Below are 72089 nucleotides of genomic sequence, written 5' to 3'. Positions count from 1 at the left end.
ACATAGGCCACTTCAAATGGGATCTATGGCTAGGGGGTTGGGGCCATAGGATTCACATATGTAAATTTGGGACGAAAAATAAATTTGGGTAGGCTTGCAAATTTGTGCGGGTTAGTGCCCCATGTTCTGAACCCACAACCTCCCCGTAGCAAGCCATGGGCTGTGTTGAACCCTGTCGGCCAACCTCAACAAATGCTACCTACTTCTCCCCACTCTGCGGATTATATACATCCAATACATGTAGATTATTGGTAAGCAATAAATTGTGAATATATAAATTGTGAGTGAATATTTTGATTATTTCTTTTAACAAAAAATGAACTTGCCTCAGGCTAGCTAATTGTTAGATTTGTGCCTTTCAAAAGTCATACAGTCCCCCCAATTTGGAGACAAAAATTTAGAATATACTTTGGAATCTTATTTGCCGAAAAGGGTATTATTACTGGGCCTTGAGTGTCTTTGAGCTTTAAAAAACCTGAATTTTCTTAAATTGAGCATTCAAATAATATTGAAAAAAATGATTAAAAAATATCAATTTTGGTACTACCAATTTGTCTATTCATGAGGACTATGATGCAATTTTCACATTTCAAATATGACGAGATTCATAAAATCCCACCAAAATTACGATGTTTTTCTTAAGTGTCGCTAATGGCTCCTCTATTCTACTCGGAAAAAGTCGTGCTTATTTGAATTTATTTTTAAATTCAAGGGATTTTAATACTTATCGTAATAAAAAAGGAGCTTGCAGTTTTGGGGAAAAAAATCATGCTTGTTTGAGCATATTGATAGTGTGGGGGACTAAGAGCTCCTTCTCATAGTGCTGATAAAAGTGCTGCTGAAAGCGCGACTGAGCTGAATAGTCGTCCCCATATGCCATCCACAAACACTGTTGCGTCGAAAAGCACCCGTAGAGGGTGGTTGAACCACCCTCTACCTCGCAGTTCAGCTCATTGCTCCACCTGTTGCACGAACCATAATTAGCCATGTTTTCTGACTGTTCAATTGCAACATGCACTTTCTCCCTCTGTGCACCTTCGTTTGCCAGCGTGCTCGTTTTGTATGGGCAAGCCATTTGATTTTTGAAGGGCCATCCTATTGAGAAGGCCCTATCCTAGAGCTGCGGACCTATGGATCGGCGCTCTAAGGTGTGGGAAAGATCTTAGCTAGCCATTGACTTGTGTATCTATAGGCTAGTTTTCTTGAGCTTTTCTCAGAATCCATAAAAGAGGCTCTAGCCTCTCATCATCTTTGGACACGGATATCAAACATGCTACCATCAGCCGTCGTCATCCTTTCTCAAAGCATGTGTAAACAAAGGTAAGACTTACCCATGATCCTTCTAACATGCATTTGTTGGAAAATGTAGTGTGTCCTTTTCAAAGTTCCATGCCACAGCACCCATTCTCATGGAGTTGACTTAAATGTTTCTCATTGGGGAGAGAGAAAGGTGCAACTAAAATGAACGTGACCACATCAATCCAATAAACTAAAGAGAAATATACATATATTTATTTTCAACCATGTAAATATTACGATAAATATAAAAATGATTAATGATGTTTGAGAGGATTGTCATGTTCTTGTAAACTATTATCAACCCATTAAACTATTGAGTTGTCAATGTTGGCACCCTTTACGTTGTCAATTCCTACCTGGGTCCACTTCATCACTTGGAATCTCCAGAGATTCCTCTCCCCCTTCCCTTTGCAACGAAGGTTAAAGGACGCCATACAGCATGTACGAGTATGCAAATTGAACTCGCATCGCCCTAGAGGCATCGTTGCCGATTGATGGCACCCTACGCATTAAAAGAGAAACTCACCAGTGCCTCCCTCGGTTGCCACTTGTGCGGAGTGGCGTGACCTCGTCTCCATCTTGTGTTGCACACTGGCACCAGACATAGCTCCCACCCACCCCTTGTCACTTGCCACGTCACTCCCAAGGAACCTCCAAAATCGTCCATACCTGCCACCACCTGGCTCTCCCTCTACTTTTCCTTGTAGTGAACCAAAAGCATCTCCCATAGAAACACTTAATCTTCTACTTTTCATTAAAGTGAGATGTGTCTTGCCAACTGCCCATTGGCTAGATTGTGCTCGTGTTGGTTGTAGTGTACTTAAACAAGTAGTCATTCTATATTTGATACTAAATGCCCTTTTTTTAAAAGTTGACACAATGCAAAAGCTAATTGTTAGTCCTCCGTGATTGCAATGCTCACATATCCTCTCTTTTTGGCATGCTAAAGGCCTTAGGCCCCTATCACACTGGGACAATGGGACAAGGGACCAATGCCTTTTGGGATGAGGGTAAATCACCAGGGGCGCCCATAATTTTTAGTGTCACGTGGTCACTTTTTACGATGATGAGCTGGAAGTCCAACTCAAGGCCATCTACCTCGTAAACATGGCCAACCTCACCAAGTCAACCAACTTCCAACTTTGAAAGTGCGAGCCAATCAACATGCAACACCACTCTCAACAACTTCTCTCTCTAACATTACCCGCCTTCAAGCGCGCATTTCTCCTGATTCTTCTTCTCCAACAACACCATCTTGCTTGGTGGTCCTCACATAGCAAGACCTCATCATAGTAGTGCTTGCCAGGTAAATGTTCTCTTTCTCTCTCTCTCTCTCTCTCTCTCTCTCTCTTATATATATATATATATATATATATATATATATATATATATATCTCACACACACACACACACACACACACACACACACACACACACACACACACTTGGGAATAACACATTTTGCACGATTGCACCAAGTTAATCCTACAAAGCAAAGATACTACTTTTTAGCATAGACACAATGTTCATATTCAGAACTTTTTTTTGTTAATAATGAGCTTTCAAATAGTATCTTTGCATTGGGTTGTTTTTTCCGCAATTGTGTGATGTTGCACCGCACCCAAAGGTGTTGTGCTACATAAACAACATCTCATTGTCATGCAGATGGTGTGTGTAATGTAATTGGCCTATTTAATTTGAGAGTAGCGGAAATTAATGAGAGTACTTTTGAGAAATGACTTTGTGAGCATAGCGGGTGAACATAATTGAAGATAGCAACATAATCATAGCAATTAGTTAACTTGGCATGAACAATACTTTTCCAAGAGAGATAATTTAGAGAACATGAAAACAGTTGAGGACCGGATTTATGTGGAGCCGGTCCCCCCTCCAATAGGCATTTGTATTATGATTTCTCCCATTAAGAGAGACTTGTTACAATACAATCTTTGTGTTCCTTGTGACCTAGGTGATGCAATGAAGATGGAAAGCTTCATGCATCACAAACATAACATAAACTTGAAGAAAGCTTTAACTATCCCAAGCCTCAGTCCCAAGACCTCAAACACCTTCGAAGGTGGAGAGAGCTAGCAGGGAATGAGGGTAGGGAAGAGGAAGAAGAAACATTTCGTAGGAGAAAGAATTAGTTCCTCACTTATCATAACTCTTGTTGCTAGCATACATAATAGCATAGTAATGAAGAAGAAGGAGATGGCAAGCTTAAGCATTGAAGCATGGCTCTTGGTTGGATTTGCACTCCATATCCAAGAGTGTTGGTGTAGGCTCTCAACCTCTACTTGCTTGGAGAAGGAGAGGGAGCTCTTGCACTTTGCATAGCACACAATGAGAGTGTTTGTGAGTGTGTGTGGGTGAGTATACCCCCTAGCTTTCTTGGGTCGACCCCCCCTTGTAGCTCATGCTTGAAGCTCATTGGACCCCTCCAGGCCTAGCCAATCACAAGCAGGAGGCACTACAAGCAGCAAGGGTAGCCTTGGACAAGTGTTTCCCTGTCCCCTTTGAGAGAGAGGGCTAGATAAATGCTAAATCAATTAATTAAATCTCCTAAATTATTATTGGACCCCTTGGGTGGCCAACCAATAGGCTTCTTGCAAACCATGAGGGCAACATGAGGAGGAACTTGACAAGTGTCCCTTTTGCTTTCTTTGTACCATGCATGCCTTGTGTGAGTGTGTGGGTGTTCTCTCTCATCCCCCCTCATGTAGGGCTCGCCCCCTCCTTGTAGGGATTGAATCTTTGACTTTTTGACACCTCAACCCCTCATGCATAGGCCCATTTGCCACCACAAGCTTGGCTCATAAGCACTTTAAGCTTGGGTTGGGTTCTCACCTCAAGTGCAACCCTAGCATCGCAAGCATGTCAAGCACTTCAAGCATCTCAATCATTAAGCACCTCAATCATCTCAAGCACCTCAAGCACCTTAGTCATCAAGCATGACAAGCAGGACCAGCACCTCGAGCTGGGTTGGGTTCCCGCGCCTCAAGCTCAGCCCTAGCTTACCTAAGGTCAAAGGCCTTTTACACACATTATTGGAGGTCTTCAATGAAGCTAACCCTAAGGTCTTATGCTCCATTTGTTAGCCTTGCTCTTTGATAGACCATCTCTCATTTGGGCCCCTTTACCATTGGCCCCGTGTTGAGATAGATCTATAAGCACATGTCTATATCTTAACACTTGTTCCCGTTTATTCTCCCACATTAAGTGATCAATTTAATATGAGAAAATCATTTGGGTTGGTTAGATATTAGATATTAGATTTTATGACATTACCTCTTTCTTGAAATCATAGTCGTCCTCGACTATGAGGTAGAAGAGATAAAGCCTTAGTCATTAGTCAATTTTGCTTAGCGGAGAGAGGATCCCTTTTTACCCTACGACATCTTTCCAAGATGGATGACTAATCCATTTGGTGCTTGGGAGACATAACTACCGCAAGCATGTCCGCTTTTTAGTCCATTTCATTCTCCCAAAGTAGAGTGACAAATTCTACTTGGTGTTTGAGAGACGTCGTCATCACAAACATGATTCTAAGCATGCATACTAGTTAAATTTGTGCACAATTAAAAAGAGGACTAGTCTTATAAGACAAAAATATGAGTCATTTAAAAGAAATTTGTACATTTTCTTTCTCTAATGTAGCATTGTAAGCATTGACAAGGTTCATAGTATCCTTAAGCTGTATTCCTTGCATCCATCTAGCATCTTCAAAAGGATAATTTTTGAACTTAATAAGATACCATCGGATAATCTTACGATGTCGTAGTACCTTGTCTTCATGCCAAAGAACAGCTTCAGGTTGTAGCACCTCTTCTTGGTCTTCAACTTCGGGAGGGTCTTCAATAATTGGTTCAGTTGGTGGCTCTCCTTTGTAGGGCTTAAGTAGGCTTACATGAAAGGCATTGTGTATGAGCCAATGGTTGGGCAACTTGACTTGATAAGCCGTCTCATTGATGGGCTTCAAGATTTGGAAAGGACCATAGTATCTTTTTTCTAGTTTAGCATAATACTTTTGATGGCCCGTAGGATTTTTGCTCGTCGTTTGTCTTAATCGAGCCTTAGGAAACTTGAGTAAGACCCAATCATTTTCTTTGAACATTAAGGCTCTTCTGTGCTTATCAGCAGTAGCTTTTTGCCTTTGTTGAGAGATGGATATAGCCTCTCTAATCTTTTGAAAAGATTCTTGTAAGTCACGGCTATACTCATCGGCGGCGAAGATCTTCCCATGTACTTTGAGTAGCAAGGGACTTTTAGGTCTTCCTCAATGATCTCAAAAGGTGCTTTTCCCGTAGAAGTATGTACAGTATTATTGTAGGCATACTCTACAAGAGGTAAGTACTTTTCCCATTGTGAGCGTTGATCTACTTCGGTAACATAAATCTTGAGTAGATCGAGTATCGTGAGATTGGCTATCTCACTTTGGCCATCCGTTTGTGGGTGATAGGCCGAAGAGAAATTCAATCTTGTTCCTAGATTTTCAAAGAGACCTGTCCAGAAATTACTGGTCATTCTAGGATCTCTATCTGACACGATGGATGTGGGTAATCCATGGTGCTTGAAAATCTGAGATATGAAGAGAGTTGCCATTTGATGTGCCTTAATAGTCTTTTTGACAGGAAAAAAATGTGCTTGCTTGCTAAACCTGTCAACTATTGTCCATATTCCTGTATTCCCATGGATAGACTTGGGTAATCCAAAGATGAAATCCATGGATATACTCTCCCATGGTGAATTTGGAATAGGCAATGGCTGGAGTAATCCAGGTTGCTTCCCTCTATCATACTTGGTCTTTTGGCATACTACACATTTTGAAACATACTCTTGTATGTCCACTTTCATGGTAGGCCAATAGAAGTACGTCTCTACTCCTCGGAGAGTAGGTTGAATAACTCTATGCCCTGCATATGGAGGAGCATGGGATTCATACATAACTTTCTCATGAAGGGAATGGGTAACACATAGCCTATTGCCGTGGAGAAGATAACCATCCTGCAAGGTGAATGGTTCCTCTTTCTTCCCCAAAGCAAGGGCTGACATTATGTCTCTAAAGTCAGGGTCAGTAGCATACTCATCTATCATAGAGGATAGATCATTGTGAGTAGCTATAGACACCGCATTAACTTTTGGTCGTCGTGAAAGTGCATCGGCAACTTGATTGTGTTACCAGCTATGTGAGCAATATGAAAATTAAATTGCGAAAGAAAATTTGCCCACCTCATTTTTTTGTCGGAAAGCTTGGTTTGCGTCATGAAATACTTGAGACTTTGGTGGTCGGTTCGTAGGATAAATGGAGTCCCCAATAGGTAGTGCTTCCATGTGTCTAGGGCATGTAGAACATCTAAAAGCTCTTTCTCATAAATGCCCAAGACTCGTTCATCAATATTGAGCCTTCGGCTCTCATATGCTATGGCATGCCCTTCTTGAAGCAAAACTGCTCCAAGGCAATCACCACAAGCATCACATTGGACCTCAAATGGCTTTGAGAGATCCGGAAGCACGAGGACTGGTTGGGAAGTAAGCTTCTCTTTGAGCTTTTCAAAAGCATTTTGCTCCTTAGCAGTCCATACAAACTTAACGTTCTTCTTAGTTAAGTCGTGTAGTGGTCCTGCTACTTGAGAGAATTTTGCTATGAAGCGTCTATAGTATGCGCACATACCAACAAAGCTTCTTAGCTCATGTAGATTTCTTGGGTTAGGCCATGCTTTTATTACCTCTAACTTTGATGGATCCATTTGGATACCATCTTTAGAGATAATATGACCTAGGTATTGAATCTCTTGGAGGAAGAATTCGCTTTTCTTTTGGTTGAGAAAAAGCTTGTTCTCCCTCAATGCTTGAAACATCACTTGGAGATGTTGCTTATGTTCCTCCAAAGACTTGGAGTAGATGATGATATCATCAAAGAACACTCTAGTGAATTTGTGGTATAGTCTAAAAATTTTCTCCATCAAACGATTGAACGTAGCTGGTGCATTAGTCAAGCCAAAAGGTATGACTAGATATTCATAAAGACCAAACGTTGTGCGAAACGCGGTCTTTAAGATATCTTCATCCACTATCCTTATTTGATGATAGCCACTCTTAAGGTCAATCCTACTGAAGTAGGTCGAGCCTTGTAGCTTATCAAATAGATCTTCTACCTGAGGTACGGGAAATCTGTTTTTGATAGTGATATGGTTTACTGCTCGATAGTCCACACACATACGATATGTACCATCTTTCTTTGCACTAAAAGGACTGGAGAACAAAAGGGAGAGGAACTAGGCCTCACCATCCCTTTGTCTACCAGCTCTTGTACTTGCCTCATGATCTCCTCTTTTTGAGCTTGTGAGACTCGATAAGGAGGCTTGTTAGGTGGTGAGCTTCCAGAAAGGAGCTCAATACGATGGTCATCATCCCCTCGTTTTGGAGGTAAGTCCATAGGGATATCATCGATGAACACATCTTGAAATCCTTTTAGAAAATTAGACAAGTCTAACTCTTCTTGATTCCTACCATTTACATTCGATGAAACATTAGTATCTTTTAGAGACTCTTTGACAAAAATCATGTAAGCAGAAACTGAGCTCTTCATTGACTTATCAAAAGCAAGAGGATTTAAAAGTGGAATAGTGCGACCACTCTCACTAGCATCTATATACATGTTCTTTCCCATGTAGGTGAAGTAGATTCTCCTTTCAGGGAACTTCATGTTGGCAGCCATGCGATCAAACCATGGTGCCCCTAGGATAACATCCTCATGTTGGAGAGGAGAGATGAAGAAGTCTTCTTTGTCGACATAGCTTTGTACATGAAGCCTCAACTTCCCAATCAAGGGAGTAACGGAGGCTTGTTGTCCCTTGAAAGTTGCATCAGCCACTACTATATCTCCCATCTCAAAAGCTTGAATGCCCAACTTGGTGGCCAACTCCATTGATATGAAGTTAAGAGTAGAACAAGGGTCAAACAAGATGAAGGCATCATGCTCTCTTACCTTTCCCTAAGCATAGGAAAGTGATGATCCTTTGCAATGAGCATCCTCTTTTGGAGCTTCGATGGTGGAAGCCCTAGGAGTCTCATTGCGAGTATTCTTCTTGGGGCAAGAACGATAGCCATATCCTTGCTCCCTACACTTGAAACACTTATGGTCCTTGCGAAAAGCTTCAAGCTCTTCAGGAGAGAGTTTGTTTTTACCTTTGTAAACTCCCTTCTCCTTGGACCGATTATTGTTGCTGTTGGAATTGACTTGGGAAGTATTTTGAACATTGGTTTTCCCCTTTGCATCATTTTTGTCTTTGTTTTCCATGGGCTTGACATTACGTCTAGCCCCTTGATGGAAATTGATGCGTGAAGCCACCATGGTGTGATGGATTACTTCGCTAATAGTACCAGGCCGTTGAGAGTTGATGTATCCGGCCATCTCTTCAGGTAATCCCGTACAGAATTGCTGCCTTTGCTCGGCAAAGTCTATCTTTTGAAAGACAGTAGCCTTGAGATGTAAATCCCAAAACTTGTCTACATATTTGTGGATAGACTCATGGGAGAGGAGCTTCAAACTGTGCCATTCGGTAAGCACTTTGTCCTTTGCATCGCAAGGAATTGCTTCATGATGGAAACTCGTAGAGTTTTCCATGTCTTTAGGGCTTCACCATTTCCACGAAGGCTAGCCCACCATTGACGAGCTAATTTTTGGAAGTGCATAGCTACATGGCGTAGCTTAGAGGACTCTGCGAAGGCCTCATCTCCAAAGGCCGCATCAAATTGCTGGATGAAGGCCAACACTTTGTCGGTAGCACCGAAGGTTCCATCATAGGTGAGAAAAGAGATACTCTTTCCTCCCTCCTTGAACTTCTTTAGCTTTTGTGACCTTCGCCATGCAGGAAATGATTTGCGATGTCCTCCCCTCTTATATTCTCTAGGAGAATAACCATAACTTTCGTCAGAAGAGGAGGAAGGTGAAGAAGAAGGAGAAGAGGGTGACCTCTTCCTAACCCTTTTCTTCCTTTGTTTCCTCTCTTGCCTTTCAGAGTGATGACGAGAAGGACTATGTGTTGATCTTTTCCTCTTGGGAGGAGTGGGCGATTGTCTAGACCGCCGTCTTCATGGAGCCACATCTTCAGAGGAACTTAAACTTTCATTGCTTTCTTGCTCTTTGGATTCCTCCTCTCGAATGGGAGAGAGTCTTGTTTTGGGGGTCTCTTCAAGAGGCCTCCTAAGCTCTCTCTCCTCTTGGAGAGGAAGGGAAATTCCATAAGCACGAAGTTGTTGAGTAACTTCGGCTTGCAAAGCAGGGTTGCCCATAGCTTGCTGTAACCTAGTGACGAGATAATTCACAAACATGGGAGCATCATCATTAGCACCTTCATGTGAAAAATAAAATCTATCAATGTTCATTCTACTCTCTTGATTATTGTCAGCCATGTTAACAAAATTTATGTATGTACTTAGTGTATGCTTTGGCAATTCAAAACCTTAGTTGCCACTCCTCTTAGCCTTTGAAAATCGGCTCTTAAGTATCTACACCCACGGCTCGAAGTGGTTAATTATAGAGAGTAGAGGAGTAGGTCTAACATAGCAGAGTTGCCAAGGGCTAGCTCCTTTCGAACTTCTTATGGCTCAATAATGGTAAAGCCGTAGGCAAGTCTAAAAAGACTCCATTATTAAGTCCAAAGCTCCCGAGGTGTGCACCATCCCCCACATAGTGGGCTCAACAAAACCAATAATAGATCCCATTTCCACTTACCCTAATATAATTAACAACATCAACCATTTATAGGCTACTTAAGGACCTCTCTTCTTAAGCAAGAAAAGAGAAACCAAATGCTCTGATACCAATGTAATATAATTGGCCTATTTAATTTGAGAGTAGCGGAAATTAATGAGAGTACTTTTGAGAAATGACTTTGTGAGCATAGCGGGTGAACATAATTGAAGATAGCAACATAATCATAGCAATTAGTTAACTTGGCATGAACAATACTTTTCCAAGAGAGATAATTTAGAGAACATGACAACAGTTGAGGACCGGATTTATGTGGAGCCGGTCCCCCTCCAATAGGCATTTGTATTATGATTTCTCCCATTAAGAGAGACTTGTTACAATACAATCTTTGTGTTCCTTGTGACCTAGGTGATGCAATGAAGATGGAAAGCTTCATGCATCACAAACATAACATAAACTTGAAGAAAGCTTTAACTATCCCAAGCCTCAGTCCCAAGACCTCAAACACCTTCAAAGGTGGAGAGAGCTAGCAGGGAATGAGGGTAGGGAAGAGGAAGACGAAACATTTCGTAGGAGAAAGAATTAGTTCCTCACTTATCATAACTCTTGTTGCTAGCATACATAATAGCATAGTAATGAAGAAGAAGGAGATGGCAAGCTTAAGCATTGAAGCATGGCTCTTGGTTGGATTTGCACTCCATATCCAAGAGTGTTGGTGTAGGCTCTCAACCTCTACTTGCTTGGAGAAGGAGAGGGAGCTCTTGCACTTTGCATAGCACACGATGAGAGTGTTTGTGAGTGTGTGTGGGTGAGTATACCCCCTAGCTTGCTTGGGTCGACCCCCCCTTGTAGCTCATGCTTGAAGCTCATTGGACCCCTCCAGGCCTAGGTAATCACAAGCAGGAGGCACTACAAGCAGCAAGGGTAGCCTTGAGACAAGTGTCCCCCTTTCCCCTTTGAGAGAGAGGGCTAGATAAATTCTAAATCAATTAATTAAATATCCTAAATTATTATTGGACCCCTTGGGTGGCCAACCAATAGGCTTCAGGAACACCATGAGGGCAACATGAGGAGGAACTTGACAAGTGTCCCTTTTGCTTTCTTTGTACCATGCATGCCTTGTGTGAGTGTGTGGGTGTTCTCTCTCATCCCCCCTCATGTAGGGATCGCCCCCTCCTTGTAGGGATTGAATCTTTGACTTTTTGACACCTCAAACCCTCATGCATAGGCCCAGTTCCCACCACAAGCTTGGCTCATAAGCACTTTAAGCTTGGGCTGGGTTCTCACCTCAAGTGCAACCCTAGCATCTCAAGCATGTCAAGCACCTCAAGCATCTCAATAATTAAGCACCTCAAGCATCTCAAGCACCTCAATCATCAAGCACCTCAAGCACCTTAGTCATCAAGCATGACAAGCAGGACCAGCACCTCGAGTTGGGTTGGGTTCCCGCGCCTCAAGCTCATCCCTAGCTTACCTAAGGTCCAAGGCCTTTTACACACATTATTGGAGGTCTTCAATGAAGCTAACCCTAAGGTCTTATGCTCCATTTGTTAGCCTTGCTCTTTGATAGACCATCTCTCATTTGGGCCCCTTTACCATTGGCCCCGTGTTGAGATAGATCTATAAGCACATGTCTATATCTTAACACTTGTTCCCGTTTATTCTCCCACATTAAGTGATCAATTTAATATGAGAAAATCATTTGGGTTGGTTAGATATTAGATAGTAGATTTTATGACAGTATGCAACTTATCCGTTATGCATGCATATAGCGCAATAGATTCCCAAAAATGGCCCAACGAGCACCAAGCCAATGGAGAATTCACCCTTTCATCGTAGCCAATGTTTACTTCCTCACCTTAGTATAGATATAGCTCATTGTCTCGTGTCTCCATGCCGTATGCAATGTCTTCCAATATGCTCAACGTTGTGGCCAATGGAGAAGCCACATACAAAGGGAAAACTTTTGTTTGGGGAGGATGTGCATGCAAGATCTTCAAAGCCACACAAGAACTCTTGTAAGAAATCCACAAAGGAGGGCAAGGTGGATATGGATGGTAATGCTCCTAAAAGAGGAAAGAATTGCAAGGTAAAAGCCAATGTGAAAGAAGAGGATGATGAAAGCGGAGACAAAGTAATGTGGAAAGAATTTTGGGTTGACACTTGACACACATTAGAGGAGAGATGAATGACGACTTCAACAAAATGCCAAAGCAGGGAGTGGACCTTTGGGGCTAGGTGGCAACAACGCTTGCCTCTATGTTTGTAGACTGTGATAAGGATGGACATGCATGTAGAAAAAAGTGGGCAAGGGTCAATAAGCGATATAGAGATAATAAGGCACATAATGCAATTTTAGGCAATGACTGAAACCAGTCATGCAAATGGTATTGACATCATTGATGAATATATGCATGACAAGGCTAATGTGGTTTGCAAAAGTCACGTCTCTTCTCTCGGGGAAAATAATGAGCCAGTTGAGGTGGGTATCTCCATGCCTATCAAAGAGAAGGAAGAGAAGAAAACAAGCTCTATAGAGAATGTGAAGGATGATGCCTTGCAACAACCAGTCTCTCATATGAAGGAAGAACTAGCACGTCGAGCGAAAATGGAGGATAGGTGATAAAACACCTTTGAAGCGATGCAATCTTTCATGGCATCATTCTTAGAACATGCCAAGAAAGATTGATATTTCAGCTAAGAGATTAAACTCATCATACTTTGATTGAGACAAATCGGTCTCCCAACTCGTATTAGCAATCGTAGAGCTTCTATCACTTAGCTCAACCCCATCCTCTGTCTCAAGCTCAGGATTCTCTTCCATCTTCATCTCTTCAACCTCATCTGCAAACCACACTCTTCGATCTCTACCACACTTCAAAGGAGCTTGAACAACCATACCTTGATTCGACAACACCTCCTTTGCAACTGTACATCCTTTACAACTGAAGCTGCCCTAGCTGGCTTTCTCGGCATAGAAACTACCGTCTCTTTTTGTAGCCATAGAATCCTTGGTTCTTCTTGCATAGGTACATCACTCTGCATCGGTCTTGGCATGACTACCACTGCTTCAACTTGGTTTGGCACCACAACACTTGGAAAACCCTGCCTAGCTTCGTGCTTCTTCAGAGTCTTCTTGGGCCACCCCTCCGCTAGAGCCATTGCCTCTTCGTACGACACCGGGCCATTTATCTCCACCTTCTTCATACATGCAATCCATGAACTTGCTCAATTTTAAAAACCCAACATTTTTTGCAGTAGTCGTAGTTAACTTAATTAGCTTCCCCCAAAGGGCTTCGAACTCCCATAAAAAATGCTTGAAAATCCCCTTCCAAGCTCTATTTTAACATGTCCATCTTTTACTTCACCTCGTCTAGCTACACATCCACTACGAATCTGCTTCAAAAAGGTACCTTTCATTAGGGGAATTTTGAGGTCATTTTTGTGCCTTTTAGCGTGTAGAGAGAGAGTGGTCTCAACCAATGGTTGAAAAGCTTCCGTTACGGAACCTCTATTTTTGAAAACTCATAAAAAAAGCAAATATTCTATCTTTACCGCCACTTTGAGCTGGTAAATAGCAATGTAAACAAGTAAAAGTGCAAAGGCATTCAATAGCTGTCGCTTTTAGAAAGACGTACTTCTTATATTATATTGTTTTCATTTTGCACGTCGTCATCATAAAACAACATTTGGATTATATCTCATGATCTTTTCCAGATTTGAACCGTTTTTTGCACATTCTGCTTATTCTTCTCTTGAACTCAGGCTAAACTTCTCTGCTCATTTCTTTTTTCACCATGGAATCTTCATCACGATCAAAACGACCAAGAACTTCCATTGAAGCCATTGTCACTTACAACACGACTGATCAAAATGGAGAATGGATTCCAATAACTATACACAAAGGAACGTGGATACTGATGCAACAGCAAGAGAATAAAGTCTTCCACCAAAAACTCTTTCTTGGCGGGATGGAAGGGTATTGTTAAAGATTTCAGCTTTGGCGACAACAAAAAATCAATCAAAGAGGTGCTGGTGCAGCATGTGTACATGCATAAAGATCTGCATATTGACTCAGAGAGTTCTGCTTTGCCATTACATAGACCAAACTGTAAGTCTCTTAACTTAAATCCTTATTTGTAATGCATGTTGTATAAGGTTATTTGTTGTACAGATTTTTATCCTTCAAACATTATGGAATGGCAGCCAGTAGAATGTGTTATAAATATTCTGGATGTGTGTCATGGATCAATTAGTGAAGAAATATACAAGGGAAGGACTAAAGGTTCATTGGCAGAGAATGGAATATTCTTCTTTGACCATTATTATGTTCCACCTAGAAGGACTGGAGAACTTGGAGCCACAACCAAGCTAGACTTGCCTGATTTCAAAACTGGAGAATGGTCACTCCCTAGCTCAAATACAAGTGAGGGCTACAGGTGCAAACTATTTTGTGAGATTCAAAAGTGTTTGAAAGAAAACATAGCAAGCAAACAGAGTAGAATTTCTATATTCATGCCCATTACAGTTTTTGTAGACTTCTTCTCTAATGCTGAAGTCAGAAAATCTAGAACAATGTTTTCAGTGAAGACTTTAGACTCAGCAAATGTACTTGAATTTGTGGATGAGGGTTGGAACACCAAAACAGTGAATGGAATCACTTGTAATGTGCAAGCTGGCTCAATTGCTTGCAAATACATGATAGGGACACAAAAATTCATTATGTCATTTTATTACAGAAGATGGCACTATGTTGGTGCTCAGCTAACTCCACTTGATCAAGACATGGAGGACTTCATTGACAGCCCAATAGAAGACATTGATATATGGGTAAACAATGAGCATCTGTCAATTGTAAAGATAAGAGGCATGTGTAGCTTACATCAATTGAGATTGGACCTGCAAAATGATGAAATTGAACTACCCACAACATTTTGCTTTCAAATAAATGATGGAAAGGTAACTGTTATCCCTAAAAGTCTCTTGTTCTCTTATTGGTTCTTTATTTAACTTGGAATGTTTTTGTAGGTATCAAAAAGGAATGAAAAGAGGCTACAGTGCAAGGAAATCTTGGATGGCATTGTACATTTGGTGCCTTGAACATCCTTCAAGGAAATTTTGTAACACATGACCTGCAAGGATCTTATTTTGTATCACATGACCTGCAAAGATCTTGTTTTGTATCACATGACCTGCAAGGATCTTATTGAAATAAAGATCTAAAAGGATCTTTATTTTGTTATTGAAATGCAACTTTTCCAAACATCAATGATTTTACTTCAATGATTTGATTTTGTAACAGAGTCTTAAAACAAGGTGATCAAAATGTATTCAATTTCAAATATTTGCAATTACATAGACAATTGGATACAAGTGGGCTATAGAATAGACAATTGGATACAAGTGGGAAGCTTGATACAAGTGGGCTACAATTAGAGTGGGCTACAAAAAGCTAGAATAGTTTTCTGCCAGGAGTTAACCTGTCCCTAGGGGTTGGTGCTTTTGCAGTGGGCTCTTTTGTCCTTTGAGATTTTCTTGTGGGCTCTTTGGCAGGAGGGCTTGAGGGCTGCTTCCTCTTTCTCTTATCATCCATCTCTTCACTTGCCTTTTCCTGCTCACCACTCTCTTCTTCCTCTTCACTTCCCTTTTCCTCTTCTAGTTTTGCTTTCCCCTTTGCCTTTTCTAGCTTTGCTTTCCCCTTCTCTTCAACATCATCATCTTTAAATACCTCTTGCAGTTGTCCATTTGCTTCAATCATATACTTGATAATCTTTGCTCTTGTCAACCATACATGGTTCTCACTATAGCACTCTCTGTTGATCTATACAAGGCAATAGAAAGCAAGTTTTAGGAACAATAAAATGAGAAAAAATACAGCTGGCAAATATGAAATATGCTATACTTCTATATTCTGATTGTCATTGCAGTATATGAAGTCCAAGAGGAGCTTGGCATTTGTCACTACCCTCCATCCACATGAATGGCTTTCAGGCTGGATTGGAACCTGCAACTCATTACATGTATTTATGGGAAAAAATATTTGAGGATAATCCATTGAAGTGAACAAAGCATAAAGAATTCCAACCTTCACAACTGAAAATTGGATTTCAGTCAGCATCTTTGGCATGGGTGGACAATTCTCCAGTGTCTCTATAAATCTTGTAGTAGCACTGTCCAAAATTCTTTATTAAAAGTATGTGCTTGAGGTTCTACTTGTGGTTTACAAAATGTGTCTGCTACTATACTTACAATTTTGCTTGACCATGTACTCCAGCAAGAGAATTGACAAAGTAGCATTTTCTTTTCACAATATCAATTGCAATTAAACTCCAATGTGAGCTATAAAAACAAGCCTCAGTTAGCCTTCTAACATGAATTAGTAAATTCTCTTCACAAGGTGTAGGTAGGAAACTTACCTCTCATGATAAGGAATCAAGAAAATTTCACAGATTTCCAAGTCCACATGAATCAACCACTTTGTGAGCTCTCTAATATTTGTCTCTGTCCTGAGAAAGTGGGAGATAGAAGGGTCTAAAAATTCCACCTTTTGTTGAAGGTCTGGCTCATATGTATGCATCATTAACCTGGTACAAGATATTGTTATATAAAGAGTTCTTGCTATAAACAAAAATACATAGGAAAACAAAAACAACCTGAGGCATGTGATAAGGAGTGGAGAATTCATCTCCTTGGTCCAGTCCTTGAGAATTTCCAAGGTCTCAGAGTCAAGTGAATTGTAATCCTCCCTAGGATCCTCCTCACTGAATAGAGCGACAACAAAACCACTAGGATTGACACACCTCAAGAGGGGCACTAGCTGAGGTTCCAACAGGTCAAGCTCCTTTCTCTCTGCAATTTCCTTGTCTTCCTTTGCTCTCTTTTTCCTTTCCTTTTCCTCTTCTTTAGTAATATCAACTACTCCTACTTCAGGCTCCTTGGGCTTCCTCCATGGAGGAATGTTGAGAATATTAAAGGCCTTAATATCATGAATAGGGATAGGCTCCAACATTCTTGAAAACCTGTATCTCAGCCTCCTGAGAGTGATCATGTCTTTGTCCATCAAAGTAACCCTATGGGCATGAGCTACACAGATATAGGCATCTTGGAAAAGCTCAATCATAAAGTCCTCAGAAGCCTCCTGGATACATGCCAATGCAGTTCTAGTCCACCTCATGTCAATCTTGTACTCCTCTGCAACTTGTTTGCATAGTCCTTGGAAGGGTAGTTTGGGAATTGCAAGATTGATGGCCTTTATGGCCTTCCTTATCTCTCTTAGACATTTGACCCCCTGCTTGAACTTTCTCTTTGTAAGGAGAGGCTTAAGCTGCAGTGGCTTGGAAGCTTTCCTCTGATGTGTAGTTTTTCTTTTGCTTGGTTGAGGGTCAGGTGTGCTTGGTTTAGGGTCCTTCCTCTGAGATGTGCTCTTCTTTGGTTTGGAAGTACTAGCTGAAGCTTTGCTAGGCTGAGCTTCTTCTTCATCTTTGGATAGAGGCTTATCAACCGGCTTATCAACCTTCCTTGCAGTCTTCTTGGTCCTTGCCATCTTCAAAAGGGATAGGAATGATTGTTACACAACAAACATTAGTAAAAAAAGTAAACGATGTATATTTAATTTTTATTATTACTTTATCAAAGTAAACTCCTCCTTTTCGACATAGTGGCACACATTTCCGTACATAGTGGAACACATTGCGGTGACACCCCGTACGCGAAATCACAAAGGGACCAATGTCCTCACACTTACGGTGATCGCGCACGGGGTGACAGAGCGGTACACAGAGGCGGTGACACTCCGTACGCAAAACTGCGAAGGGAGCACAGTCCTCTCACTTACCAATATCGCCCACGGGGTGACGGGAGTCCCAAGCGGTGAAAACCTTTTAAACCTCTTGAGACACATATTGTATGCATGGTGAAAATAGTGGCACACATTGCGGTACACATCGTAAACATGATCACACTTGTGGACATAGTGGAACACATTGCTTTGAAACTCCGTACGCGAAATGAAAAAGGAGGCAAAGTCTTCTCACTTACGAATATCGCGCACGGGGTGACGGTCAAAGCGCTCGAAGTTTTGGGTTGTGGAAGTGCGAGAACCGGGTAAAACCTCCTTCAAAATGCGCTTAGTTTGGGCTCTGAGGAGGTTTATATAGGGTGCATGGCTCAAGTCCCTAGGCGCATAAAAACTAGCCGTTGGAGCAAACTTCGAGGCGGCAACCGATGTGCACACCCCCCGAGGCGGCGTTTTTGGCCATAAAAGGAACCTACCCAACCCATTTTTTTGCTTATTGTTATTCACAAGGCTTCAAAATTAAGCCTCCAACCCTCCAAGCGACACACCGCGACACTCGTGCGCGATTTTGGGAGATGTCGACCTCTTCCTAGCAATAGGAAATCGCGTACCAAGTGTCACTCCATGCGCGTAGTTAGTGAGTGCCGAGTTTCTCTTAACCCCTCACAGTTCGCATAGCAAGTGACAAACTTAGCATGTCACAATTTTATGTAATTCTTTTTTGCTTGCACTTAATTTGTGCGCTTAATTTGCTTGACAATTTTATGCTTTTAATTTGTTTGTAGACTTGATATAAAGAAGGGTGGTTAATGTCTTGATAGACTTCTCTTTTCTCTTTTTCAGTTGAGCATTTGTGGATTGTCATAATGGATACAGAGGATATACAAGAGACCGCTGATGACAGGCTGATGTCTTTTCTTTACAAAGTTAATGAACTTACAAGATTTCAAAGTGTCAAACAGATTTTTAATGCTGCCTTTGATCTTCAAGCACTTGTGGATGGCTTCTCTACACAAATTAGTGACTTGAAAGAGATATATACAGAATTGATCAGAGATCACAGGCTTGACAATCTTGTTCATTTTGTTGGTATATGCAAAGCAGGTAGCTTGTCAAGGACAGGTATTGCAAAGAAGTGGTCAAGCCTTCATCCAGACTGGCAAAAGATCATAAAGCCTTGCAAATTTCATGGTAATATGCATTGCCAGTTGGTAGATTATGACCTTGGAATTATCATTTTCTTCAGTGTACTCCCAACACCAGAGGGCAAAGAGATTCCAAAGCAGATTTCCCAGGCTGAGGAGGACCAGGAGAAAGAGGAGATAGAGATGGAGTTCCATGAAGAGGAAGAGAAGCTACCAAGCACTGAGATGCTGGACATTGCAAAATTTAAAGCAGAAAACATCACTAAAGTGGAGAATGTTGACATTGAGGATGAAGATGTTGATCCTTTGCATTGCACAGCAACATTTCCCACATACAAAGTTAACAAAAAGGAATATGTTTTGCTGAATGACATTCAACATCTTTTTGATCTAAGGGAAGATTATGCTTTGGCAGTTTTGGCTGAGTGGGGATCTAATGACATAGGATTTATTGATTACTCACCTTGCCCCTTAGCAGTCTTGGACACAGAGGCAGAAAATTTTATTGACAGCTCAAGTGTTGGAAAGCATGTGCAGGACATTGTTCTGAGATATGAGCAACAGGGTGTACCTTCTGAAGAGGAGTTCAATGAGATCCAAAAAAGGCTTAAAATAGAGCATATGGGAGAGGAAAAGACCAGAGATTATGAAGTAAGGCCAACTAGATCCATTGATATATGGGAACCTGCCTTGCTTGAGGAGGATGAGTCTCCTAAGGTATGTTAATGACCATTTTGCCCTGTCTTATTAATGTGCTGAACAATTAACCAAGACATATTTTTGCAGATTGAAATACTGGACACAGACAAATTCCTTGGTAGGGGGAAGGGTTCGAGACCCTTAAATTTAGGAAGGAACCAGAGCTTGGGACACTTTATTGGGAAGCTCAACAAAGAGACTGTCATTATATTCCACAACAAGTTTACAAGAGAACCATTGCTGCCAATGCTTGCAATTAAAGCACTTGCAAAGGTTGTTGGTTCATATCATCTTCCTCCAGGGTTAGAGAAGTTAATATTGGTGGAAAAGGAGGAAGCCATCAGAATTTTTGGATTCTTCCCTGGCCTTACTGGTTCTAGAGCTGGTTATTTTGCAACAATGGCATCCTATGTGCTTGCCCACTCTGGGGACCTCAAGAGACAAATGATAGGCTACAATAAGCAGAAGTTTCTGAAGTTTAGGGGTGAAGTTGATGTACCTTCATCAAAAGACTGACTTTGCTCAAACCTGTACTTTGGCCCACTTTCTACCTTGTCTCTCTCTTGTAGCTGGCCATTGTAAGAATTTTTCATTTGCAGATGAACTATTATATGAATTTTGTCTTTTCTGCTTGTTCCTGTGTAAGGCATTTGCTAAATCTGAGTTCAATAGTGCTTTCTTTGTCATTTTTGATCTGGTTCTATGCCATATTTGTCTATAGAACCATTGGAAAACCTCAAGCAAGCTGTTTGCCTTCACTGCACCTCCTCCATGTCTTGTATGCTTGAAAAACTTGGTTCTTGCTTGATAATGGGATTTCTCCATGCCTTGTGTAGACCATATGGACAGGGAGCCCCATCTCTTTACAAACCAGGGAGTGTGATTGTAAATTATATGCTGGCAAAGTAAAAGTGTGTCAATAATTAGTAAGTATGAGATTAATCATATGCTTCCAAACTAAAAGTATGTACATATTAAAAAGGAATAAAAAACTTACCATGTAATGTGTGAATTCCTGATCCCAAGCATCTTTCATTGCACTTCTGAAGTTATTGAGCACTTTCTTGAAATTTGGCAGATCATTTTTGCCCCAGGATGTCTTATCACAGTAGGAAAATACTTTGTCTAGTGATTCCCATACCTCTGCCTTTTTGTTTCTTGATGTACCTTCAAGACCATGATCTTTGATGGCATTGTGGAGAGCTTTCCACTGGTTATACTTCACATTGGATGAACCCTTCTTGGCATTTACCTTTCCTAGTTTGCCATGAAACCCTAGGAAAGCTCTGGCCTTCACACCACCAACAGATACCTTTCTAGGCACATTGTTTCCATTTGAAGACCTCTTCAGGTCTGTTTCAATCTTAACCTTACCACTGTGAAGGCCAATTTCTGATAAAACCCTTTCAATACATTTGATTGCAGCATCTCTAGCTGCTTTTGGCTGTAACTTCCAGGCAAACCCCACATATAGATGTACAATTTTCTCCACAATTCTGCAAAGAGCATGCAGAGTGCGTATGTGGACATTAGCAAGTGGAATATTTAAAACTGCTTTGAAGTTTGGATCTTGAGTATGCCTATTGGGTGCTTTGTTCCAATTTGCAGGATTACATTCTTTTGCTGATGCCATACAATACAGACAAGGGCTCTTTGCCATAGCTCCTTTGGAGACATTGTACATACATTTAAGGGTTTTAAGGTCTCCTCCCATGTGCCATTCCACCCTGTAACTTCCAAACCCTTCAACTTCAAGCTCTTCCCCTAATTCTTGTGCATTAATGACTTCGGGTATTGTTGTTTGATGGAAAACCCAATTCAGAACATCAAAGTCTTCACTCTCTACTTCAAAAGCACCTAGCCACCAGACATTCTTCTCCGATTGCACGCTGAAGTACTTGGTATCCTTCGGTTTCAATGCTCTGTTCATTAAAGTTATGGAAATCCTCTCAATTTTTCTGTTCTTAACAATCTCACATTCATCAAGCTTTATCACAAAACTGACAACACCATTTGCTTCTGTATGCTCTAGCTCATAGAATCTGATCATTTCCTTCTGAAGTGTCTTCAAGTCAAGGAAAATATTATTGAGCTCGTCAAATTGAAGATCGCTCTTTTTACCATGATAGGTACCATGAATGTGGTGAGGCTCACCCAACATCTCCATTATCCTCTCATTGATCTTTTTCCTTGCCTGCTGCACAATGGATGGCTTTGGAAGCAAAGAGGACCTGACCTTACATTGCTTTAACCTTGACTTCATATTTCTGAACAGCTTGCTATAACCATCTCTGCTAATGCCTACCTTATCCATAGTATATTGCACATCCTCCTTGTCCAAGCAAGAGCTCTGCAAAAATCCCTCAATGCACTGCTCCTTTGCCTTTTTAAACTTCTTCTCTGTGAAAATCTTTTTGGCAACCTTGAGAGGTAAAACATCACAATAATGTTTAGCTGCCATTTCCATGTTTGATGCAGAGTTTGGTTGTAGCAAAGTCCTAAATCAAAAGGTACAAAATTAACTGATTATTGTCCAAATGACACCAACAAAATAAACAAACTAAATTAAAGTTAACTGAATATTAATCATTTAATAAAGAACAATAGCATAATAACAATAACATAAGCATAATAATGTGGTGCAGAATCATAATACAACTTAACAAAAAGATTAACAACCTAACATAAGCAGAATCATATAAAATAAGCATAAGCAGAATCATATAAAATAACAATACCTTGCTGCTCTGATTCTCCTGCTGCAACCTCCTCCACCACGTCTCAAGGCTTCAATGTTCTTGAAATTCTTTTCTCTTTGTTTGTTTCCTAACATTGTATTCTTGCTTCTAGCTTGTTTGAGCTGAGTTTGTAGCTTTTCGTTGCTCTCTTTACATTCCTCAAGTTGTTGTTTAAGAGTATTTATCATTTGTTTGGTCAAATGATCTTCTAACTTAAGAATATCTCTCTCTGCCGCAAGACTCTGTGTATAACCCAGCAACCCTCTTTGACCATCACCCACAAATTTTATCAAAGATGAACAATTTGAGAATGGGGGAGTGCTCTTTGTCATTGGGTCCACTGGATACAATCTTCCATCAGTCCAGAGATCAATGTGATTTTTTTGATCTTGCCGCATTGCTTCAAATATGGACGAGGACACCTCTGCACATTTGTTTCTCTTGCGCACTGGACAATATTCTTCATTTAGCTCAATGTGTAGATGGTATAAGCTTCTTCTCTTCCTCATGGAAGTCTGTTAACAGTATTTGTCAGAGATAGTACTAAAGGAAAAGCTGTGCAGATACGAGAAAGAAGACGACATAGAAAAGGTTTGTTTCAGCTTTTGGAAATTTTGAATTTTGGGCCAGAACTGACGTTTTCGTTAGTTTTGGAGGGAGTATTTTTTAGAATACGAAAGATCCTAGAAATATTTGACAATGACATGTTTCGGTGGAGGTAAAAAGGACGCAAACTCACCTTTTTACAAACATTTCACTATTTTTAAAATAAAGTAGATATTCTCTCTCTACATATTCTTACAGGGCACAAAAGTGACCTCAAAATTCCCCTAATGAGGGCTTCACAATCCATCTTTTCTTCATCCGATAGTCCATCGAACCATCGCTTTGCTTTACCACGAACCAGGAGCGGGAACACCTACACCGCGCCTTCTTCCTTTGACACACTGCTCTCTAGTAGAAAGAAACCATAGTCCTGGAGCCAGGTTTTTGCATCTTTGACCCCAATGAAAATCAAAAGGCCTATCCACGCCATCTCTAGCAGCACCTTCTCTTCAAAGGTCGCACCTTTGGCATCGCTAAAATCACCACTTTGTCTTCAAATAGGAGCATCAATGCGCTCCTCAGTGGGGGCACCAAAAGCTAGAGAGGGGGACTAGGGAACACGCCCAACACACAAACACAATGTCCCTATATAGATCATGGTATCCACAACACCCCTGTCCTCTTGGAAAACATCTTCAAAGAAAACATTTTGGTTACCAAACCACCACTTGTGCACCTCTCACCCTCAACCACATTGTACCAGACCACCTTTGACCCACACGCTTTGCATGACACATTCCACAACTTTCAACACACACACAAATATCCTCCTTCTCTCTCTTTGCCACAAGACACCACCAGTTCGATGGGGGCACATCTGCTTACACACACATCTGACACCGTAGACACACGCACAAGAGCAGTAGAATAGAAGGAGGAAAGGAAAAGTGACACCAGAATGCGGGCAATCTTTGCTTCTCTTTACTCAAACCAGTCAAGTACAACCGGCTCTATCCGCACAACCTCGACGGACACTAAAATTCGATCCTGATAGCTCTCGTTGGCGCCATCACTGTGCCTTTGTTGCGAAAGCACATGCGCATGAGGTCCCTCTTCCCTTGAGCTTCTATCATCCAAAAGGGAAAGCTCCTCCTTGGGCTTGCTTCCTCTGGACAGAGCAAATGAAGAAGAAGATGCAGAAGCTATTCTTTAAAAAAAGAAGCCTTTCCCTTGATTGCAAAAAAAGGCCCCCTTTCAAAATTGTTTTTGCATCTCTTATAGAGAGATCTTTCCCCACTTGAAAGTTGGCGTTTGATTAGTCCTCCTTTGCATCTCTACTTAGAAACTTTGGAATGGTGGCACCTCTTCGTCACTTCAGCACATGTGAACTCTTTTTTTTTTCCCAAGTGGCAACGATGGCGTCGTTGTTGCTCCCTATGAGCAATTTTGCTTTCAAAAAAGGTTTGGAGGGAGGCCCCCTCGTGTGAACACGCCCTCGTGGAACAGTCTACCATGTCATCACCCTCTCCACGCAAGCAATGCCACCAAAAATTACTTCCGTTTTTCCCCTACATAGTAGCGCGCCATCGAAACCTCCATAGCAGTGCCGTTCACGATCGCCATAGCTCACGAGTTCCATGAGCTCCTTTCCTCATGTGATACCCCCATATGGCACACACTCTAGGCTATATAGTCTTACTTGCCAGCTTGTGAAACCCCATGTGGATTATAAGGTGCGCCATGTGGTAGCCCTTTGTTGACTCCATCCTCAAGCTCCAAAGTTTTCCATAAAAAGCATTTAAAAAAACTCTTTTTTACCCTGCTGCTTCAATCACCTACAATTGGGTGCCCAGTGATCCAATTGCTAGGCCATAAAATTTGACAGAAATCTCCCTTTGCCGGCCTCAATCCACATGGAACTCACTACATTTGGAGCTTTGTAGGCTCGCAAATCCAAGCGGCCAAAATTGACAAAAAACATTTGGGACTTCCCCCGAGACGGTGCCCCAAACTTTAACTTGGCATAACTCACTGTCCGGGACTCAGATTGAGGAGCCCTTGATTCTTCCTAACTCTACATGGTGTGCACTATCCCTGGGAACCTTGGTTGGGCTCAAAAACCTCCAGATGGCACACTTACCAATGCGATCAGGTGGGCACACGAGTGGCCCCTGATAAACTTTTAGATGGCCATAACTTTCCCCCTGGGACCCTAATTGATGATCCGCAAAGACTGACACACTTTGCAACTTGAACTTTACACACCTACTTACCCGTTCCAGCTCGGGTCACCTATCCATACTTGCCTTGTTTGTCGAGAATTTGAAAAACCTTCTAACTTTGACGTTCAATATCTCTCACACCGTGGCTCCGTTTGATGAGCCGTCTAAATCAAGTGCTAGAGCACTTTAAGCACTACATTCCCTAACACTATCCCATCACTTCGGACACTTTGACCTACAATCCCTATTAACCCACTTTGGAGGCCTCCTTGGCCTAACAAAACCACTTTAAGTATACATCCCTGCTGCCACTGTCCTGCCCAGGGCTTTCACAAGTGCCTCAACACTTCACGATGCACCTGTCAACATACACATCATTGCATTGCACATTTCCGAGCACAGACCAATTTCGGTTGCACCAATGATGCTGCTCTTGTGGGCTCCTTCTTCCACATGCACAACTCTTGCTCCTAGCAGCTGCCTCATACTCTTGTCATGTGCTATACTTCTACGAGCTCTTGCTTCTGTGTGTGCAACTCCTCCTCTTGCCATCCACCTTGTGCTCCTATCTTTCCCTTTAACCTTCCATCTCCCTGAGCTTTCCGTTATATAATCTTGCCTGATTCCTCCTGATGAGAGGCATTTTCAAGATCGTGCCATCCTTGATCTTGATACGAGTTCGTGGATCTTTGACATTTGTTCTCAAAACATATAACAAGGCTTTGTAGCCTGATAAAGAGTTGCATATTTAATCTTTCCACTCTAAAAAGAACTTTTTCTAGAGACATATTCAATAAATTGACTTACACAAGATCTAATTTTCTCACGCTTTTTGTTACCATCATGCTTCTCAAAGCGACCTTTGATTTTTTTGATATTTTGTCGATGCTTGAAGGTTATTTTAATAATCTTTGCCATTCCTTAGTCTTCATCATCATGTTTTGGATGCAAAGATAATTCTTTAAAGCCTTACATCATTTGTCCTCACCATCTAAATTGCTCCCTCAATAATGCTATAAGTTATAGAATGGGTGGATCCAAAAGACCAATCACAGATCGTCAATGATGACAACAAATCTACATAGATTGGCAAAAATTTGTTAAGTGATTATCGGGAGCACCTCTTTGAACGTCAATTGGACCATCGGTTGAAACTCCATCGGTTGAAATTCCTTTGGCCTCTTTTTAGGGTTCATTGTGAATGTGATGTGAAGCTTGAATACATGTCGTCTGCAAAAGTGAACATTTGAGAGTGAACATTTGAGAGTGGAAAGTTGCCCATTCCACTCTTTCTCCTTTGTAGCCTAGGTTGGTGGAATCTTTGTCTATGTCCAAGGCTTTCTTGAACCCTTAGCTTTGAATCCAATAAGGGCAAGTGAGAAGACAATTGGTTCAATTGTTGCTTTCACAAAATATTTAGAAGGGTAAATATAACGCATCACCTTGAGGTGACAATGCGTAAAAGAGTTCATTACAACCTTTTTTTAATCAAGGAAAAAGGTAGGAAATTTTGGCTTATGATATATTGGAATGCTCTTCTTGCGTTGTTGCATCATCTTTGCTATGGGGTAGCACCTTTGATATGCAAGTACTCTCTCAAGCAAGCATGGACATCTATACTAAAGATAAAGGGGGAGGGAATTCCCGCCCCCCCCCCCCCCCCCCCCCCCCCGGGCGGCACGCGTCAGTGTCTGTTGAATCCGGCGCCCTCGCGGTAGTGGCTCTGAGCCAAAGTGAGACAGCAGAGCACCCTCACGACAGTGGCCTCTGAGCCAAAGTGAGACAGCGGAGCGCAGGGCTCGATGCTCGTCGCAGGCGCAAAGAGAGAGAGAGAGAGAGAGAGAGAGAGAGAGAGGCGGCGAAGCCGCCGGCTATACTAGTTGGAATTAGTTATCTTCTTTTCCAATAACACCCTTTGTGGTGTGGATACAAGTTCGTTGTGATACCTTGCTCTCAAAAAGCATCTTTTGATAGTCCGTGTAGAGTTCCATAGGCCTTCATGCTAATCCCAACCTCATCACACATTCTAAGCACATCCTTATTAGAAATCAAGTAAACAAGGGCATATTTACAAAGCAACAAGCAATGAAGAGATATTGAATCTACAAGATCTAGGAATAGCTAAGGTCTTTGGACAAGGAATAGGTCCTAAACATCAAGTAAAGAAGGGCATATTTACAAAGTTACAAACAATGAAAAGTCATTGAATCTATGAAATCCAAGAATAGCTAGGGCCTTTTGACAAGTAGACCAAGAAAAACTGTATAACTAAGCTAGATGGCTTAGGCAAGTCAGGTGCGACTGTGATATGCACGGAAAAAGGTTCCAAGACTAGCCATGGATTATGCCAAGTAGCTAGGAATGCGGCCTATGATTGGGTGCTCACCATAAAAAGGAGAAGTTGCAAACATGGAACACGAATGCCAAGCGGTAATGGAGGACACCTCAATGAAGCCTCAAGCATAGGGTCTCATTGGTTGTTCTAGAAGGGCAAGTGATTTTCATATATAAAGTAATGTTGGGTGGAGAGTTAAACACACTTTGATCATTTTTCATTCTCTCTCTCATTTTCTCTTGCAGTGAAGGGAGTTTCTTGTCTTCATGAAACAAGTGCCTCACATTTGGTATCAGAGTGATGGCTCTTGGATCTTCTTGTGAGATGGGGCCATCTACAATTTTGTAGCCACCATGCAAGAGATAAGTCAATTTGATGTGTATTTGAGTTTTCTTTGGTTTACTGCATTTGATTTATCATCAACTGTTGTTTCTTTGAAATATAAATCCTCATATACGCTGTCATGAGGGTTTTTGATTAAAGTCTAAGTAGTTAATTGTATTCTAAAGAAGAGGTTAATTGAAAGGATTGCAAGTGCAAATGCATGTGTGGAGTGAAGAAGAGGAGTACACAATGTATGGTGAATTCTATAGTGAGATAACACTCATTGACTTCTTATTCATATTTGAGATAAGAATAAGGTTAGATGTGAGTTAGTATGGGTGTCTCTGGCAGCCATATTGGCTGTTACCCCAAAAACCTACCACTTAATGGTCAATGTGGCTAAAATTATGTACCAAAATGTATACAATTGTGGAGTAAAATAGAACTATGTACAAAAACCTATATAATTGACATTGGCTTCACCCCACACCCATAAGCTCTATGCAATGTGAAAACTACTCCATAGCTAATCTCTTCATAAGAGCTTCTATACAATTATCATCTGTATGGACCTTGACAATCTATCTTCTTATCTACCAAAACATCCCATATGAAGTTATACCTCACGTCTACGTGTTTCTGTTTTGGAATGAAACATGGATTCTCTACCAAAGCAATGCCACTTTGACTATTACAATAAAACAATATAGTTCAATGACCCTTGTCCAAATCTCCAATTAAATGTACCAACCACATTGCTTTGTTTCTGATCTCTAACATTGCAACATATTCATCCTCTGTAGACAAAGAGGATGTACAATTTTGAATACATGATCTCCAAGAAATAGCTCCTCTAGTAAATATGAAAATATAGCCAGATGTAGACATTGTGCTGTTTACATTCCTTGCATAATTGGCATTTACGTATCCAACCATGGATTCATCATAATTTCCAAAGTGTAAGCAATTGCTTGTCGATGGACCTTTCAAGTACCTAAGGATATGTTTTACTACATACTAGTGTTTCTTGCTAGGGTTAGCCATGTAATGGCTGACCACTCCCATTGCAAATGCAATGCCCAACCTCCTAGCCACCATAGCATACATGAGAGACTTAGCAATAGAGAATCTTAGGCATCTTGGCCTTCTTAGTATTAGGCTTAGGGGAATCATTCTTGCTAAGGTTCAAATATGCTGACATCGGGCCCACTCTATGCCTTCCCCTACATTTTGGAACGTTGCAAGACTTTTTGAGTGTACGACTCTTGAGAAATCTCAAAAAGACCCTTTGATATGTCACACCTCTATGCATGCCAAGAAAGTGACTAGCTTCTCCAAAATCCTTCATGGAAAGAGTCTCACTCAACATTGTGGCTTCATATCTTCAATCTCACGAAAGTTCTTCCCAACAACCATTAGCATGCCATCAACATATGCCACAAGAAGAATAAGCGATCTATCATGAAGATATTTGTTTATAAGTAGTGATCCTCATGATTCCACTTAGATCCATGGGACTACATAAAAGTATCAAAGTTTTAATACCATTACCTAGAATTATGCCTTAGGTCATATAGCGCTTCCTTGAGTCCACACACAAGCTCTTCTCTCCTTGTCTTAACAAACCCTTCAGGTTGCTTGATGCATAAATGTTTCTCGAGATATCCATGAAGGAAATCCATCCTCACATCCATTTGGATTAATTCCAAGTCCTCTATAGCTACTAGTCCAAGCATCATATGCAATAGTAGTCATCCTGACCACAAGTGAAAAGATTCTATCAAAATCTACAATTTTTTGCTACTTGAAACCTTTAGCTATTTCTTTTATTCTAAGAGAGTGTTCTCCCTTTAGCCAACATATTGGAGCAATATTAGTAGTGTGCACAAAGGGTGGTTGACACCCACCAAGTGGGTCATTCAGATTCAAAGTGCTATTGATGACCCAAAGATAAACGTTTTCTTGACCTAAAGAGCACTCAATTGAGTGACTTAAATTCAAAGTTCCATTGACCCAAAGATTTTTTCTTTTTGGTGTTGCTATAGCCAAAGTTTGTTGATGTTCGGAAGCGGGAAATGCAATGCTTGGGGTGTCTACTAGCGCATGGCAGAGTGCTAAGTTTTTGGAATTAGGGTTGCAGAGAAACACACACAGCTTGGAGAAGACGAAGGAAGCTCAAGGCACACAATAGAGAGTGTATTACTTAGTGTGCAATGGAAAGATAGATAACCCTAGAGTGATGGGCGTATATACAATGCACGGGGGAAAAAACCACCTAAAGAGGGAAAAAATGCCCCGACGGTCCTAATGTGTTCACACACATCACTACCACATGTATATGGTAACAAATCCCCCCTGGAGTGATGCGGTGACAAGAGCTGGCACATGAGTAACGGGAAGTGCCATGCCCTGAGGACATGATCACTCCAGAAAGGGGAGTAAGCCCAAAGTTTTGCGAAAAGCTTCAAGCTTCTCATGAGACAATGCCTTTGTGAAAAGATCTGCAAGGTTGCCCTGTGTTGGCACATAAGCCAAGCTGATCTCTCCTCCTGAGAGCCTCTCCCTGACATAGTGGTAATGCACCTCAATGTGCTTTGTGCGAGCATGAAAAACTGGGTTCCTCGCAACTGCCAATGCGCTCTGACTGTCAGTGTAGATAGTGTTGGCAGTGTCCTGTCCAACACCCAAATCAGCCATAAGGCGTCTGAGCCATACACACTCAACCGTAGCTGTGAAGACTACCCTGTACTCAACCTCACAACTCGAAGTGGTCACAGTAGGTTGCTTCTTGCTCAACCATGATATACATGAACCACCAAGCATGAAACAAAAACCACTTGTGGAAACTCGCGTGTCAAAACAACCAGCCAAATCTGAGTCCGAAAAAGCATGTAAGTCTGGCAGCAATGATCCCCCCTTGGGATAAAAAAATCCAAGATGTAAAGTGCCACTAAGGTAGCGGAAAATCCTCTTCATAGCTTGCCAATGCTTAGACCCTGGGCTATGCCTGAATCTGCTGACCTGTGAAACTGCAAACTGAATATCTGGCCTCGTGTTGCATACATAAATGAGGCAGCCAACAACAGTTTGGTAAAGAGTGACATCAACAGGATCGCCAGCATCATGTAGACTCAACTTCAAACGTGTTTCCATGGGAGTGGCAATAGGTTTGCAATCCTCAAGTCCAAACTTACATAGCAATGTCTCTATGTAACTTTACTGACACAAGGCAATACCACCATCACACTGCTTAAACTGTATACCCAAGTAATGATGCAACAGCCCCAAATCTTTCATCTTGAAAGTGGCATTCAAATCAGCCTTAAATTTAGCAATATGTCTCTCATTTGGTTCAGTGATCAGCAAATCATCAACATAAAGTACCACAATGAGAAGTATATCACCCTCACACTTTACATACAATGTGCTTTCTGTTGGACCGTTACGAAAGCCTCGTTTAACCAAATGAGTGTCAGCTTTCTCATACCAAGCACGAGGAGATTGATTCAACCCATACAAAGCCTTCTTACATCTTCACACTTTGTCCTCTTGTCCTTTTATGACACAACCGCGAGGCTGCGTTACATAAACTTCCTCAAATATGTCACCATTCAAGAAAGCAGTAACAATGTCTGATTGATGTACATCCCATCCAAAATGAGCTGCCAATGCACATAAAAAATGCACAGTAGTCAAACGACGAGTGGGAGCAAAAGTCTCTTCATAATCTATGCCTTTTTGCTATGCATAACCCTTTGCAACAAGTTGAGCCTTATGGCGATCGATCTCACCATCCGGTTTGCGTTTCAACTTGTAAACCCACTTCGTACCAATGGCATTTTTGCCAGGAGGCAAATCACATAAAGTCCATGTGTCATTTTCTATGAGTGCATCATATTCTGATTGCATGGCAACCATCCAATTTTCTGAATTTTGTGCTTCATCAAAAGACAGAGGGTCCTCAACATCATGTAAGATAGACACAGCCAAAGCATAACAATCTGATGCATAAGATGCATGGCGAGAGCCTGAACGAGTACGACTAGACAAAGGTGCATCCAATTTACTGTCACGCAAAGTGTGCACCAGCTATTTTGGCATACCTCTAGCCTGCTCATTTTCAGTCCTTTCCTCATCAAGTACATCATGTACATCTGCATCAATAATAGGCTGATCTAAAATATTTTCAGAAACCCCCATAGGCTGTACATTTGCCTCATTGGAACTTACATTCGTATTTCCACCACTAAAAAGAGGCAACAAAGTGTCATAAATGTCCTGTGAGCTTACATTATTGTCTCTAGTACATGACAGCAAGGGCTGAACAAAATCTTCCACAAACACTACATCCCGTGAAACCAAAATACGTTTTATTTGAGGATGATACGACCTGTAAGCTTTGATTTCAGCACTATAGCCAACAAAAATATATTTGACAGCCTTATCATCCAATTTTCTGCGTTGTGTTTGTGGCACCAAAGCATATGCCAAACAACCAAAAACACGCATGTGCTCAATTGAAGGCTAGTTTCTATCATGCCATGCTTTATATGGAGTAATAAACTGCAAAGCTTTCGTAGGACACCTGTTAAGTACATAAGTGGCACACATGATGGTCTAAAGCCAAAAAGAATGCGGAAAAGCTTGACTTTTGACCATACATTGTGCCATTTCCGTGAGTGACCTGTTTTTCCTCTCAGCAACACCATTTTGCTGAGGTTTATAAGGAACTGTACATTGGTGTTTTATCCCACGACTAGCCAGAAATGCATTAAATTCATGAGACATATACTCCCCCCCTCGATGGGAATGGAGGGTGCCGATAGTACATTTCGAGACATTTTTAGCCATAGCCAGAAATTGTTTGAAGCACATAAAAACTTCGAACTTCGCTTTAAGCGGAAATACCCATGCATGCCTAGAGTAATCATCAATGAAAGTCACGAAGTACAGGTAATTGCCCAAGGATGGAGTTTGCATGGGCCCACAAACATCACTATGCACAAACTGCAACCTGCATGTGGCCCGAATTGAACCATCCTTTGGAAACTTAGAATGGTGGATCTTACCCAAAATACAGCCTTCACAAACATGTTTGACAAGTGCTTAAAGAGGCGTCAATTAGATTTCTGCAAACGCAAGAAACTGGCAAAATTCAGATGACCAAAACGTGCATGCAAAAGTTTTGCATCTGAAATAGTTCTTGAATCTGCAACAACATTTGCAAAATCTGTCCACACTTGTCATACAAAGTGATCTTATACAGCCCACGTCACAAAAGGCCAGATGCAGAAATTTCATCACAAATAACTGAGATCATGAACTGTACATCTGTCATCCACAAATTTCACTACAAGTCCAAGTCTTGCAAGTGCGGATACAGACAAGAGATTCTTCTCGATCCCAGGTACATAAAGTGCATCAACAAGTGTGAAAGAACTGCCATTAGCAGTAGTAAGCACAATCTTTCCAACTCCCTGAAGTGGATAAGAGGCATTGTTGGCACAAGTGACTGAATTCCCATGAGGGACAGAATTGAGAGAGGTAAACAATCCACGATGTGAGGTAATGTGCTTTGTAGCACCAGTGTCGAAATACCACACATGTGAATTTGCAGCTACATCTTGGCTTGTTTTATCCCAAGGGAGAATCATTGCCGCCAGATTTACATGCTTTTTTGGACTCAGATTGGGCTGGTTGTTTTGACACGCGAGTGTCCACAAGTGGTTTTTGTTTCATGCTTGGCAGTTCATGTATATCATGGTTGAGTAAGAAGCAACCTACTGTTGCCACTTCGAGTTATGTGGCTGAGTACAGGGAATTCTTCACAACTACGGTTGAGTGTGTATGGCTCAGACGCCTTATGGCTGATTTGGGTGGTGGACATGACACTACCAGTTCTATCTACACTGACAGTCAGAGCGCATTGGCAGTTGCGAGGAACCCAGTTTTTCATGCTTGCACAAAGCACATTGAGGTGCATTACCACTATGTCAGGGAGAGGCTCTCGGCAGGAGAGATCAGTCTTTCTTCTTAGCCTCTTTGGCCTTAAAATTAGGACACGACTTGATCAAGTGATCATTAGCTTTACAATAATGGTAATGCATCTTCTTTTTGCCCTTATCACCAGAATTTCCAGACGAATTGCTACCAGAAGCATTAGGAACATAATTTTTTCCACTCGTAGCAGAACCATAAGAAGTGGCTGCATTACTGTTACCACCCTTTCTTTGAGAAGCAATAAAAGCATGTTCAACTGCACGCTGCCTAGTCTTATTTTTTTCTAGAAAGTGACTCTTGCAACAGCAATGTGCATAATGCATCAAACTTGACAACTTCATGATTTCCTTGGGTCATCAGTCTCCAAGTACTAGCAAAAGTCTGGTAAGAATCTGGTAAGGCATCAAGAACAATCTGCACAAGGGAACTGTCTGAAATGACTTCTCCTACAGAAATAAGTTGCTCATTGATATCCTTGACACTAGCAAGGAAAGTGTCCATATCATCTTCCTCATGCATAATCTTCGACTCGAGCTCTTTACGCTGCAAAGCAATTTTAGCCTCATTGCGGCTTTCATAAAGACCTGCTAGAATATCCCAAGCCTGTTTTGCAGATTTTGCTGAAGGGATGTGAGGAACAATGGTGCGCTTCATAGACAACGCAATCAATGCATGAGCTTGCGCATCCTTTACACCCCAACGAGCTTTTTCTGCCGTAGGCAAAACAACTCTAACAACAGCAATCCTTGTAGCAAGACCTGCAACATCCTCAACATCGCCTACATCCTCAGAACCAAGACATACATCAATACCCTGCACAATGTTCCAGACGCCCTTTGACACAAGAACATAAGCATCATATTTGAAAAAATGCCCCGGCGGTCCTAGTGTGTTATCACACATCACTACCACATGTATATGGTAACATTCACATCAGGTGCAGCATTTACCATGGCTGACAACAACAACACAGATGTGTTCAAGATGTTTGCTGCTGAGGACAGTTTGGATGGGGACAACTACCCTATGTGGGCTTATATGATGCAACATGTTCTTGTGTCAACGGGTGTCTAGAACATTATGCAGGGCATTGATGTACGTCCTGGTTCTGAGGATGTAGGCGATGTTGAGGATGTTGCAGGTCTTGCTGCAAGGATTGCAGTTGTTAGAGTTGTTTTGCCTATGGTAGAACAAGCTCGTTGGGATGTTAAGGATGCGCAGGCTCATGCATTGATTGCGTTGTCTATGAAGCGCACCATTGTTCCTCACATCCGTTCAGCAAAATCTGCAAAACAGGCTTGGGATATTTTAGCAGGTCTTTATGCAAGCCGTAATGAGGCTAAAATTGCTTTCCTTCATAAAGAGCTGGAGTCGAAGATTATGCATGAGGAAGATGATATGGACACTTTCCTTGCTAGTGTCAAGGATATCCATGAGCAGCTTATTTCTGCAGGTGAAGTCATTTCAGACAGTTTCCTTGTGCAGATTGTTCTTGATGCCTTACCAGATTCCTACCAGACTTTTGCTAGTACTTGGAGACTTATGACCCAAGGAAATCCTGAAGTTGTCAAGTTTGATGCATTATGCACATTGCTGTTGCAAGAGTCACTTTCTAGAAAATACAGGACTAGGCAGCGTGCATTTGAACATGCTTTTATTGCTTCTCAAAGAAAGGGTGGTAACAGTAATGCAGCCACTTCTTATGGTTCTGCTGCGAGTGGCAAAAATTCTGTTCCTAATGCTTCTGTTGGCAGTACTTCGTCTAGCAATTTTGGTGATAAGGGCAAAAAAGAAGATGCGTTGCCATTATTGTAAAGCCAATGATCACTTGATCAAGTCGTGTCCTAAGTTGAAGGCCAAAGAGGCTAAGAAGAAAGAGGGTGGTTCCGCTACAAATGTAGCCATTGTTGAGTCTTCTATGATAGGAGACTGTGATGCTGATGTTGATGCAGAATGGGCTTTTAGCGCAGAGTGCACTTACAATCCTGCTGTCCATGATGCATGCTTGTCAGTTTTGCAGATTCACATGTGTGGTATTTCGACAGTGGTGCTACAAAGCAAATTACCTCACATCATGGATTGTTTACCTCTCTCGAGTCTATCCCTTATGGGAATTCAGTCACTTGTGCCAACAACGCCTCTTATCCAGTTCAGGGAGTTGGAAAGATTGTGCTCACTGCTGCTAATGGCAGTTCCTTCACACTTGTTGATGCACTTTATGTACATGGGATCAAGAAGAATCTCTTGTCTGTATCCGCACTTGCTAGACTTGGACTTGTAGTCAAATTTGTGGATGACAGATGTACAGCTCATGATCTCAATTTTGGTGATGAAATTGTTGCATCCGGCCTTTTGTGCCGTTGGCTGTAAAAGCTCACTTTGTATGACAAGTGTGGACAAAACTTTGCAAATGCTGTTGCAGATTCAAGGGCTATTTCAGATGCAAAACTTTGGCATGCACGTTTTGGTCATCTGAATTTTTCCTGTTTGCTGCATTTGCAAAAATCTGATATGGTTGCTTCTTTGCCGCCTCTTGAAGCACCTGTCAAACATGTTTGTGAAGGCTGTATTTTGGGTAAGATGCAGCGTTCTAAGTTCGGGCCACATGCAGGTTGCAGCTTGTGCATAGTGATGTTTGTGGGCCCATGCAAACTCCGTCCTTCGGCAATTACCTGTACTTCGTGACTTTCATTGATGATTACTCCAGGCATGCATGGGTATTTCCGCTTAAAGCGAAGTCCGAAGTTTTTATGTGCTTCAAAAAATTTCTGGCTATGGTTGAAAATGTCTCGAAATGTACTATGGGCACCCTCCGTTCTGATCGAGGGGGGGAGTATATGTCTCATGAATTTAATGCATTTCTGTTTAGTCGTGGGATAAAACACCAATGTACAGTGCCTTATACACCTCAACAGAATGGTGTTGCTGAGAGGAAAAACAGGTCACTGATGGAAATGGCACGATGTATAGTCAAAAGTCAAGCTTTGCCGCATTCTTTTTGGCTTAAGGCCATTATGTGTGCCACTTATGTACTTAACAGGTGTCCTACGAAATCTTTGTAGTCTATTACTCCATATGAAGCATGGCATGATAGAAAACCTTCTATTGAGCACATGCGTGTTTTTGGCTGTTTGGCATATGCTTTGGTGCCACAATTGCAGCGCAAAAAATTGGATGATAAGGCTGTCAAATGTATTTTTGTTGGTTATAGTGCTGAAAGCAAAGGTTACAGGGTGTATCATCTGCAAACAAAACGTATTCTCGTTTCTCGGGATGTAGTGTTTGTGGAAGATTCTGTTCAGCCCTTGTTGTCATGTACTAGAGACAGTAATGTAAGCTCACAGGACATTTATGACACTTTGTTGCCTCTTTTCAGTGGTGGAAATACAAATGTAAGTTCCAATGAGGCAAATGTACAGCCTATGGGGGTTTCTGAAAATGTTTTAGATCAGCCTATTACTGATGCAGATGTACATGATGTACTTGATGAGGAAAGGGCTGAAAATGAGCAGGCTAGAGGTATGCCAAAATGGCTGGTGCACACTTTGCGTGACAGTCAATTGGATGCACCTTTGTCTAGTCGTACTCGTACTCGCTCAAGGTCTCGCCATGCATCTTATGCATCCGATTGCTATGCTTTGGCTGTGTCTAGTTTACATGATGTTGAGGAGCCTCTATCTTTTGATGAAGCACATAATTTAGAAAATTGGATATCTGCCAGAATATGATGCACTTATAGAAAATGACACATGGACTTTATGTGATTTGCCTCCTGGCAAAAAGACCATTGGTACGAAGTGGGTTTACAAGTTGAAACGCAAGCCAGATGGTGAGATCGATCGCCATAAGTCTCGTTTTGTTGCAAAGGGTTATGCACAGCAAAAAGGCATAGATTATGAACAGACTTTTGCTCCCACTTGTCGTATGACTACTGTGCGTTTTCTATGTGCATTGGCAGCTCATTTTGGTTGGGATGTACATCAATCAGACATTGTTACTGCTTTCTTGAATGGTGACATATTTGAGGAAGTTTATGTAACGTAGCCTTGCGGTTTTGTCATAAAAGGACAAGAGGACAAAGTGTGCAAATGTAACAAGGCTTTGTATGGGTTGAAGCAATCTCCTCGTGCTTGGTATGAGAAAGCTGACACTGATTTGGTCAAACAAGGCTTTCGTAACAGTCCAACAGAAAGCACATTGTATGTAAAGCGTGAGGGTGATGTACTTCTCATTGTGGTTCTTTATGTTGATGATTTGCTGATCACTGGACCAAATGACAGACATATTGCTGAATTTAAGGCTGATTTGAATGCTACTTTCAAGATGAAAGATTTGGGGCTATTGCATCATTATTTGGGTATACAGTTTAAGCAGTGTGATGGTGGTATTGCCTTGTGTCAGAAAAGTTACATAGAGACATTGCTATGTAAGTTTGGACTTGAGGATTGCAAACCTATTGCAAATCCCATGGAAACAGGTTTGAAGTTGAGTCTACATGATGTTGGTGATCCTGCTGATGTCACTCTCTGCCAAACTGCTGTTGGCTGCCTCATTTATGTATGCAACACGAGGCCGGATATTCAGTTTGCAGTCTCACAGGTCAGCAGATTTATGCATAGCCCAGGGTCTAAGCATTGGCAGGCTGTCAAGAGGATTTTCCGCTACCTTAGTGGCACTTTACATCTTGGCTTGTTTTATCCCAAGGGGGGATCATTTCCGCCAGACTTAGATGCTTTTTCGGACTCGCATTGGGCTGGTTGTTTTGACACGCGAGTGTCCACAAGTGGTTTTTGTTTCATGCTTGGCAGTTCATGTATATCATGGTTGAGCAAGAAGCAACCTACTGTGGCCACTTCGAGTTGTGAGGCTGAGTACAGGGCAGTCTTCACAACTACAGTTGAGTGTGTATGGCTCAGACGCCTTATGGATGATTTGGGTGTTGGACAGGACACTGCCAACACTATCTACACTGACAGTCAGAGTGCATTGGCAGTTGCGAGGAACCCAGTTTTTCATGCTCGCACAAAGCACATTGAGGTGCATTACCACTATGTCAGGGAGAGGCTCTCAGTAGGAGAGATCAGCTTGGCTTATGTGCCAACACAGGACAACCTTGCAGATCGTTTCACAAAGGAATTGTCTCGTGAGAAGCTTGAAGCTTTTCGCAAAACTTTGGGCTTACTCCCCTTTATGGGGTGATCATGTCCTCAGGGCATGGCACTTCCCGTTACTCATGTGCCAGCTCTTGTTCACCGCATCGCTCCAGGGGGGATTTGTTACCATATACATGTGGTAGTGATGTGTGTGAACACACTAGGACCGCTGGGGCATTTTTTCCCTCTTTAGGAGGTTTTTTCCCCCGTGCATTGTATATACGCCCATCACTCTAGGGCTATCTATCTTTCCATTGCACACTAAGTATCACACTCTCTATTGTGTGCCTTGAGCTTCCTTCGTCTTCTCCAAGCTGTGTGTGTTTCTCTGCAACCTCCTCGAAAATAGGAGAAATGGAGTGGGAACAACACGTGCTATATAGCTCAAACCGTAGAAGACTATAAGGCACCTGTTATGCAGAAAACGGCAATGACAAAAATTCTGCACAAAATGAAGAAATAGCCTGTGCAGTACTGCCTGTAGTGGAAATGGAGGCCGAAATGAGCCCGAAATATTTGTCGACCTGCGAACGCTCGCCAAAGCTCACTGAAATCAGAGAAAGTGAGCAGGCGTGTACTGGAGCAGCTGGCGACTAAGCCCGGGAGGATGAAACCTGCTCTGATACCAATTGTTGGAATTAGGGTTGCAAAGAAACACACGCAGCTTGGAGAAGACGAATGAAGCTCAAGGCACACAATAGAGAGTGTATTACTTAGTGTGCAATGCAAAGATAGATAGCCCTAGAGTGATGGGCGTACATACAATGCACGGGAGAAAAAACCTCCTAAAGAGGGAAAAAATGCCCCGGCGGTCCTAGTGTGTTCACACACATCACTACCACATGTATATGGTAACATAAGTAGTTCTGAAGGTCGTAGACATGCAAGTGATAGATGAAATGTATGCTTGATGTGGTTTCTTAGGCCAAGAGGACTCCATGATAGGCAAATTGGAGTGATGGCTCCAAGTTTCTAAAGTCATGGGATTGAAAATCTAGTTTGGAGGGTTTTGCAAATTCTTGGTGGATAGAGCTAATGTCAGCGGATAGATGCTAAGTTCTCTAGTTTTTGTGCATGCTAGTCTTTTTGGATCATCAATTGGAGCTTGGGTGGGCAAGTTATGGATAAATGAAGATTTGACAGGGGCTAGTTGTGTAGCAGATTGAACACCTTGGTAGGCATGCTATCTGGAGCTTTCCTAGCCTTGTCAGGATTCTTGGTAGTATGTGACATGGGGAGTTAGCATGAACTGACGGCTCCACCATCACGTTCTTGGTTGCCGAGATATGGTCGGTGGAAGTTGGGTGCGGTTGTCAGAGGGAAGGTGGGAGATGGTTTTCCCCCATTTTTGAGTGCTTAGTTTGAGGCCCATGGAAAAATTGAAATGAGGCAAGGATGGAGGGGTTTGGAGTTTGGGCCTATTGGTGACACTTTACACCTTGAACATCTGACTCTTGAGAAAAAAAAATGGCAAGGTTTGAAGTAAGAGGAAAGGAAGGTTTTTATAAAGATTTCATGATGGATTTTGGACTCCCACCAAGGGTGAGCACCCCCAAGGGCTGCCATGTATCATGGAAATGGTCCACATGGAAACACAAGCAAGATGAGCTCAATGTATATATGTAGGACCATCCCCCCTTCACAAAGCACAAAGGAAGAGAGAGAGGAGCTCTCCCTCGTGGTGGATATGGTGTCCGACATTGCTTGGTGACCAACTGGTTGTGCTCTACGCTCACAGGCTGACCGGGTGGTGGATTTTGGCGGCATTGGTGCATGTGTGGAGTTTTGTGGCACTCTTGGTCAGTTGATGGTGTTGCAAATGATGATGTGGTAGGCTTGTAGGGCACCTTTCCATGCAGTTTCCCGTAAAGGGACTCCCCTTTTAAGTTGGAGTAGATGGAGGACTAGTGCTAGCGCTAGTTTCCCTGCCTGTGTTTGTTAACAATGTGGGAGAGAGAGATAGTTAGAAAGTCGATTGAAGGGTGCCAAGATAATCAAGAGGTTGCCAAATGGAGTATATAAAAGGCCAACAAAATCAAAGTGTCTTAAAATGGGCAATGGCCCCTATAATTAATTTTTAGTCATTTTGGGGGACTTTTTGCATAGTGAGATCTCTGAGAGCCAAGTGAGGATCCTTAGGGGCCATTTTTTCTTTGTGATGCTCGCCATTTTGGTGTTTTGATAATTGAACGAGTGTTTTCTAAGAAAGATCGAGCCACTTTCCCCCCTAGTGTTGTTTGCCCCTTTTCCTCCAGCGCTTGTGCTTTGTCTGCGGTGTCGGTAGTGTGTGCGTGTGTGTGTGTTTTGGCATTGTGATAATTGTAAGAGTGTTCTGCTAAGCAAGATCGAGCCACTTCCCCCCCTATTATTGTTTTCCCCATCCCCTTTATTTTTTCCAGCTCTTGTGCTTTGTTCGCGACGTTGGCTGTGTGTGTGCATGTGCCCCCGAACCGGTGGTGGTTTGCAAAGAGAGTGAGATAGAGGCTTGATAGAGGTCGTGCATGTGTTTAAAGCAATGGAACAAGCAGTTGTGGTGCATCTGAGTGGAATGGTGGTCTTGCCAAGCAAGTGTGGGTTTTTTTGTGTGCAAAGGGTGGTTTTCTAGTGTTAATTGATCATCTTAAAGGTGTTTTTGAGAGAATGTTGGTGCTGTGAATACCCTGGGCTATAGAGAGGCATGGTGTTGTGTGCTGGGTGTGTTCCCCCATTTCCCCACTCGATATTATGGTGTGCCCATAGAGGAGCATGCTGATTGCTCATGTTTGAAGTTGAAGTGATGGTTTTGGTGATGAGAAGGGTGAAATTTGATGAAGAGCAAGTGTTGTTAGAGAGGATGTGGTTGGTTTTTTTTATTTTTATTGGGGTTGAAGATGAGGAAACCTGGCTCAAGACTATGGTTATTTTTTTATATAGAGAGTAGTTTGTCGAGGGATGAAGGTGGGATTCACATTTTTACGCTCCTGGTTTATGGTAAAGCGAGGAGATGGTTAGATGGTCTACGTGTCACACCGCTATCGGGGGATATGTGTTCGCTACGTGAGCAGGGCAGGCACCGGGCATCTGGCTGTGGGAGGTGTGAAAGAGAGAGAACAAGAGACAATGACAGCTCTGCCAATCACCGCAATCATCAATTAATTGAATATTACTTTGAGTACAACTTAGTTCTTACGCCAAGGCGGGCTGTTAACAGCACCGTCACTTGGATCATCTGCTAACGAGGAGTTTAGGCTCCCGCTTTACAGAATTAACCGGGCCGTTAATGACACCGGACTTAAAAGAATGTTATTTCAATCTCTATATGATGACAGTTGTGGAAATGTCCTCCTTTATACTGTCTTTGAATTATCTTCTTCAATTGCCTTGGAATCTCCAAGTTTCAATTCTATTCGCTCCTTCAATTTTCATGCTCCCTGCTTTATATGCTTTACTTTGCCTTAATTACCGCTTACAAGCGTCAAGTCGGCTTTCCTTGCCGAGCTCCAACTCCTTTTCTTGCCTTTTGCCCTTCGAACTTCATTCTTCCCTTCAAGTTCCTGGATCCCCTTCTTTTCTTGCTCATCTTATGTTGCCGAGCTTCTCCTTAATGCTTCATGCCCTCTCCAACTTCTCAACTTGCTTTTTTTTAAAAGCTTACTCCCTTGCTTTGCTTCGACTTCGACAAGCCTTTCTTGCTTTGGCTTGTTCAAGCCTTCCCTTTCTTAGTGCTTCACCGGCTTCAAGCCTCGAGAGGGAGAGAGAGAGAGTCTCTCCTTTGCTTTGATTCCTTCGTTCAAGCTTGAGAGGGAGAGGAAACTCCTTACTTGCCTCGAGGACGAGAGAGAGAGAGAGAGAGAGAGAGAGAGAGAGAGAGAGAGAGAGAGAGAGAGAGAGAGAGAGAGAGAGAGACCTCGCCGTGCTTCCCCTTCTCGAACACCTTGGTTGCTCTTTCTCTTCATGCAACTCTTGCCCTCGTTGCTTTGATGGAGATTGAGAAGATCGAGAAGAAGCTCTTGCTTTGATGGAGATTGAGGAGATCGAGAAGAAGCTCTTGCTTAGTCTTGCTCCGATGGAGATCCCTTCTTGCTTAGCTTAACCCTCTTCCTCCCTCTTCTTGCTCGTTTCCTTCCCTAATCTCTCCTTCTTCGTTTCCTCTCCTTTTGCATGAAGTCCCCTATAAATAGCGTGCACCCTCCCTTGCAGTAGCGCCGGGCGCTACTGACGTGGCAGGGGAACGGGAATTATGACGTGGCGGTCGGCGGGTCGAGCAGCGCGAAAATTAGCTTGGCTGCTGCCGCAACTGAGCGCCATAGCGAGCTCGACATTTTTCTCTTCTTGGCCGTGCTCAGGCGAGCTCCCTACAGCCCGACGCGACTCCTTCTCTTCCCCCTGCGCTCTGCTCGTCATCTGCCCGCCATGCTTTGCTTTTTCCCTTTTGTTTTCCCCTCTTTGCTTCACACTTAAGCCCCTTACTGGGCGGCCTTTGTGCCACACCCACTTGGGCGGCCTTAGTGCTCCATTAGGCGGTATAGTTACCTGTAAGGGCACCACATTTGGCATACATATTGGCTGGGCGGCTTAAGCACTACATCTTTCCCCAGTAGTCCTTGATTAACAATGTCTTTGTGAATTTCGATGCTCGCATGCTTGCCTTCAAGAGATAAGCGTACGTGATTACAGTTGTCCAGCTTCCTGGCCCTACCTCTGTTGGAGTTATCCCGCAATCATTGCATTCCAAGAGATGACATTCCGAACACGAAGCTCTTCAAGCACTTTTTGCACTTAATGAGATGTACACCACATTTGACGTACATGTAGCTGCTATCAATGCACTGAAGGAGATAATATTTTGGACAAGATTCTCCTCGAGCACTTACTTTGTTGCACTCCAAATCCCGAGCGAGAGCCAAAATCTCCCAGATGGCACTCCGTACGAGCCGTCCGGAGTGGTATGGAACCGGCCCCCGGTGAATCTTTATCGGCAAATATCTTGGCGACAGGAACTCCAATCACCAATCTGAAAAGACCGACGCGCTCCAGAAGTAGAGCACTTCAGGCCCATGCATTCATTTCATCTCTATCACCTTAGCTACAGTTGCCCAATCCCGTACGGATCTGCAATCGACTCAAACTTCAAAGTGACATAACTTCTTCACCGTGGCTCCAATCGACGAGCCGTAAAGAAAGGCCGGTAGAGCACTTCAAGCACTACAATTTTAGATCATAATATCTCATATGTGATCACTGCAAGCATACTCATTTTTGGAATCATTGAGGCATCTGTTGGCCCTTCTAAGCCATATCTGGCATACATTAATCATTAAGCTTGGCCTGTTATCAAGCCTGATCACTGCTCAATAATAATGTAAGCTTGAAATAAGCTTGATGTACATTTTTCTAGCATATTTCTTAGCATGGAAGCGGAGCTGCATGACATGCACCCCCTATGAACCTGCACAGCCTCCGGTCTGTGCCAACTGCACTTGAGTCTGCATCTGTTAAGGGTACCTTAAGTTCTTTCCATCATCAGACTCACATTACTGGTAAACCTATGAAAAACAGAATAAGGCTTATACCCTATCATCAATGTTCTAGCTTAAGCATTAAGTAGCTGCCCATCAAAAATCTCTGAACTTCATCTGTCGTATCTTCAAAGCATTCAATCATGGATAACTTGTTTAGTGAACCCCGCCAGACTCAAGTGCTCCAGTTAATGATTCACACGACTTGACCATTAAGCTCTCTCTTAAGGAGCCGTGTCAAGCTCAAGTATGCCTTACTCTGTCTGCACACGGAATGGCCGTCAAGTCCTTTACTTTAAGTTATGTTAGCAGAACGAACTCAATAGATGTGAAGATACTTCATCAATTGTCCAAAGAAGTCAGCTGGAAGCCAGCCATGTAATCTTATTGACTGCATAACTAAAAACTCTTATGACTCAGCATAATCTAGAAAACAAAATCTTGTACCATGCAACCTGCTACATCAGATAGCTGGTACTCTTCAAATCAGCAATTTGCACTTTATTAGCCCCCGGGATCAAACAGGAACCTAATTATCTGTCCTAGTGTGAGCATTCCTTTAAAATTTTTGCACCATCCTCCAAGATCATAGGGAATATACAAGAATTTCCAATCATTACAACATAAACATATATTAGCCCACAAATCTTCATACAAACCGCCTGGATCATATGGCATATATAGTAACTGACAGCAATCATATCTAGCATGATAAACTCCTGGGTCATAAGGTAGTGGATGATCATATTTCAAGTATTTTGCATCTCCACAAACTTTCTCATAGCATAGGAACAAAAAGTCCCAAATTCCCATCATAGCAGAACCTATAGGCAGAATGAATTCAGTCCCTATGGTTTTCAAAATATCAATCTGCATCAGTGAGTCATTGAATGTCATCACTTCATTTGATAAGACAAATGCTGCATGGCTGCCTTCTTTAGTAGGCACAAACTCCTCTAGAGCCTCATTTAAAAGAGACATAAGCTCTTCATCATATGTTGCAGGATGTTCTTCACTACTCTTGTCACAAGGAACTCGAAATTCCTCTAGCGCATCATCAAGCAGATCCATAAGCTCCATATCTTCCTCCTTGGAAGAACCACCTCGTTTCTGAGTCTTATCACAGGAAACCTCATCGCTTGTTTCATACATAGGCACGAATTGTTCTGGCAGCCTCACACTCCCATTCAAATATCTTTCCACTTCAATAGCACAAGTCTCAACATGCATTACAAAGATAGCATGAATTTCTTTTTCCATAGCATCATCATAGCAAACCCTGTAACCTGTAGCAGTCATAGACTGATCATCATCCATCACCCCCTCTGAATATGCATCTCCATAATCATAATCTTTGTCTTGGTTCACATCAAATACATATGGTTGAGCATCAAATACATCTACATCATCACCAGTGTCCTGAAATGCAGCCATAGACACGAAACCCTCTTGTATAGCATCATCCAAAACAATTGCTTTTGCATGTAATGCTGCATAAGCATTCTCTTCATGTTCTACACCCAAAGAGCACTCCAAATGGGCATCCACATCACATATTGACTCTGACAAACATGTTTCTTGATCACTGCTAGCAACTATGCTTGTATGCAAACCATGTACTGGCTCTGAGAAACCTGCTTCCTCATTTATGTCACTTTGAGAGGTTATGACTTCATGCTTAGCATCCACAGAGTCATATCTGCTTTGGAATAAAGAAGACAATCCCAATCGAGCATAAACAGTATCTACTATGAAATCATCATCTGCATGCAATAATGTCTCGTCTTCCAGAAGACATGCATCAATAACAGATTCTAGCTTAGCATTTTCTTTGGCTTTACTTCTTGCAGAAATATGCTCCCAGAATTCATCATAGTTGAGGATCTGCATCTAATCCCCTTCACCTTTACTGAAGACAACCTTACTACGTTCAGTAATCTCCTTTATTTCCCGATCTAGAATCCTTGAGCTTTCATAAATGAATTCCTCTGCAAAATACTCTCACCGTGTGGGATATTCTTCTGCCAGCTCTTGAAATTGCTTTTTAAAATCCGAGTTTACAATCTCCTCAAAAGCTGCAATCATCCGATCTTCTGGAAAATTTCAGCTCTTCATCTCAGCTTTATAACATGCAATAAAACCTTCTGGATCATATCCTTGAAAATTATAATACTGCTCCCGAACAACATCAAGTGCTAGCTCTACATCATCATCAATCTGCTTCTTTATCTGCATGGCTTTCACTTCCTGCAGACATCCCTGAACTAATTCCATCATTCAAAGGAAAATCTGCAAATGCTAGATTTTTATAAATCCATTGGCACTGAAATCGTCAATAAACTTCTTTAATTGTTCTGTCATCTCCATCTTCACCTACCACCCCGGCTCGTTTCGCGTCGGGTTCACCAAAGATGTCGGGGGATATGTGTTCTCTATGTGAGCCGGGCAGGTGCCAGGCCTCTGGCTGTGGGAGGTGTGAAAGAGAGAGAACAAGAGACAATGATAGCTCTGCCAATCACCGCAATCATCAATTAATTGAATATTACTTTGAGTACAACTTAGTCCTTACGCCAAGGCGGGCTGTTAACAGCACCGTTACTTGGATCATTTGCTAATGAGGAGTTTAGGCTCCCACTTTACAAAATTAACCGGGCCCTTAACGACACCGGACTTAAAAGAATGTTAATTCAATCTCTATATGATGACAGTTGTGGAAATGTCCTCCTTTATACTGTCTTTGAATTATTTGCTTGAATTGCCTTGGAATCTGCAAGTTTCAATTCTATTAGCTGCTTCAATTTTCATGTTCCCTGCTTTATATGCTTTACTCTGCCTTAATTACCGCTTACAAGCTTCAATCAGCTTTCCTTGCCGAGCTCCAACTCCTTTTCTTGCCTTTTGCCCTTCGGACTTCATTCTTCCCTTCAAGTCCCTGGATCCCCTTCTTTTCTTGCTCATCTTATGTTGCCGAGCTTCTCCTTAATGCTTCATGCCCTCTCCAACTTCTCAACTTGCTTTTTTTTAAAAGCTTACTCGCTTGCTTTGCTTCGACTTCGACAAGCCTTTCTTGCTTTGGCTTGTTCAAGCCTTCCCTTTCTTAGTGCTTCACCGGCTTCAAGCCTCGAGAGGGAGAGAGAGAGAGTCTCTCCTTTGCTTTGATTCCTTCGTTCAAGCTTGAGAGGGAGAGGAAACTCCTTACTTGCCTTGAGGACGAGAGAGAGAGAGAGAGAGAGAGAGAGAGAGAGAGAGAGAGAGAGAGAGAGAGCCCTCGCCTTGCTTACCCTTCTTGAACACCTTGGTTGCTCTTTCTCTTCATGCAACTCTTGCCCTCGTTGCTTTGATGGAGATTGAGAAGATCAAGAAGAAGCTCTTGCTTTGATAGAGATTTAGGAGACCGAGAAGAAGCTCTTGCTTTGATGGAGATTGAGGAGATCGAGAAGAAGCTCTTGCTTAGTCTTGCTCCGATGGAGATCCCTCCTTGCTTACCTTAACCCTCTTCCTCCCTCTTCTTGCTCGTTTCCTTCCCTAATCTCTCCTTCTTCGTTTCCTCTCCTTTTGCATGAAGTCCCCTATAAATAGCATGCACCCTCCCTTGCAGTAGCGCCGGGCGCTACTGACGTGGCATTGGAATGGGCATTATGATGTGGCGGTCGGCGGGTCGAGCAGCGCGAAATCCGGCTTGGCTACTGCCGCAACTGAGCGCCATGGTGAGCTCGACATTTTTCTCTTCTTGGCCGTGCTGAGGCGATCTCCCTACAGCCCGGCGCGACTCCTTCTCTTCCCCCTGCGCTCTGCTCGTCATCTGCCCGCCATGCTTTGCTTTTTCCCTTTTGTTTTCCCCTCTTTGCTTCACACTTAAGCCCCTTACTGGGCGGCCTTTGTGCCATACCCACTTGGGCGGCCTCTAGCCCTTGGGCGGCATTAGTGCTCCATTAGGCGGCATAGTTACCTGTAATGGCATCACATTTGGCATACATATTGGCTGGGCGGCTTAAGCACTACATCTTTCCCCAGTATTCCTTGATTAACAATGTCTTTGTGAATTTCGATGCTCGCATGCTTGCCTTCAAGAGATAAGCGTACGTGATTACAGTTGTCCAGCTTCGTGGCCCTACCTCTGTTGGAGTTATCCCACAATCATTGCATTCCAAGAGATGACATTCCGAACACGAAGCTCTTCAAGCACTTTTTGCACTTAAACATACACCACATTTGACGTACATGTAGCTATCAATGCACTGCAGGAGATAATATTTTGGACAAGATTCTCCTCGAGCACTTACTTTGCTGCACTCCAAATCCCGAGCGAGAGCCAAAATCTCCCAGATGGCACTCCGTACGAGCCGTCCGGAGTGGTACGGAACCGGCCCCGGGTGAAACTTTATTGGCCAATATCTTAGCGACCGGAACTCCAATCACCAAACTGAAAAGACCGACGCGCTCCAGAAGTAGAGTACTTCAGGCCCATGCATTTATTTCATCTCTGTCACCTTAGCTGCAGTTGCCCAACTCCGGTATGGATCTGCAATGGACTCAAACTTCAAAGTGACATAACTTCTTCACCGTGGCTCCAATCGACGAGCCGTAAAGACAGGCCGGTAGAGCACTTCAAGCACTACAGTTTTAGATCATAATCTCTCATATGTGGTCACTGCAAGCATACTCATTTTTGGCATCATTGAGGCATCTGTTGGCCCTTCTAAGCCATATCTGGCATACATTAATCATTAAGCTTGGCTTGTTATCAAGCGTGATCATTGCTCAATAATCATGTAAGCTGCAAATAAGCTTGATGTACATTTTTTTGGCATATTTCTTAGCATGGAAGCGGAGCTGCATGACATCGCTATCTTTGTCTGGGTTGCCAACTTGAAAGGGTTGTTCATTGTGGCACTTTGATAGGCAGATCATTTGTCATGGGATTGAAGATGGTTGAGTCCATTTCAAAGTTGATATGACTGGGTAATTTAGTAACAGTGACCTTTTGCTTTGCCAGGCTTAGTAGCTATCTTAGGATCGCCTTCTATTGATGTTACCAAATCTCGAGTTGATCCTGAGATGCTGCGTGCATTCTTGCATATGTTCTCATCGTATGGCCGCTTATGGAACCTTCTCTTTCACCATAGGTGTTGATTCTCTAGAATTGTGAGTACCTAATCTATTGTCACCAGACGTCTTGTGTCAGGCCAATGGTAGGACCGAGCAACAGGCCAAAGGCGAGGGACTGAATGGCTTAGTGCGACTAGGAGTCGAGGGCCAAGCATAAGTTAAGTGGTCCTATTTGCAAGGGCCAAGGGCTGTAAGTAGGGAGGCTGGGAGGAGAACCATATGCCAATCCAGCCTTTGGTCTTACATTGGTATGAAGAGCCGCATGTTTTTTTGGGGAAGGAAAGGCATGGTTTCTCTGCACATGCATGACTTGCATGCATGCATCGTGGGTGTGGAGGCTTGGCAAGAGGATGTAGCAAGGGGCTACCCTAAGCGTGTGCAGGCGCCCTTGGAGCAGGTGAGGGTCAAAAATTGACTAGAGCCAAACAAAGGGCAAGCGGGCTGGTTGGGGTCGCCCTGGCAAGTTGAGGCATCTTCGACTCTTGCAGGGCCCGTGATTCGGCTCCAATTGTATGATGTGAATGAAAAGGCCGTCACGTTGATCTTCTGTGTGCTGCCTCCATGCCATGGCTCCACTTGTTCACATTATAAGTTTTTTTAAAACCTTCTATTGGGCGCCCAAGAGACTTAAGCCCCCCCTTCCTACGAGCTATGGCCACAAATGACAAACCTCGTTTATTCCTTACTCTAGAAGATCAGCTCAAGGAGCCATATACTAAAGTAGGTTGATTATATGGACCAAGCTCAAGAAGCATGGATATTGGCTATACGAACCCACTTTGCAATGACTTTGCATGAAGACATGCATGCTCGTTGCGATGGATTCCTTGCAGACCTTATTCGATGGAAAATTTGGCAAAGCTTCTACGCTTCTGGACGTGGAACTCTCTACAAGATTGGACAAGGAATTTCTCAATTTTCTTCTTAAATGCAATTCATTGCATTATTATGACGGCAAGGCTAGTTGGCTAGGGTAAGTTACAAGGTACGAAGTTGATTTCCCATACTTGTGCACTTTCAGTATTAGTGCAAATCAAGGATGGGTGTGAAGACAATGGTCAAGCAAGGCATGAATTGGACTCGGGTACGATTTCTTTCCATGATTGGCAAAATCCAGGGCACGTTAGTGCTTGAAAATCTCATGGAGATCAATATAGCCTGTTGTTAACCTTGATGAAGAAAGCACAAGTGCTTGGCATGGCCGATCTTTTGTTATAATCATAAGACGCCGACATGCATCTTTCTTTTCTAATTTTGAATTTTGGGGCATGGCTCCTAGACCGATATACTAAATCCGATGCAACCAGCAACGATCATGCTTAATTCATTGTCCGAAAGACAATTCCAAGGGGATTTCACGGGTACATTCCAGCAATATGGTACTTGCCAGTAATATTGGGCAACTCATTACTTTCTACAATGCCAACTATGTTGCTTTGATCAAGCAGAGTTTGGCAATGGGTGACACTTGATAGCTAAGATGTAGACGCTATCTCTATCAATATTGGGCAATCTCACCATTCTCAATAAAGTGCATGATTTGGCAAGGCCGATTCTCTATGAAATTTTGGCAAGGTCGATTTTTCTCTACTTGGACAAGTCAATAAGCGTACCTGTTTCCTATGAGCATCCAGTAGTGTACTTGTTTCCTATGAGCATCCAGTATGAGTTCTATCTCATCTTATTGATAGACTTCTAGGAAGCAAGGCTTCACTCTACGACATATTGCATAACAATTTTCAAAGTTCAGAATATGCTACGAGCATACGAACTTGGGGGTCTTTGCAGCATGTCTGCATGTTTTCTCAATAGAGATCAGATTAAACCAAGCCAAGACGGCATGTGTGGGACATTCGACAACTCTCAAGTTATTTGCATATATGTCTATGAGCTGTTGTCAAGGGATATGTGTTCGAAACTTGAGCCAGGTCAGCGCCGGGCTGTTGGATTTGGAAAAATTGAGAGCGAAAATTTACCGCACCGCACAATACAACAACTTTTAATCACTTGATAATGCTATTGACGCACAAAACTTGCTTGGAAACCGGTAACACCGATGAAATTGATGCACAATTATGAAGAAGTGTCGTTAACAACACCGTTAATTGATACTAATGACGATTAGGAGCTTAAACTCCCCTTACAGAATACTCCGGGCCATTAACGGCTCCGCAATTCATAAAAAGGAAACAATTAAATTAGGTTGCCTGCAGACGAACAAAATCCCATTGTGTCGATTCCATATGTTTGATTGTCTTCAATCACTATCTATGCCGAAGCTTATTTCTTCTCCTATGACTGCTTACCAGCCTTTGTTGGTCTCTCCTTGCCTAAGCCAAAGAGGAAGAATCTCCTTGGTTAGACTTGGTTGCTAAGCCCTTGCTTAAGCCTTGCCAAGATCTATCAAGAGAGAGATCACCTTGCTTGGCCCTTATCTCCTCGCCTAGCTTGATTGGATTGGAGATCGAGAGAGAGGGAGAGCTCGCCTTGAATTGAAGATTGAGAGAGAGGGAGAAATCCTTCTCACCAAGATTTTCCTCGCCCTTCAATAAGAGAGAGAGAACTAGCCCTTGCTTGTGTGCCGAGGACAAGCCGAAAGCACCTTCTTGTGCAAGCTCGAGAGAGAGAGCACCCTCTTCTTCCTTGCATGCAACCTTCTTTCCCCTTCGTTTCTTGCTTCGAATGCCTTTCTCCCATGCAAAAGAACCCCTAATAATAGCCTCTCCCCTCCCTTAGCAACGACGGTGCCGTCGTTGCTAGGGAGGCAAAAAAATCCCCCCTATGACGTGGCAGCCCCGTTTCTGGACCAGCACGAAACCCTCCGGAATTAAGACAAAAAAGAAGCGCCACGGTCTTTTGAAGCTTTTTCCCTTTAGCGACGAGCTCACCCGAGGTTCGCAGCGCTCTGTGCGTCTCTTTCTTTCCCTCCACGCTACCTGCGGCATCTTCTCACGCCATGGCTTCTCTTTTCCTTCCTTCGCTTCACACTAAAACCCCCTATTGGGTGTCCATTTGAATGATTTTGGGCGGCCATTGGACTTTATGGGCGAGCGGCTTTTCTTCTCAATGTGGGCGGCCACACCACAGGCGACCCTTTTTTATTTACTTTCGGGCGGCCCGTGGCCCTTGTTGGGCACCACTTGAAGGGCATAACTTTTGGCATACATATCGGCCGTAGCCCTTGCAAGGGTGTTACATTTGGCATACATGCCGGCTGAGGCAATGCCTGGCATCCTTCACTGAGCGGCCACATTAGGCGGGCACAGGAATGCCTCTAGCATAATCATTGAAAGGATTCTTGACTTCTAGAAGATCATTCTAAACATCCAGTGCTAGTGCTATTGGATTTTCCTCATCAAAATTTACTGAACTGGTTCCTTCCTCTTGTTTAAGTTTGAACTTGTTTGATGTTGACTATTCTAGTAAGCGACCATCAATCTGAAGTATCCATTCTCTAGATTTTAGCTCAGTGAATTTATCTCGATACTATTGCTTCTATCATTCAGCTTGGTCTTTATCCATCAACATTGCACTTCAATAAATTTTTGTTAATAGAAGGTGCTCAAGGAGGCGAGCATTCTTTTAATCTTTTTAGTCCCATATTTCTAGCATAATTGTTCTGGTCTTAGGGCCTTCCTCTATATTTTGGTATTATTTGTATTCATCTGAATTCTTCTTCTGGATCCTTGAATGGTCAAGATTTGATTTGCATAGTCATGAATTTCTCAGACAGTACTGAGCCAAGGCCTTCCTAGCAACATGCCATAGTCTCCTTGTGTCAAAGCCAACGATACAGAAGCGTAGAGAGAGAGAGAGAGAGAGAGAGAGAGAGAGAGAGAGAGAGAGAGAGAGAGAGAGAGAGAGAGAGAGAGAGAGAGAGAGAGAGAGAGAGAGTCTCCTGAACCAATTAACCTTCGCAATGAATAACTAAATATATATACAATGAAGGCAAGGGGTTGCTTATATAGCAACCTGTAAATTTCCCTATCCAAGACTTTGACAAATAAGTAAAATAAATACCTAAAAGCCAAACTAAATAATGGGATCACATTGGGAAGTTCACTTGAGATGCCAAAACTCTAACACCTTGTACATCCCAGTACCAAGTACCAGAATGCTGGTTTTGAAATTTTCTTTTCCAACTCTTATTTGCATGTGCTTTAAAAGTCCAATAGCTTGCACTATTCTATTGTGAGCCATTCTCACTTGGAAGGGTGCTGGCTCAATATCCATTATCCCCAGTTTTTGCCTTGAATGCTTGCCGAGGATATTCACTCTAGCTCCTCCATCCAGAATGATAATGGTTCCCATTGTTTTTGCAACTTATAATCTATCTAGATTACTGGAACTTCATTGTCTCAAATAGCTTCCTAGTTACCCTACCTCGGCCTCTACTTCAACTTTCCTCCTTTGTTTGATAAATTTTGGGGCCTTTGGCAGTGTTAGCTTCTGAATGCATTCACATGCCTTCACATAAACTTCATCTTGTTTGTTGCCAGAGCTGCTGCTGTCAAAACCAAAATACTTCTCCTCTTGAGTGTCTTCACAATTCCATCCCGTGTTCTCATGTTTGGTTGCTAACTGGATCTGTGATGAATCCTCTTTATCCTTCATTAGACCATTGGCTGTAGCTTCATCAAGTGTGCTCTCACTTGTTGTGTCTCATTTACCAGACTTTCCACTGCAGCAATCATGGATTCCTCGAGGCCAAATGCTGCCTTCTCCTTCATAGGTTTTGAAGGCAGGGGTGGTATCTTTTGAATTGTGTGTGCCTCCAAAATGTTTTGGTTGTTCTGGAAGCTTCTTGGAGAGGTTCTCAGTAATCTTAGTTGTGAGTGTCCTTTGCTTCTTCCATTTGTTAATTCCTTCTCCTTGCCCTTAGCCTTCCACATTGCCCTTGTTGCTCCCGTTTCTTATGTTCGGTAGTCTGCTTATTCTCTTACTCTAGAATATTTTGAATGAGGACTCCCTTGATTTTAGTGATGACCGCCCTCAATGGTACTGGTTCTGGTGCTTTCTGGTTGGTCACTTCTGGCTTGGGTGAATCTGGACATTGAGCTACGCAGTGGCCATACTTGCTACATTGGTAACAATTCAAATTTCACTTTGAAAAATCTCCCCTACCTCTGTCCCTGCCCGATCCATTATGGTACCATCCTCGATCAGCCCAGTACTTTTGCTGGCTTTATTTTCTTTAGACCCATGAGCTCCATTTGCCTTGGGTGCTTCAAGATTAGTGAGTGCGATCATTGATAGATCCCTTCATTTCTTGAAATGTGAAACTTGATTCCACAATTGTTCCAAACTTGACCAAAGTCTTTACAGTAGGTGCAATAAGAGCACTCATTAGACATACAATTCTTTGTTCTACACTTGGAACACCAAATTTCCAACTTCTTGAGCGAGGGTCTGGTTTTTGCAATCTCAGCTATTTGTTTGGGAATTTCCTCTATTTTTCTGGTCTAGGACCTCTTCTACCCTTTACCCTTGTCATTTGAATCACTTTTAGACATATTGAAATTGAAAGTGGACCTAGAACTTTCTTCAGTAGAAGACTCATGTCGTTGGAGTATCTTCTCTTATGCCCCCTTTCTTTCTTAGTCTGTTGTTGGAGTTTCAATGCTCTTTGTACTAGATCATTGAACTTGTTAGTTGGCATTGATACTTTGTGCTCTTTGAGTTTCTTACATTGAAAGGCATTTAAAAACCAGGGTCTCATTATTTTCTCAAAGGAGGTTCCTAAAATTTCCTGGTTAGTTCTTTAATTTTCTCAACATAGCTCCTGGCCTATCACTTCCCTTGCTTGATCTTATCCAATTCGTGTAGAATATCTTCTCATCACCTCTGTTACTAGAATATTCTAGCTTAGCTGCATTGATGAGCTTATTGTATGATTTAAGTCAAAAAATTGGGTAATAGTAGTACCATATCTGAGCTGCTTCCTTCAATGTTTGTGGAGAGTATTCCCCCCAATCATCTTCATTAATATCCTTCAGCTCTACATATTTCTCAAAGGCTTGAATGTGTACTTCAAGATCATCCCTTTTGCCATACTAGGAAATAAATCTTCAGATTGCTAGAATGTTCATTGCTTCGACCGGCTCTAGTTTTGTAAACTGGATTTTTGTCTTTGGATTTCTTCTTACTATAATGATTAGTGTTGGCATCACAGTTACCTTATTTCTATCTCTAGAAACTGTGTCTTGTACTATCTTATTAGATGGCTTATGTGATGGTTGATGACTTATTCTGCTCCCTTCACTTTCATCAGTATGTTTGTTGCGACCTTTTTGAGACCCATGAGACCTACTCCTCCTCTGAGCCCATTTTTGCTTGGAATGAAAAATCACGCGATTCCTCAATAGTGCCTACTCTGGGAGAAACATCATCCTCATTAGGTTGCAGATCAGTGTCAAAGCCTGGCTTTGTCTCTTCTAGAATTGACCTGACTTGATCTGGGTTCTACATGAATTGAGTGGTTGGTCATAGACCTGGTGTGCTCCTTCTGGGTGGCATCACTGAGTAGCTCTAATACCAGCTGGGAGTCTGTCTTAGAGAAAACTTAGCTCAAACCACCGTGATTGCCAACATGGAATGAGCTAGATATGTTTAGAGAACTTTTCAAGATGGTACTTAGAGTTAGTGATATCAAACTTGGAAATGAAATGACAATAGACATAGAAACTAGAACTAGAATTGTACTCACAAGAATAATCAGAGTACAATTGATAGTGATACTCAAAAGTGCAAAGTATACCAGTAAATGGCTCAAGATACAATAATAGGGCTTTGGGATTACAAAGATCTAGAGATCAAAGTGCTCAAGACAGACAAAGAGCGCATGATTAGAAGATGTTTTACAAGATGCCCCAAAGATGAATAGTGGGTCCTATTTATAGGCCCTCGGACTGGTGTTTGAATGACTGTGCATTGTCAGACACCATGGTAGCTCTCTGTTTACTGCTTTTGGAAGCTTTTGGTATCCGCCAGCTGAGTTCAAGAGGTTGTTCCCTCCTTCTACAACTATAGTAGGCAAAAACCCGATGGACAGCTCTAGGTTAGAAGATCTCTTTCTCTCTCTCTCTCTCTCTCTCTCTCTCTCTCTCTCTCTCTCTCTTTGTGTGTGTGTGTGTGTGTGTGTGTGTGAAAGTGTGTCTACAAATGAGGCTTGATATACCCATTTTGACTATATGTGCTTGGCTTGTCCCAAATGCATTGTGCATACTTACCTTATTTGCCCAACTTTTGCATGTCATACCACATATTGTGGCTTAGACAACTCATCAATTGGACCCCTTGATCATTAATTGGTCGTGATTCTGCACTTCTGGTCGGTTTTAAGTTGATCCAAATTTTGAAAGGTGCCAAATCCTTCCATATTTGACATGCTTGAGGCTCTTGCTTTGTAGATTTGACGTTTGCTTTCAAAACTTGTATCCAAATTTCTTGCCTCTGTTTATTTTCTAAAATAATTTTTAAGTTAAAAAGATATATTTTTTGAAAATTATTATGGCCAAATTTTTAGCCAAAATTATTCACACTCATATGTACATATTCTCACTCTATGTATCTCACCTGTTGAAGTTTGTCAATATGGCTCAATACTATGCCTGGTAAGAGAAAAAAAGTACTAAAAGTCAACAAAAAAGCAAAAATTAAAGCATCAAATCACACTCTATACACTGTACACATAATCTCTCATCATCTCGCAACCTAAGATCTTGCAATATGCTGCTCTAGCTATGATTCTCCCCCCCTCCCATTCTGAGTTGCCTTGGATGAAGGTTTGTGTGATGTGCACAGGTCCAAACAACGTGTCTATGCAAGGTCGTGAAATGTGGCCCTATCATGCTTATGGAAGAGATGCATTGGGTAACACACTGTGTCGAGAGTACACTAAATCCTACAGTGTGCTATGTCAAACAAATAAGCGAATCAGGCAAATGACTCCTCGGACATATGTACTCTCAGTGTCTAGTCGTGCATAAATGCGCGCGTGAATGAGGTGACGGACGCAAAGAGGACCCCGAACCCCGACGGCCTCTAAAATGTCGGGGGCCGAATGGTGTGCCTCGGGCCTACCACGGTAAAGTGAACACGGGGCACCACCTAGCTTTGAGCGGCTAGGATGCAAAACCATGATGATATGAACACCGCAAACCTACACACACACACACACACACACACACACACACACACACACACACACACACACACACACACACACACACACACACAGAGAGAGAGAGAGAGAGAGAGAGAGAGAGAGAGAGAGAGAGAGAGAGAGAGAGAGAGAGAGAGAGAGAGAGAGAGAAGAGATATATTTGCAAATGATGAAAACCCTCGCGGGTGTGAGGGTGAATTATTTCTGCAATATTTACAAAGCGGCATGCCGTGGTGGTAGAGAGGTAGGGAGAGGAGGTGGTGCAACCTACTTGGTGCGTTCTCTAAGACGACTCAATGATTGTGAATACTTATGACGAAGAGCGTGCATACATGTGTGCATCAACCATTGGAGTCGAGAGGTGGATGTGGTTCACTTCGTGCAATTCCCAAGGGAAACCCAACATACAAGCCCCCTCCCCGTGATGGTGATAGTGTCAATCCTTCCCACTACACTCTACCAAATGCTTTGCTCCTCATGAATTGCCCCCCTTGATAGTGACCTCTCAGTGCCAATTTATAGGTGTTGGCTGCTTGGATTATGGTAATCCCAGTGTGGTTAGGATAAGCTTAATCAGGGAGACAAAGCAAGTGGTGGGCCCGATGTGGTTGACCCTTGCTTTGTTTTGGGAGGTTATTAAAAGATGGGAATCTTTAGGTGGGCCTTTGTGACCATCACCTAGAGAGAGGATGTTTACAAAAAATGGAAATTTACAATGGCTCGGGTGAAAACTGAAGATAATGATGAAAATAACCTATAAATTACTGGGATGGCATCGTGGTTGCATGTTGCCGGAAAATGGTGTGCTGCTGGTGCGTCGGTGTCGAGCGTACTTCTTTTCGGAGTCGGCTAGGGCATGCCTTTGGCGCATTTTCTCTTTTTGTTGTTGGCGGCGCGTGCTTTGGATCCTTCTTCTTTATTCGTCGATGTCGTAGTCGTTTCTCCTCCTTTGTATTTTTGGTGTGGTGCGTATATGCGTGTGTGTGTATGTATTCGTGCATGAGGGCGGGCGTGTGTGTGTATGTATTCGTGCATGAGGGCAGGCGTGTGTGTATGTATAGATATGTGTGTGTAAAAACGTGCGTGAGAAGGAGGGATTTATATATATAATATATATATATAGTTTTTTTTGTTTTTTTTTCTGTTGATGGCGGATGGCGGATGGCCTGCTTTCTACTGCGCGAGGCGGAGGGGGGGGGGGGGAATGTGATAGGGGTAGAGAGAGAGAGAGAGAGAGAGTGTGTGTGTGTGTGTGTGTATGGATGGCCTGCTGCGGTGTGTGAGCGCCCGGGTGGGAGAGTGGGTGGCCCTGCAGACTGAGCGCACAACGCCGAAGGGAGAGAGGGGGGATGATTGTGTGTGTGTGTGTGTATGGTCGGAGAGAGAGAGAGAGAGAGAGAGAGAGAGAGAGAGAGAGAGAGAGAGAGAGAGAGAGAGAGAGAGAGAGAGTGGTCCTATTGCTGCTGTCCGTGAGAAGGAGAGAGAGAGAGAGAGAGGATTCCTCATGCGTGGCCTAATTGCCCGAGTGAGAGAGAGAGAGCGGTGTCCGCGGACTGAGCTGAGAGAGAGAGATTGTGAGGGAGAGGGAGGGGTGAGGTGAGGATGAGAGAGAGAGAGAGAGCGAGAGCGAGAGAGAGAGAGAGAGAGAGAGAGAGAGAGAGAGAGAGAGAGAGAGAGAGAGAGAGAGTTAGGGAGAGGGAGGGGTGAGGTGTGGGAGTGGGGTAGGGGAGATGTGTGGGTGAGAGAGAGAGGGGGGGGTTCTACTGTCTTGCATGGGAGCTTGAGGACGAGGGGAGGGAAACAAGTCAATGGGTGGGAGTGAGGTAATATATCAACGGGCCAAGAGTGGGGGAACGAGGCCGAGGGGAGGGGAATGAGGCCGAGGGAAGGTGAGGCGAGGAGGTGGGGAAGAGGGTGAGGGGTTGGGGAAGGAATATTGGTTGGCCAAAAGGGGGGGGGGGGGTTCCATGCGGCTCACACGGAGGGAACACGAGAGAGGGGTCCGGGGGTTTTTTCAAAACTTCCGCCTGGCCGGGGGGGTTTGAGAGTGGGGGTAAATTGGGAGAGAGGATATTAGGGGGGGGGGGGGGGGGGGGGGGGGGGGTTATGGGGGGGGGAAAGGGATGAGGGAGAGAGAGAGAGAGAGGGGTGTTATTTATCCAATGTCCGTCAGGTGGGAGGGGGAATAAGCTACGGGGGGTACTGAGAGTTGGGGAGTGGGGGAATGAGTTTTTTTTTTTTTTTCTTTGATTTTCGAAAGTCGGCTATCATTAGCCCTCTCCCTTTGGCTAGAGGCATTCATGCTTCTAGCCCTTCTCCTGCTTCTTCAGCTGTAGAGTGAGAGGGTTCTCCCTCTTCTTGAATGTCTAGCACAAATTTTGGGTCAAACCTAAGAAAATACCTTTTCAGCCTCCATCCATTGACCCTAGTCTTGTGAATTCTCCCATCTGCTTTCATCAGCTTATAGCTGCCATTGTCATAGCGTTTCTTGATGATGAATGGCCCTTCCCATCTGGGTTGAAATTTCTTATCCTTCCTAGTGTCAAATCTGTTGTCATATCGTAGAACTAACATGCCTTTTTCCAGACCTTTTTCTTTAAGCCCTTGATTGAAAGTGAGCCGACGTCGCTCTACCTGTGCTGCATAGTGATTGATTGCTTCTTCCCTATCCAGTTGGAGTCTCTCTAGATCCAAGATGTGGTTTCGGAGGTTTACAATTGGACGGTGTGTGTGGCTAGCCAAGACTCGTAAGCTGGCTATTTGTACCTCAATGGGTAGAATTGCCTCCTTCCCATAAATTAGATGGAAAGGAGTGAAACCTCGGAACATTGTTCTGTAGGCCCAAAGAGCTACCATGAGATGTTTATCCCAGTCCCCTGTGTGGTTGTTCACCTTTTTTGTGATGATTTTGCAAATTATTCCATTTACCTTCTCTACCAGACCATTGCATTGTGGGAAGTATGGTGTCGAATGCCTACGTGTGATGCCTAGCTTCTTCATCAGTTCTCCCACCAAATCACCTCTGAATCTTGGTCCTCTATCTGATATTATCTCAAGAGAAGTGCCAAAACAGCAAACAATATGCTCAAAAATGAACTTTGCCACTTCTTTGGCTGTAATACGGGTGGTGGCCATTGCTTTTGCCCATCGAGTCATGTAGTCTACACCCACTATGATGTACAGTTTACCTGATTGGGCCCTTGGTAAAGGACCGATTGCATCTATTCCTTATTTCTCAAAAGGACCATACGAAATGATAGGGGTTTGTGGCTCGTAGGTTAGCGTGCAATCACTGGCCACTTGACAAGCCTTACATGTTTTACACCAATGGTGTACATCCCTGTTCAAACTAGGCCAAAAGTATCCTGCCTGTAGAATCTTCCTACTGGTGATATCTAGAGCAAAATGACCACCGCAGACGCCGTCATGGCAACTTGAAATTACCTCTGTGATTTCACTGGAGGTTGGCACCCGCCTGAGAATTTGACCTTTGCCCTTACAATACAAGTGGTCGTCTATAAGGCGGTACCTAGTAGCCTTCCTTACCAGCCATTGTTTTTGGCCTGTGGTGTGTCCTGTTGGACATTCTCCTACATAGCATCACTACCTTGGAAGAGGGGTAGTTTTAACTTGATTGCTCCTACGGGAACGTCTTGTATTCTTTCTTTAGCTAGTGCATCTGCCTCTTGATTTTCTGCTCTGGGGACATGGAAGAGTTTCACTGCTTCAAACTTCTTTAGGAGGTATTTAACTTGGCGAAGTTGACCAAGTAAAACCTGATTTTTGCACTCCCAGGTGCCATTTATCTGCCTTATCAAAAGTAAAGGGTCGCCGAACACATTTAGGCGCTGAATTCTTTGTGAAACACATTGTTCCAACCCAAGGATTAGGGCTGCATATTCTGCTTCATTGTTGGAGTGGGAGTGTAATAACTGCCCCATGGAGAATACTCTTTCTTGCTGTTCATTGAAAATGACCATGCCTGCCTGTAGACTGATCCATTGTTCTCTTGTATGCTCCGTCAAAGAAAAGAGAGTGAGCTCTCTCTAGCTTAGGAATTTCTATCGCTGGTGTTCCTTCCTTTGCTTCCGTGTGGACCTTCAGCTTCTTCTCATAATGGCAATGAGTGAGAATTCCCGCTGTCGAGAAATTTGCGGTCTTGCCAGGAAAGCACCGGGCTTATGGCTGTGAGAGTTTGTGAGAGAACTCAACAAAAACTATATGAAGGAGTTAAACCATAGATGCCATGAAGACTAGGGTTTGGAAAGAAGTGCAATCAAAGAAGACTCACTCTTTCTCTCTTGCATTCACACACACAAAGAAAGAACGCAAAAGAGAATGTCAAAACAATATGAAGATGAAAACATCAAGGCTATGGTCATATCGTATCATGGGTAATATGAAAGGGTTAATGGATGAGTTAATGGCATTCAATCTTGGCTGACCACATAGGCTACGAATTGTTCTTTGGAATTGTAGTTTTGTGCTTACCATAATATAGATATTTTGTCTAGTGATTGGGATTAATTGTGTGTACAAATCCTCTTGGTTCATAGCAAGATAACTACGCTTACGTCAAAATAAAAGTTATAGTCTATGAGAGGTAGTATGATGAGATCCGGTGATAGAAGTATTTCATTAAGCCTTTCTGGGCCAAAGAGAAATACTATACGTTGTTGAAAGTGTATTTTTCGGCTAATCCATACGTTAATTCTAATAGATCGTACAGAGTGAAAGCGATAGAAATGATCATCATGTGGGTTATTCATCTAGGATAGTATGTGAGAAATGTAGATATGAGAGAAGTGAAGAGATGAGAAGTTTCCCTCCCAAGCCCTATTCTTGCCCGTAAGCAATAAGGATACTGCGGGGAGAGATGTACCTGTAGCAAAGAGAACCTAGAGAGGATGAATTACTAAGAATGAGAGAGATAGGTTTGGTTAAGGAGATGAGATTAGATACATATATATATATATGTTGGATTAGAGATGAAAATGAAAACAACAAGAAATCAAGAAAACATCAATGTAGAACACATCTTACTTGACAAACCCTTTGGGACCATTATTGATGGAGAGAGAAGAAGAGTGGATAACTTTGATTGATACACCAATTGCAAGACCTTCTTTGATTAGAGTTGATCTTCCAAGGTTACCTTGTTGCAAGAATGGCTAGTCTCCCTCTAGGAGAAAGTGTAGGCTTGGGCTTATGTTAATGGCTAAGTACAATTAGGCATTACTACTCACTCCCTCAAGAATTCCTCTCCTCAATGGCTTGAATGCTTGAGTTCCTTCCAAGGAAGAAGAGGTCCCCTTTTATAGGTGAAGGGAACCCACAAGGGTTTACACAAGAAGAGAGGAGCCAGTGTGAACAGGAATTGGAAAAGTTGGAAATGAGCTGTCCTTGCATGATGTGGGCAGACTGGGGTCCAGTATTTTGATCATATCTCCTCAACCGTAGCTCCAAATAAAAAAATAAAAATATGGGCAGAAACTTCAGCTCATTAGCTATGAGTTTCATTTTAAAATCATTCTCCAATTCGGATTGGAACCTTGTGTAAAAAATTCATCAAAATAGGGTCCATTTATGGCAGCAAAAGTCTTCATGTGATCTCCTTAGCCTTGACTTTCATTTAATTCCCAAGGACACCTCATGCCATATGAAAGCATGACATTTCTCCTTGACAAAGTTTTGTAACCATGCTTGCAATAATGCATTAAAATAAGTGTATCTTTGAAATCATGCCACCTAGTGTCCCACTAGGATTTGATTCTCTGCTAGTAGCTATTTAAAAAGAAATATAAGAAAAGTATAAAAAATACATAGAATATATATATATTGGAGTTTACCTTAGATATAGGATCTAGCTAGGGTGTGAGATGATAATGAAATAGTAGAAATAAAGAATCAATGCTTTTTGCCCCAAGTTAAAGAGGCGGAACTATTGACACTTTTCCCATAGTATTTTTTGATGGTAAAGTAAGAATACATTACCCTTGAGATAAATAATAAGATGAGATAGAAAGCTTATTTTTATACTTACATATGCATATGTACATTATAGGAAATATAATTATGTATCTAAAAAGTTACAAGATAACTCTTGTAGCATGTGTTCCCACTATGTACATGTCACAGCACGACACCGCTAAACTAGCCCTGGTGGAGTTTTCTACTTGCATGGTGTAGTCAAACTTGTAGTCTAATTAACCACTTTGAGATCCTAGATGAGACATCCATGTGTCGCATTACATATGGGAAAACCTCCTCCATTGTTAGGATTACAAAGGGTCTAGGCAAGATATAGGAGCGGAACTTTGTGGTGGCAAACATTAGTGCTAGCAATGAAAAAACTGATCCATAATCATCATAACAACATCAAGCAATCCAATGCTTTTTATGAACCCAATTGGCACCAATTAAACCAGAATTTGCACTAAAAAATGTGCACTTTGCCTACACATAGGCAGACTAATTGCACTTAAATTTGCACTAATTTTTTGTGAAATTTATCTTTACTCAAACTTGCAGATCAAATCAGCAAATGAATGGGTTAATGCACTCACAATAACATAAACATCGCGTCGATTTTCCACTCCAATTGACGCCTACACACATGTTTATGTACTAGCAACCGCTTAACCACAATTCACCTACAATCAATCAAACACAAAATCTCATGTGTAGCATCATTTTCAATCAAATTAAACACATAAGAATGATAATCATATTTCAAATCAATGATTTAGCTATGTGTAACACAAAAATCACGTGTGATTAGAGAGTAATTAGAGAGCCTAATTAGAAAAAAATCCTTAATTACACACTAAAAAATCACTCGATTTCACTCAATTTTTTTGTAATTTCTTATCAAAAGAGTGATGCTTAAGCCTCTAATTAGGCATACATATAAATCACTCCAATTGTTAGCGGATTAGTATAAAATTAGTGAATAATTAGTGAAAAAAGAGACAAAAACATATAAATTAATCACAATTTCTTAACCAAATCTCACCATAAATCCACAATTCACCATCACCAACACCTAAAGCATAATCTAAACTACTCTAAAACATGATTAATGACTCTTCAACACACTAATGACTCCTCTAGCTTAGGTAATCGATCCCCGGCAATGGCGCCAATGTTGGGGGGTTGTCGCATAGCTCAATCCACCGACATAATGTCAAACCAATGGATCAATAACCCGGCTAGTACATGGAGGCATGGAACATGCGCCTCGATAAGGCGCGGCTAGGACGGCTCGTTGGTTCTTCCAACGTGCGTGCGTTTCCATAGGGTCTTGGTTTCACTTGTCTTCATCCCGCATTCGCATGTGGAATCACTAGAAATGCAAGAAGAGGATCCTAATCAAGAGAGTTAAGAAGAAGAGAAAGCTATGGAGAAGGCTAATCACTCAATGCCTACTCTCTAATCTTCTTTAATCTCAACAATCAAGAGGACAATGGGTGCACACTCTCATCAATCACACACACACACATCAACCAAAAGCTCAATGAGCTCACAAATAATGTAAAAGTGAAGATAGAGGGAAGCAATAATTAGAGACTAATCAATGCTTAACTACACACCATAAACACAATAGACAAAGAGAAAGAAGAACAAGAGCACTTAGCTTTCCATTGCATGCCATAGAAAGTAGGTGAGCACAAGAGGAACCTCCAACTCCAAACATCTTCACCTCTATCTTCTCTACAAGATTTCCATCAAAGCTTAACTCACCTGAGGATCTCTAAAAAATGACCTAACTTTCACTTTTATACCTAGGGCATAAAAAATATGTCTGGCCGCCCATGAGATGCATACAATTGTGTGCATCTCTATAGCTCCTAGGCATCATGGTAACATGAAATATACAAGCTGAAACTCATGTAGAGCCCGTAAATATGTCAAAAGTACATATACAAAATGATGTGTCTGTCAAAAAATGAAGCAACGTATGCTAATACATCATAAGTATATGCTAAAAATAGCATAGCTGAAGGTCATCTGCTACTTTTTGTTTGCACTGCCAAATTGTTGGAATTAGGGTTGCAAAGAAACACACACAACTTGGAGAAGACGAAGGAAGCTCAAGGCACACAATAGAGAGTGTGTTACTTAGTGTGCAATGGAAAAATAGATAGCGCTAGAGTGATGGGCGTATATACAATGCACGGGGGAAAAAACCTCCTAAAGAGGGAAAAAATGCCCCGACGGTCCTAATGTGTTCACACACATCACTACCACATGTATATGGTAACAAATCCCCCCTCGAGTGATGCGGTGAACAAGAGCTGGCACATGAGTAACGGGAAGTGCCATGCCCTGAGGACATGATCACTCCAGAAAAGGGAGTAAGCCCAAATCTGATTCCAAAAAAGCTTGTAAGTCTGGCAGCAATGATCCCCCCTTAGGATAAAAAAATCCAAGATGTAAAGTGCCACTAAGGTAGCGGAAAATCCTCTTGACAGCTTGCCAATGCTTAGACCCTGGGCTATGCCTGAATCTGCTGACCTGTGAGACTACAAACTGAATATCCAGCCTCGTGTTGCATACATAAATGAGGCAGCCAACAACAGTTTGGTAAAGAGTGACATCAGCAGCATCGCCAACATCATGTAGACTCAACTTCAAACGTGTTTCCATGGGAGTGGCAATAGGTTTGCAATCCTCAAGTCCAAACTTACATAGCAATGTATCTATGTAACTTTACTGACACAAGGCAATACCACCATCACACTACTTAAACTGTATACCCAAGTAATGATGCAACATCCCCAAATCTTTCATCTTGAAAGTAGCATTCAAATCAGCCTTAAATTCAGCAATATGTCTCTCATTTGGTCCAGTGATCAGCAAATCATCAACATAAAGAACCACGACGAGAAATACATCACCCTCACGCTTTACATACAATGTGCTTTCTGTTGGACTGTTACGAAAGCCTTGTTTGACCAAATGAGTGTCAGCTTTCTCATACCAAGCACGAGGAGATTGCTTCAACCCATACAAAGCCTTGTTACATTTGCAATCTTTGTCAGCTTGTCCTTTTATGACAAAACCGCGAGGTTGCGTTACATAAACTTCCTCAAATATGTCACCATTCAAGAAAGCAGTAACAATGTCTGATTGATGTACATCCCATCCAGAATGAGCTGCCAATGCACATAGAAAACGCACAGTAGTCATACGACAAGTGGGAGCAAAAGTTTCTTCATAATCTATGCCTTTTTGCTGTGCATAACCCTTTGCAACAAGTCGAGCCTTATGGCGATCGATCTCACCATTTGGCTTGCGTTTGAACTTGTATACCCACTTCGTACCAATGGCCTTTTTGCCAGGAGGCAAATCACATAAGGTCCATGTGTCATTTTCTATAAGTGCATCATATTCTGATTGCATGGCAGCCATCCAATTTTCTGACTTTTGTGCTTCATCAAAAGTTAGAGGCTCCTCAACATCATGTAAGCTAGACACAGCCAAAGCATAACAATCTGATGCAGAAGATGCCTGGCGAGAGCCTGAACGAGTACGACTAGACAAAGGTGCATCCAATTTACTATCACGCGAAGTGTGCACCAGCCATTTTGGAATACCTTTAGCCTGCTCATTTTCAGTCCTTTCCTCATCAAGTACATCATGTACATCTGCATCAGTAATAGGCTGATCTAAAACATTTCCAGAAACCCCCATAGGCTGTAAACTTGCCTCATTGGAACTTACATTCGTAATTCCACCAGTGAAAAGAGGCAACAAAGTGTCATAAATGTCCTGTGAGCTTACATTACTGTCTCTAGTACATGACAGCAAGAACTGAACAGAATCTTCCACAAACACTACATCCCGAGAAACCAGAATACTTTTTGTTTGCGGATGATACAACCTGTAACCTTTTCTTTCAGCACTATAACCAACAAAAATACATTTGACAGCATTATCATCCAATTTTCTGTGCTGCTCTTGTGGCACCAAAGCATATGCCAAATAGCCAAAAACACGCATGTGCTCAATAGAAGTTTTTCTATCATGCCATGCTTCATATGGAGTAATATATTGCAAAGCTTTTGTAGGACACCTGTTAAGTACACAAGTGGCACACATAATGGCCTCAAGCCAAAAAGAATGTGGCAAAGCTTGACTTTTGACCATACATCGTGCCATTTCCGTCAGTGACCTATTTTTCCTCTTAGCAACACCATTTTGCTAAGGTGTATAAGGCACTGTATATTGGTGTTTTATCCCACGACTAGCCGGAAATGCATTAAATTCATGAGACATATACTCCCCCCCTCGATCGGAACGGAGGGTGCCCATAGTACATTTCGAGACATTTTCAGCCATAGCCAGAAATTGTTTGAAGCACATAAAAACTTCGGACTTCGCTTTAAGCGGAAATACCCATGCATGCCTGGAGTAATCATCAATGAAAGTTACAAAGTACAGGTATTTTCCCAAGGACGGAGTTTGCATGGGCCCACAAACATCACTATGCACAAGCTGCAATCTGCATGTGGCCCGAATTGAACCATCCTTTGGAAATTTAGAACGTTGCATCCTACCCAAAATACAGCCTTCACAAACATGTTTGACAGGTGCTTCAAGAGGTGGCAAAGAAGCAAACACAGCAAAATGGAAAATTCAGATGACCAAAACGTGCATGCCAATGTTTTGCATCTGAAATAGCCCTTGAATCTGCAACAGCATTTGCAAAATTTTGTCCACACTTGTCATACAAAGTGAGCTTATACAGCCCACGACACAAAAGGCCAGATGCAACAATTTCATCACCAAAACTGAGATCATGAACTGTACATCTGTCATCCACAAATTTGACTACAAGTCCAAGTCTAGCAAGTGCGGATACAGACAAGAGATTCTTCTTGATCCCAGGTACATAAAGTGCATCAACAAGTGTGAAGGAACTGCCATTAGCAGTAGTGAGCACAATCTTTCCAACTCCCTGAACTGGATAAGAGGCGTTGTTGGCACAAGTGACTGAATTCCCATGAGGGACAGACTCAAGAGAGGTAAACAATTCACGATGTGAGGTAATGTGCTTTGTAGCACCACTGTCGAAATACCACACATGTGAATCTGCAACAACTAACAAGCATGGATCATGGACAGTAGAATTGTAAGTGCACTCTGCGCTAAAAGCCCATTCTGCATCAACATCAGCAACACAGTCTCGTTTCACAGAAGACTCAACAATGGTTGCATTTGTAGTGGAACCAGCATTTGCTTAGCCTCTTTGGACTTCAAATTAGGACACGAATTGATCAAGTGATCATTTTCTTTACAATAATGGAAACGAATCTTCTTTTTGCCCTTATCACCAGAATTTCCAGACGAATTGCTGCCATTAGAAGCATTAGGAACATAAATTTTGCCACTAGCAGCAGAACCATAAGAAGTGGCTGCATTGCTGTTACCACCCTTTCTTTGAGAAGCAATAAAAGCTTGTTCAACTACACGCTCTCTAGTCCTGTTTTTTATGGACAGTGACTCTTGCAACAGCAATGTGCATTATGCATCAAACTTGACAACTTCTGGATTTCCTTGGGTCATAAGTCTCCAAGTACTAGCAAAAGTCTGGTAAGAATCTGGTAAGGCATCAAGAACAGTCTGCACAAGGGAACTGTCTAAAATGACTTCACCTGCAGAAATAAGTTGCTCATTGATATCCTTGACACTAGCAAGGAATGTGTCCATATCATCTTCCTCATGCATAATCTTCGACTCCAGCTCTTTAAGGTGTCGTACTGTGACACGTACATAGTGGGAACCCATGCTACAAGATCTATCTTGTAAGTTTTTAGAAACATAATAATCTTTCCTATAATGTACATATGCATATTTAAGTATAATAGTAAGCCTTCTATTTCATCCTATTATTTTTCTCAAGGGTAACCTATTCTTACTTACCATCCGAAAATACTATGGGAAAAGCTCAATAGCTCCGCCTCTTTAACTTGGGACAAAAAGCATTGATTCTTTATTTCTACTATCTCATTATCATCTCACACCCTAGCTAGATCCTATATCTAGGGTAAACTCCAATATATATATATATATATATTCTATGTATTTTTTATACTTTTCTTATATTTCTTTTTAAATAGCTACTAGGAGGGAATCAAATCCTAGTGGGACACTAGGTGGCATGATTTCAAAGATACACTTATTTTAATGCATTATTGCAAGCATGATTACAAAATTTTGTCAAGGAGCAATGTCATGATTTCATATGGCATGAGGTGTCCTTTGGAATTAAATGAAAGTCTAGGCTAAGGGGACCACGGGAAGACTTTTGCTGTCAGAAATGGACCCTATTTTGATGAATTTTTTACACAAGGTTCCAATGCAAATTGGAAAATGATTTTAAAATAAAAATCGTAGCTAATGAGCTGAAGTTTCTGCCCATATTTTTACTTTTTTATTTGGAGCCACGGTTGAGGAGATATGATCAAAATAATGGATCCCAGTCTGCCCACATCATGCAGGGACAACTCATTTCCAACTTTTTCAATTCCTATTCACATTGGCTCCTCTCTTCTTGTGTAAACCCTTGGGGGTTCCCTTCACCTATAAAAGGGGACCTCTTCTTCCAAAAAAAAAAAAAAAACGAAGCATTCAAGCCATTGATGAGAGGAATTCTTGAGGGAGTGAGTAGTAATGCCTAATTGTACTTAGCCATTAACAAAGCCCAAGCCTACACTTTCTCCTAGAGGGAGACTAGCCATTCTTGTACGCTATCCTTGGAATATCAACTCTAATCAAAGAAGGTGCTGTACTTGGCGTATCAATCATAGTGGAGTGCTCACCTCTTCTTCTCTCTCCATCAATAATGGTGCCGAAGGGTTTGTCAAGTAAGATGTGTTCTACATTGATGTTTTCTTGATTTCTTGTTGTTTTCTTTTTCATCTCTAATCCGACATATATACATATATATATATTTATGTATCTAATCTCATATCCTTAACCAAACCTATCTCTCTCATTCTTAGTAATTCATCCTCTCTGCAAATTCTAGGTTCTCTTTTCTACAGGTACATCTCTCCCCGCTGTATCCTTATTGCCTACGGGCAAGAATAGGGTTTGGGAGGGAAACTTCTCATCTCTTCACTTCTCTCATATCTACATTTCTCACATACTATCCTAGATGAATAACCCACATGATGATCATTTCTATCGCTTTCACTCTGTACGATCTATTAGAATTAACGTATGGATTAGCCGAAAAATACACTTTCAACAACGTATAGTGTTTCTCTTTGGCCCAGAAAGGCTTAATGAAATACTTCTATCACCGGATCCCATCATACTACCTCTCATAGACTATAACTTTTATTTTGACGTAAGCGTAGTTATCTTGCTATGAACCAAGAGGATTTGTACACACAATTAATCCCAATCACTAGACATTTAATATATATTATGGTAAGCACAAAACTACAATTCCAAAGAACAATTTGTAGCCTATTTGGTCAGTCAAGATTGAATGCCATTAACTCATCTATTAACCCTTTCATATTACCCATGATACGATATGACCATAATCTTGATGTTTTCATTTTCATATTGTTTTGACATTCTCTTTTGTGTTCTTTCTTTGTGTGTGTGAGTGCAAGAGAGAAAGAGTGAGTCTTCTTTGATTGCACTTCTTTCCAAACCCTAGTCTTCATGGAATCTATGGTTTAACTCCTTCATATAGTTTTTGTTGAGTTCTCTTACAAACTCTCACAGCCATAAGCCCGGTGCTTTCCTGGCAAGACCGCAAATTTCTCGACATAAATGATTGTGATAAAATTTTGTCTAGGTTGGAAGAAGTGAATCTTACATTGTCAGGGAAAAAGTCTATGTTTGGTGTCAATGAAGTGCTTATTGTGGGGCACATGTGCGGGCCATATGGTAGGAAACCTTGTCCAACAAAGGTAGATGCCATCCAAAGAATGAAAGAAACGTGCACTAGCATCACTGAGGTTAGAAGGTTTCTGGGAGCATGTGTCTTCTATGTTATTTGGATTCCACATTATGCACATGTAGTTGATCCTCTTTATTAGCTACTTAGAAAGAATCAAAAGTTTAAATGGATAGAAGCACATGTAAAATCCATGAAAAAGCTAAAGGAGTTGCTCCAGTCAGCAACGACTTTGAGAAAGGTAGACTATGAGTGTCAAAGGCCAGTAATTGTGACAGTAGACACCAGTCCTACAGGGATTGGATGGGCAATAGGGCAAGATGACAAAGAAGCACACGTGTATGTGGTAAGATTTGGAGCAATGGTTCTAGGTGCTCGCCAAAGAAACTATCCACAGATAAAGAGAGAGTTATGGGGTATGG

General features: G+C 42.2%; 1 protein-coding gene and 1 pseudogene across 1 annotated transcript; one reads left to right on the top strand and one right to left on the bottom strand.

Moving 5' to 3' along the window:
• The first annotated feature begins 12199 nt into the window (after positions 1-12199).
• Positions 12200-12744, top strand: LOC147421299 (uncharacterized; annotated as a pseudogene).
• A 12993-nt stretch (positions 12745-25737) lies between these two features.
• LOC147421298 (uncharacterized) lies at positions 25738-54471 on the bottom strand. Its single transcript, XM_086504624.1, has 5 exons — positions 54250-54471; positions 53958-54187; positions 45757-46169; positions 45130-45672; positions 25738-25889 (listed from the first exon to the last, which is right to left on the bottom strand). Exons 1-5 carry the CDS (start codon positions 54469-54471, stop codon positions 25738-25740), a joined length of 1560 nt encoding a protein of 519 aa, XP_086360750.1.
• Between the last annotated feature and the right edge of the window lie 17618 nt (positions 54472-72089).

This window comes from Adiantum capillus-veneris, chromosome 28 (genome assembly GCF_014529385.1).
Source record: "Adiantum capillus-veneris isolate H3 chromosome 28, ASM1452938v2, whole genome shotgun sequence".
Classification (NCBI taxonomy): Eukaryota; Viridiplantae; Streptophyta; class Polypodiopsida; order Polypodiales; family Pteridaceae; genus Adiantum; species Adiantum capillus-veneris.
Note: the sequence above shows the minus strand (reverse complement) of the source record. Positions and strands in the feature narration are given on the sequence as shown.

Excerpts from the sequence above, each read along its gene's own strand:
- LOC147421298 (XM_086504624.1), bottom strand. The coding sequence starts at position 54,471 with ATGTGGAAGGCTAAGGGCAAGGAGAAGGAATTAACAAATGGAAGAAGC. Across the intron at positions 54,188-54,249 it reads TTGCTGCAGTGGAAAGTCTG|GATAAAGAGGATTCATCACA; the intron begins GTAAATGAGACA and ends GGTCTAATGAAG. Across the intron at positions 46,170-53,957 it reads GAAGTAGAGGCCGAGGTAGG|ATATGACTCTGTGGATGCTA; the intron begins GTAACTAGGAAG and ends ATTCCAAAGCAG.